At 38.5% G+C, this 60,948-nt stretch overlaps 1 protein-coding gene across 2 annotated transcripts; it reads left to right on the top strand.

Annotated features, from left to right (window-relative positions):
- Positions 1–241: 241 nt before the first annotated feature.
- LOC139717773 (kelch-like protein 8) lies at positions 242–36,171 on the top strand. Of its 2 annotated transcripts, XM_071629275.1 has the most exons (10): positions 8,735–8,780; positions 10,313–10,385; positions 17,933–18,701; positions 21,264–21,465; positions 27,103–27,246; positions 29,889–30,003; positions 30,784–30,968; positions 33,416–33,559; positions 34,698–34,899; positions 35,967–36,171. In XM_071629275.1, exons 2-10 carry the CDS (start codon positions 10,348–10,350, stop codon positions 36,082–36,084), a joined length of 1,917 nt encoding a protein of 638 aa, XP_071485376.1. In that variant the 5' UTR covers positions 8,735–8,780; positions 10,313–10,347; the 3' UTR covers positions 36,085–36,171. The 2 variants fall into 2 exon arrangements, with proteins under 2 accessions (XP_071485375.1, XP_071485376.1); XM_071629274.1 differs by lacking the exons at positions 8,735–8,780; positions 10,313–10,385 and adding an exon at positions 242–430.
- The last annotated feature ends 24,777 nt before the right edge of the window (positions 36,172–60,948 follow it).

The raw sequence follows: 60,948 nt of genomic DNA, 5'->3' as shown, positions 1-60,948 counted from the left end.
TACAACGACTGTGACCCCTGACGGTAGAGTTCATTCAGTCGCTCCGCCTAGTCCCCGTGTGTTCCGTGTGTGGAGTGCGGAAGGATCAAGTGAAAAAGACCGCGCAGGATAATGAAATATTATTAACAGACATTTGTTGCCTATTTGCACATAGCATGTTATCACTTTATATTTCATGTAAAAACCTGCAGAGTATATAAATATTGGCAGAATAAAACACTACATCACATTTTTGCTGCAACATAAGAATTGATTCTCCCAGAGTTGCGATTCTGGAAATGACAATGGTGAAATTATTTAAGAAAGTTAAGGAGCATTATGAGGATTTCTATCGCCGTGCGTATATGCCTCGTCCGCAAGTCTACGGGCCACCCGCCGATGACGACAACGATGATGATGAAGACAGAAATTCCTACTCAGACGATGACGGGTACGTACCTGAGTCAAACTCTTTGTTTTTCTAATTACAGTGCATAAGACGTTGTACCTGTATCTTAATTACTAGTATGAGAGGCTGATATAAAAGATGTTCTTGCAACATTCGTGTTTGCATGATCAACCCATTCGCTTTACACGCGCGTGCGTTTACACAGTGCCGGTTAGCGCTGGCTGCGGAAAAGTGTACCGGCAGGTTCTGGTATGGAAATGCACGGCGTTATCCATTCATTCAAAGAAGGCCTTTGCCTCAGTCTGTTAGAATGTAGTGTGCTCCCATGGGCAGGCGCACCGTGTTATTGTTTTGGTTCGTAGTTCACATGGGTGTGCATGTGAACTCCCTGAATCGAACGGGTTGTTTGTCAATTGTCAGCGCTGCGCTGTATATCACGATATAAAAGCTAGAACGGATTAGTTCTCGCTTTTATATCGTGATGATTTTCATACTGGTTACCCTTCCCAAAATCATCGCCCATCAAAGGACAAAAGCCCACTATTCTTGGCAGGTGTAGTGAACTGGAATCAGGTTTATTTTACCAACAACATGAACTATGAACATAATAACGTGGATAGATCTCGTAAACATGATGAAGGGAACATTGTTGTCAATTCCAAATGGATGTTCACATGCCAGCTGCCCATGATGATTGGGCTTGCATCTCAAAATCAACTCTTCCCACACCTACGTACATGTACTGTCCTAGCCGAATAGCCATTCTCACACTCTATTTCTCTTCTTCTTGTTCTCGTCTCCATTTCCTTCATTCTTTGTTCACTTATCGTATGAATATATTTCCGTATGTCTTTGCATTTTTTTTTAATTTTCTGTTTCTTTTTTTAATGTTTTTTCTGAACTTTATGTCACTCGTATTTCTTTCATTGTTAATTTGTATAAGTACTTTGTGAGTTTGTCACCAGTTTTGTGTCCTTCTCACTCTTCCCTCTTCACCTCCATTTTTCTTCTCTCTCCTATCTCTCTCTCTCTCGTCTTTTTTCCCTTTCTTTGTTTTTTTTTTCACCGTATATTGTGTATATATTGTATATTTCTGTACATTTTTTTTCTTTTCATCAATCATATTTCATTCTTATTTACTTTGTTATAGTTGTTTTGTACACTTTTTAAAGTTATTTGCAATTCTTTGTTATTGAACTAATAATGTGATATATGTTTTTACATTGGACTCCGATACCCAGAGTATGGGTTGTTGAGTAAAATAAACTTTCAACTGTCAACATAGTCACAGTGTCACAAAATAATTGATTAAATGTATTACAATGTACATTTGGATGAATGTGCTGGTATTTGACATTCCCCTGATCAAGTTTGTAGGTTAGACACGACATTTTGAAAAAACAAACAAACAAACAAACAAAGTTTGATATTTCTCCCACTCGGCTGAATCAAATGGCGTCTTTTTTTTTCTTTTTTTCTTTTTTTGCAATAGCAACATACTTTGGTATCAAACACAAAGCAATTAAATTTCCCATTCATTTTATTTGCCAGACAGCAAGACATACACCAGTAGCTAGTTTCCGCAGCCCGACGAGCGGGCAAATGTGTTTAAATTGTAGCAAGTATCCTTTTGCAGGTAGAAGATTAGAGCAGTTATGCACAGTGGTTGCTTTATGTATGATTTATTAACCCTAACTAGGGGGGGCCTCCGAGGCCCCCCTCGACGTTTCGCGCGATGTATCGCTATCGCGAGAAGCTATCACCGCGACGTTTCATGACTTTTTTCTTTCGAGTCTCCCGCATCTTTTGACACCAAATTTGCGATGCCCGGGTGCGCGGTTCCGAAGTTGCGCATAAATATGCACGTGCATGTCAGACCAAAAATTGCTCAAAAACATGAATTTGTGTACAAATTCAACGCAAACTGTGTTTACAGGCAAATTTCATAAAAGCATGATTATTTTGGGGTTTTATTGATTGAAATCAATTAATAATGCATTTTCTTGTTCGGAACAATGTCATGGACAAATTTCATCGAAAAAACAATGAAAAACATAAAGTCGAAAAAACAACGAAATACATAAGAAATTCAAAAAACAATAATATACTTAGGAAATTTTTTCTGATTGTGCAATTTTTTCTCTTACATTTGCTAAGGACACTAAAAAGAATGTGCCTGTTTTGAGCTTTATTTAGTGATTTATACCAAATTGTCTGATTTCATGCATCATTATGCATAAATTAGCATAATTTAGTGTAAATGATACTTTTTGGAAAAATTAACTTCATGGTGCTTTAGATTACATCATACACGTAGGCAATGCGTGTGCCAATTTTTGTCGCGATCACGCGGTCGACGGCCGATCCGGAGGGGGGCCTGGGAGGCCCCCCCCCCCTCCCCCCGGCTCTATCATCTACCTAAATAGCCCAGTACTATTTTTTTTTTCTTTTTTAAATGCAGCACTGCTTCTTTTCTATTGAATAGCTGGCAACCAACACTTGTACTGTGTGTTGTACACAAATGCTGTGTAAATACAGCGTAGTGATTGATATGCTGTATTTTTCTAAAGTTCGTTTTTTTTATGGATTTCTATTGAAAATGTCAAATAAATAAATCAAAGCTTTACAGGGCAAAAGAAAGTTTTGAAAAAAAAAAGGACAATGTGCAACCTGTACATGTATGAAAGGAACTATAGATATCTCTCTCCCACAGGTCATCGAAAGGTCTTGCCTGCATACCTACCAAGAGCTTGTGTTTTATACTGTATTCATACCACCATCTTGAAATCATCTGATCAGAGAATTCTGAGCAGTCACTCTTTTCATACCCGGCATTCACACTATGTCCCGCATCGCAAAGAAAGTCCAGCATCCCAGGACTTTTCCCTCCAAGACCACAGTGTGTAGGCTTACTGGAACTTCTGGTGTTCCTGTGAAGCTTGTCAGTTTGGAGGACAAAATTTATAGGGGAGAGTGACCGTGGGCTCATAATTGATAGTGGCCAGTACACATATTCATCAAATGTGTGCATGCGCGAATTCTGGTGTCAAATGGCAGGCTTGGCTCGCCACAACCACTGATTGCCCCCGCAGCTCTGGTAGAGATGAACTACAATGTGTATATATTACCAGGTATGTAGTAGTGTGGATGGTTAGTCCATGGTTAGTCGTGAAAAGAAAAGAAAAGAGAGAAAAAAAAATCTCTCCCGACTGATGGGGGACCAAGTGAGAACACTGAATGTCAGAAGTTGATGGTGATATACGGTACCCAGCATATATATACCCTCAGTATCCTGAGGAAGTAAATTTCACAAATGTACATTGTACATGTAGGACAACCTTACAATACAAATTTGCTTATTTTCTTGTGCTTAAATTAAGCTGTTCTTCTGTGCAGATCATATTAAAGGCCCTTAAAACAAAACTTTCAGTACAATTGCAGATTAGCCACATTTGCCAGTGGCTGAATAGGAATGAGAAAGATCACTTACATGTTTGTATGAAAAAAATAAGCTATTGCCTACTTTTGATACAATTAAGGGCTTTTTACACTTGTGTTTCTTAACCCCGGACTTTCTCTGACCCAGGACTATCGTTAGTCCCGTACCAATTTTTTCAGCTTTTTACACTCGCCAATTAGTCCCGTACTATCTCTTGTCCGGGGCTAAGGAGAAAACTGACCTTTTTACACTCGTATTTCTTAGCCCCGGACTTTCCAAACCACATGAATATTCATAATTACGCTGTGTACTGTACACGTACACGCACGCACCGGCAGCACTTGATTGCCTCGTTTCTGATTGGTCAGTGAGGGTCGGACTTCGTCTCCGTCGCTTAGCCCAGGATTATTTTTTCGTTCTGTTTACACTCACTTGCTTGGCACCGCAATTGCGGTGCTAGCACCGCAATTGCGGTGCTAACCCCTGCTATTTTGCAGGGCCAGATAGTACCGTACTATCGGTGGGGCTAGCCCACTTTGGCAAAAACGAGTGTAAACAGAAAGTGGGCTAAGGATAGTCCCGTACCAACGGTGGGGCTAAGGCCCCCCCTTAGCCCCACCGATAGTCCGGGGCTAAGCAAAAATTTACAAGTGTAAAAAGCCCTTTAAATGGAAATATGTTACATATATTTTGTGGTGAGTTGGATTTCCATTCTTTGAGTTGTACCAGTATGTCCCAAAGTTTATTGTGTAGAACTTGTCATGGGGGATGGGGCATTGCATAATTTGAACACTGTGAGTGTATTCTGCAATTGTTAAACACTATCAGCTCAGCTTTTGTTCGTATTTTGTATGCTTATGTGCATTTTATGCATTTCCTATAAGCTTTAGTATTAAGAAAAAGATGATGCAGGTGATGTCAACGTCACCTGAACAAAATGACAAAATTTAGGGTGCGCAGCAGATGTCTCATTTGATGTAATTAAGATATACTGCCAGCCTGACGGTTTCACAGTTTTTATTTCTGACAGTTTTATTTTTTGACAGTTCTTATTTCTTTCAGTTCAGCATTTGTTTTTAACATTCACCACACCTGTTTACTGTAGTACATTGTACATGTACATGTATAGGCCCTATATGCCATGCAAAACATATACTACAAGGCATCTTTGACAAAAATTAGAATAGAAATACCATGATTTGCCACATTTTTGTAAATTTGCAAAACAATTGTATGTATGTAGTACAGTGTGTCCATGTTTTCAGCGGCAAGAATTTGTGCCGACTGTGATGCAATAGAACCAATATACTGAACTTTTGAAGCCTAGTCAAAGTTTTGATGTGTGAAAAACTTTGTGCTGCAAAGTCTGTAAAGCATTATCATAGAAAAAAGTGTGAAATAGCTACTCAAAACCAATTCAATTAGTATTTTCGAATGAGTTTGTATTATTCTTCATATATAGTAGAAAGTAAATTTAGGAGCATCACAATATCTTGGCTCTGATGTTTTGTTTGTGTCAGCCAGTGCAACCCATGGCATAGAATAAAGAAGAATTGATGAGTAGAAGGTTCCAGTCTGGAAATTTACAATCAAATTTTGTGAGAAGCAGGGGCATTAGATTTGTCCTCTGTAGAGCTTCCAATATGATGCCTTCTTTGCAGGAGCAATGATTACTAATTGCCAGCACATGTGCCGTTGATGTACACGTATTAAACGAATATCCGGCCAGATGCTCGGAAGGGGTCTTAAAGGTGCATTTTCCTGGTTTTGGAAGCCTTCCAATATTATACACAGTGGTTGTGAGTGAGGACTAACAGGTGGTTTATGAGGTGGCACGTGAATAATGTGACAAGTGCCAAACATCCGGCTGCATATATACAAAAAGAGAGACTGAAACATGAAATATAAAATACAGAATATTTTTCCTCATATGCTGAATGGGCATTTTCGGGCAAGGTCCTCACACTGTATACCAGACAAGTGTCATTTTATATACAATTCGTGTTATTAGCCCAACAGTGAGATTACCGTGGTACGTACAAAAGTAGCTGCAAGCAATGTGTCTACAGGCATACAGTGTATTGATGTTTTGTGCTCAGATGTTTTCTTGAGTAATGATTGGATCTTAACTAGGCACCTCTTTGTAAGACTCTGACTCAAGTGTTAGTTGTCTTTTTTTTAGGATGCTTTCTTTTTGTAGATTTTACTTTGTGCAGCTTGGTACTTTTACAATTGTATTGTATTTCAACAAACGTATACCTTTTAACTATTGAAATGGAGACGTGTGCCTTTCTAAGAAATCTTGAGAGCTAAATATAATATACCACATATTCTTTTTAGTGCTGAGGTCAATTGTCTGAGCATGCGACCTGCTGATTGCTCAGAAATGTGCTCTCTGTTGATAATGATCAGCACATTTTGTATTGTTCTGCTGTGTGTGTGGATACCAGTATATGATCTTGTTTTGTAATGCTGTGTATATATTTTTTTTTCCAGTACCACCACATGGGGTGAGATGTCATGGGGATTAAAATATGTACGATAATTCCATTCCTACCACTTGCCACACCCCCTCCCATGTAGAGACAGAGGGTCAGCATTGCACTACAGGTCATTTCCCTCCACTTGACCCAAATCCTCTTGCATTCTCTCCCCCAAGGAGAGTCCCCCCCCCCCCCCCCATCTGTTTGAAGGCCATTTGTGATTGTACCTGTTGATACATGTGTCAGTAGTAATTTGATAAGAATATTTGTAGATTGTGATGTTGGACATACAAATTTGTAATGCTTTATATTGCTATGAGAGTTTTTTTTTTCTTTTTGCAGGGGGAGTGGGGAGGGCAGTAGTTAGCACATTTAAGAAGAGATAAAGTTGGTTGACATGCAAGTTTGAGAGCTGTGATTTATTTAGGTATATTTATTTTTCATGATGATATTGATTAGGCCTTTACACAATCAGGGATGTGTAGAGACAACTCCCTGAAGCAGTGTAGAACCTCTTCCGTAGAACTAGACTTTTCAGAATGGATGAATATTTTAATCATGCTACCTGTTTTTAGCAGGTGAAAGTCTCGTCATACTGAAAGTAACTTGAAAAACTGTTTCTCAAGCACTCCAGAAATTATTCAGTTCCCAGCATTTAAAGGCTATTACATTTATGTTTGCTTTTCATCTTTTGTGATTGGTAGTAAGTTCATGTTAGTAGCGTCAGTGCTGGAGTGCTGATGTTTCAAAGTAAACACCAAGTATTATTGCCTGAACAAAATTAATCACATGAAATGTCTTTGACCATGCCTGCGTTTCTTGGTCATGGTGAGAAGAGGAGATTTCTGTTGAGTTTTTTTTCTTCGACCCTTGTACAAAGGTACATTTCCCTACTCAAACATACTAATGTACTTCCTCTGCCAGAGTGGTCTGAATGTTCAAACAAGAGTCTGAAGGCTCAAATGAGTTGATGTATTTGTCTTTCCCAAGTTGGTTTGTACAGAGCAAGTCCTTGAAACTGAATACTGTGCCGCGCCCTTGCAGCCATCTTGCTAGCATGACCTACTTATCGTACATGCTCACATTGTTCCCACAATGCCTGCCAATTACAGTATGGATTGGATAGAAAAAAAAATGAAGTAAAAAAGAAGGGGGAAAAGGGGAAAAGCAGATTTTTTTTCTTTCGATCTTGGCCTTGCACGCTTTGACTTTGGATTTCTCCTGAGAGTCCAGGGTGGTATAAAATCTAATCTGCCCCATTGTTTGTTCTGATTAAACTGTCTGCTGCTGTCTGGATGTCAATACTATGGTTTATCAGAGACAGATGCCCATTTCCCCCTTCTTTCTCCTTCTTTCTCCTTTATTTTTCTCCTATAATGATGTAATTGGGTGCTGTTGGAAAGGGACAACTAGATTCGAAACAACTGTTCAAAAATAATACATGAAGGTTAAAAACTTAAGTCTCTCTGGAACACCAAGGCAAGTTTTGTTGTTCATGTTTTCATTTCCATTCTTGAAAGTTATTGTTATATATATTCATTGCTCTGATTGTAACAGTATGGTGTGTGATCTGCGTGCTTGTAGTGTGTCTCAGTCGTGAAAGAGCTAAAGGAGGTGTTCAAAAGGTCCTAATTAAATTGTGATGTAGACAAGTACATTTTGTATTATATATTCAGTATTCCACACACAATTGAAATGGACAGAATAAAGCAATTTCTGTTTAGCCCGAATTGTGACATGTACATGTAACTGTGATTAGGGCCTATACATGTAACAACTGTAGGCCTACCTGTTTCACCATTGCTTTGATATGATGCATAGATTCTCTGGCACGACTCAACAGTGACAACATCAAGAATCCACAATTTAAATAGAATTTACAGTGTATACAGGTTTTAGTGGGCACTCTAATACCAAATTTTCAGCAGTGTTTGAAGCACTGATTTATAAATACCATTGAATCAGTGAATCAGTGAATCAGTGCTGAAATATTGACTGATTTTTCTCTAACTTCTATACTAAACTGAAGACAAAAATCACCCATAAGACACAGTATTGACTTTAAGTGGAGTCACATTGTATATCAAAGTTCATGTTTGAGGGAACAGTTCTTCAAACAAAACAATAAAAGTTTCAGCAATGCAAAGCAAGTGATGATAATTTGTGATTCTGAGAATACTGGGACATTGTGCACATTTGTTGAGGTTGATGTGTTTGCCTCAATGGTCTACCATACCTCTCACTTGTATTGATTTTTTTACAGGTGGTGCCATGCTTACATAGTCATCGTGTGTGTTTGTATTTCTTCTCTGTGTTATTTGAATTTGAGCTGCAGTGATTGATTCATCCCTGACGTTTCTCTTTCCAGTGGCTTATTTGTGTTGTGCATGGTGAGTGTAGTCGCATGTGTGAATTACATTTCGTTGTACAGTGTAGTCGGCGAAACTCACCTTCAAGAACACGGATTCAGGTACTGTATGGGCTTTACATATTCGATCGGTGACACGGCATTTGCTCCTGCGACAATCGCTCTGATCTTATTTCTCCCGGGAGGTATGGGAAGAGATCTTCCCACCTCCCTGAGTTAGGGTTGTGATAGGGTTTTGGGGTTTAGTTTGACGTGAAGATCAGAATCGGGGTCAGGGTTATGTTTGTAGGTAGAATTTATGTTTGACTCGGCGTGCAGAAATTTCATGGTAGCAATCGTTGCAGGAGCAAATGTCATGGAACTATTCGATCAGGGAGGGGGCTCTACCTCCTTATATTCAGTTTAGATACATGTAAAACTTATTTGGCTCTGTCTTACTGTAGCTTGATTGACGTGTAATAAAAAGGATCTTACCTGTAGACGTAGTAGATGATATGAAGGAACATGTGTGTGTGTGTGGGGGGCGGGGGGGGGGGGGGGGGGCGGAGGAGGGAGTGGCTTAGCCAGGTTTCTGCTTTAAATGTAGACACTGGCATAGAATGTTTATTGCAGAGAGAATAATGGTACCGTACATGAAAATATGCCTCTATAAAAGTCTAAAACATCCAGTTAGACTTATTGAACTTGTCACATTTCATCCATCCCAATTCTCAGCACTGTAGACTGATGGTACATGTACATGTATCATGGCTTCACTGCAGTTGTATAAAAGGGTCTAGTTTATCTCAAGACTATATAGGGCCTACGTTGTAAAAATGTAATTGCCAGCACTGACATAATCCATGAGCTTTCTTTGGAAGTGGTAAAGGTGATGTAATGATAGTAATGAATCATGTGCTGCCAATTACTGCATGTAGATCAGCATCAAACTCTGTTATTCAAGTCTTTCCCTCTCATCAGTGATAATGTTCAATGTATATGTACAGTGTACACCTGTAAGTTTCAAATTAAGATAATAGTTGTGTTCACACGCAGTTGCCAAACTTGAAGTTTAGGTCCAAAAGTGAACTGTGGATGATTAGCTCCACTCGTGAATTCATGACACAGGTTCACACGCGCACCCAAACTTTAAGTTACAACTTACGAGCGAATCCCATTCGATGATTACACTGGAAGTGCAGAGTCTTTGCTAGATGACCTTATGCCCATACAAAATAGCGCAGCTGGAGGTTGACCCGGATGCAAACAAGAAGCGAGGTTCACGCTAACTCACAGGCTTGTTGATTATTGTGCCCACTTGCAGCGAAACTACACTGTATATGTAGGAGTTGGGACCCCCGTGGCTCGTGGAGAGAGCGTAAACCCTAAGAATTGTAAGATGTCTCGTGGTTCTAATCATCGACTAAACTTCAAGATTACTAACTTTTGAGTGCGTCCACACGGTGCTAAACTACTTGTAAGCTAATCATGGAGAGTTAAGTTTTTGCCCTAAATTTAAAGTTTAGGAACAGCGTGTGAACCTAATTAATGGTTCTACATTGTATGAGGGTTGGAATATCACATGATAGGCCTATTTGTTTCATTTTTTTTTGTCCCAAGATGTCTAATTGCCTTACATACATACATGTATACAGGTATACGCTTGACAGAGACAAAAAACATCTGAGTAATGAGTAGACAGAGATTTATGGAGCTTCACGAACTGAGGTAAGATGAAAATTTGTTTTTAGATAAATTAAAATGATAGGACACAGACATATCACTGTAGTGCCCACAAAAATGTAGTGTGGCACCAACCATGGATGTACCTGCTTGATCTGCGAATACAGATTGATTTCTTGGTAATCTGCTTTATAGGATAAACTCTGTAGGACAGAAAGTGATCATTTCCTAATTTCAGTTAAATGCGCGACTGTACAGTAGGTTTAATTGTAGTTTACAATATTTTTTTAAGGGTTTATCAGTGATAATCAATACCAATGATTGCTCTTTCATATTATAGACAATAATATAATGTGTGCTCTTGATCTGAGCAGCTGGTAGGGTGGGGAATCCACACAGGCATTGAACTACGGGCAAATTAATTCTCCAATTTTTGAATTGGAAGGAAAAAAGTGTTACAGCTTTAGTCACCTGATGAATTTGTTCAAGGTATCAGTTCTTGTTGGAGGCAGCAAAAATATCCCTCCATTCTCATGAACTTGAGGTAAGTTGTACATGTGTAATTTGATCCATTTTGATTTCCAGAGGGATCATTTTCGTTCCATGAGCATGTTCAACATGTTCCAAAATGGGATCCCTTTATCAGTTTGCTGCCATAATTATATGCTGCTTTAAAATGCAGGATTTTAATTTTTTTTTGGGGGGTGGGGTGGGGTGGGGGTGGGGGTATACATCTGTTTATAACAATTATTAGGTGATCCGAGTATCCTCTCTGATCACCTTCTGTATCTGTACTGATTCTATGTTTTTCTTCTTCTTCTTTATTTCTCCTCAAAAGTTGTGCAGAGGTTAGCTCAGAAAGTGCATTGCCTATCAATTTCAAACTTATACCATCATGTCCCAAAGACAACAGATTTAGTTAATTTCTAAACCTCTTTACTTGAACTTCTGTCAATATGAGAAAATCGTCTACTTCCTGTCTGTAATGAACTCTACCTACTTATGATACAGATACAGCCAGCCTTCTCTCATATTGGAGGAGGAAGTGTTCTTATCAAAATTCATCAGGTTTCATGCCTTCCTGTCTTGGCCTTCCAAAATGATTTGATATTCCTTTCAGTTGTGTATCTCTATCAACAATCAGTGAGAAAAGGATACTGCCATTTGATATTTCAGTTTCTGGCCGTAGTACCCTGGTGAACTTGCATCATGAGTGGAAAGTCTTTTTTGTTGTGAGTGGCAAGGCCTCGATGCAAGGGTTTGTCTAGTTATTCTCTTGCAAAGGCTTTCAATCGGAGCGCTCATGGTACATGTCCGCGCCCTCTCAATGTTTGGCTGGACAGCTTCACCCTGAGGGTGTTGATACTCCAAATAAGGGGTGGGAGAAACCTCCTGCCCTTTTCTATGCTCCGTCTTATAGGAGGAGGGTGTGTTAGATTACATAATGCTGTCACCTCTTGATGTACCCGTGAGCTGATGGAAGACCGGTTGTGGTATCTTACCTAGAAAAGCCGTACCCAAAATCATTAACTTCTTTTCTCAAGCTGTTAGTCGTGTACCCGACCGAGATCTGTCATTTGTGTGACACTGGGCAATGAACTCTGTAGTTTGAATCGGCGAGGTTCCCAAAGTCAGATCCAGATGATCGTGACATAGGGGTAGTTTGAGCCATTTGTCTCTGCTTTGTGCTGGTAGACCTGCTGTACTTCAGTCTTCAGCCGTGACTTTTGGATGCACCGCACATGTATACTTCTTGTCTTGTATTAATGCCAGCTGAGAATCTGAAATCCAATGCCTACTTGTGGTGCGAAGATGACTTGTTTCGGAGAATAGAAAGTGCCGCCACATTCATGTGTACCCGTACCCACCCAGCAGAATCTTTTATTTGTTTAAAGCGATGTGTGCCATGTCATTGGACTTACCATTGACCTCGGAAGAGTTCTCTTTCCGGTCATGTTGTGAGGAAAAAACAAAGAAAATCCAATATATCCTGTGGATCTGTTTGTGAGATAACCTAACCTTGCTCTGTGAGTAATTGCAGTTACCAGGAAGACATTAACAGATTTCTTCTGTTCGAAGGGCAAGTTACATGTACCTCCATTTTGTGCATGGGGGAATGCAAAAAATACTGCTTTGGGGTTATCTGGAGTGTAACAGTACCAGCGTTGTCTATCACCGCCAACTTCCCTTTCTGCTTTCCCTTGCATTCTGAACAATCTGTTGTGATGCGAAACTCCTGTGGTGTCGATGTGGCTCAAACCAGCAGTTGAATCACGAGAAAATTGTCAACAGTTTTATAAGATAGAAAGAGAGGGAGAGAAAAAAAATATAACAGAATGGAAAGAAAACATGAACAGCTACAGGTTAATGAATTGCATCTCTCCAAAGAATAGTTGAGTGGACTGCTCGAAGAGAGAACATCTGGATCTGTGAGTAAGATACTGCTCTACAAATGTATGTGGCAAGGGATGAGAAAATTGCATGTACTGGCATCTCTCAAAAAAGGTCTGAGAGTTGAATGTGACTTCTAAAGCAGTCTGATGTTACATTGATAAAGTGCTGGTGCTGAAGGAGTGACATACAACATTTTTAGGCTGAGAAACTACTATTCTTTGAGTCCTGGGGAGTTTTTCTGGCTGGAAAGTTGTCACAGCCGTCATCTCGTGTAGATCAGAGACCGCTCCATCTGGGACAACTTGTGAAGAGGACTGGTTATTATATGTGGAGTCAATTTGTATACTCAAGTTGGGAGCTGATGAAACACTGTTTGTCCTGGTTTTTTTCTTCGTGTTAGGTGCAATTTGCTGTTTAAAGTTGGTGAAACACTGGATGTACATGTACATGGTAGTTGCATTTCTTCAGTTCTTTGAAATCACTGCAAAATGAAGCGGTAAGATGATAGTTACAACATGCTCCAGATGCTTTGATTGAAACTTTTTTCTTCAAGTCATTTATTCTAATTCTAAGAATGAGTATTCGTATTGACTGACACATAGTTTTGCAAGTGCTCTTCATGGTGATTGATGTGTTAAACTTTCATAATCAAAGAATGCCATTTTCATGCTCCACTTTGGTACCTCAAGTGATGTTTTCTCTTTACTGTATGGTAACAGTCTTCTGGGCCCATTTCATAAAGAGTTTATTTGATGACAACTCTTTGCTGGAATGACTATTGTCATGGTAATGACAAGAATACAGCTTCCTGATTGGCTGTTTGCTGTGGAAAGTTGTCATTCCAGCAAGAGTTGTCATCCTAACATCTTTTATGAAATGGGGCCCTGATCTGATAGTTTTGGGTGGCTGATGTCTTATTGTGTAAAAAGGCAAGATTGGAAAATATTCTTGTATTGGGAGCCTCAATATGAATGGCTTTTCAAAAAAATTACATCTGCGCCCTCTGTTGTTGTACAGTGTAGTTGGTTTTTTTTTTTATATATGTAGTAGTCCGGGGACTCGAAGCAGCATGTGCATTATATAGGCTATGTCTGCTGATTGTAGTTTTACAAAATAAGCATGTAAACAGAAAAATTTTTGAAGCATAATTCTTGTGGAAATTATGCCAGATATTTTTCACAAATTGCACCTTTGCAAACAAGTTTGTTTTTGTTTTGTTTTGTTTTGTTTTTAAGGAGGGGAGGGATAAAACAAAACCTTTGTTTGAAGATAAGATAAAGGTTAATGATACTAGTGTGACTAATTCATGGTAGGACTCTGTCCTCAACTTCAAGAGTAGGGCATGCGATACTGATTGAATGAAAACAAGGATAACAACAATGACAATTTTGAACACCAAGACATGTGGAAAAAGCATCATAAGTATCCAGTCTGTATTCAAGGTTTTTCAATGCTTAATGCCGTAGCCTTGGTGGTAAGGTTCGCCATCTCGCCATCTGTGGTATCAACTACGTGTATCGTTGTCTGATTCTACAGTTTAATGGCCAGATCAGATATCAAATTTGCTATTCCATCAAGTAGTGACTGATTCAACCGCTGCCAGCAAGAGTTGCAAATTCTGTGCAAGTCTTTGTTCGGCGTGGCGTCGACCTGAAGAGACGTGATGACCGTTTGGCACGAAAGGCAACTAACAGTTCAGTTTGCCGGGAGCCCTTAAACTCTTCGCACCCAATTACTACAGCAGCAAGCTGATCAAGAGGTTGCTTCTTTCGATTAAAAATGCCTTCCTCTAGAAATGGAGCAGAAAGGATGAATGTTCCTCACAGGAAGCGGTACGTAGTGGCAGTGTATTAATTTATTGCGGCTGTTGTGCACTGCAGCAGCCGCTATGCTATGACCCTGTTATTTTGATAGTCTGTTTTAGAATTGATACAAATGTATTAAATGTTTAGCCTGTATTACCATTTAAAGCGTATGTTAAGAAGTTGACATGCAGTATTATGATTTTTCATAAATACGGTTGTAGCACTTTAGTAGGAGCACGAATGTCTATATAAATCGGTTTTCTTCCATTGCTGAATCTTTCTACAACTCTACAATGTAGCTTAGGTAAAGCATACTGATATTTAAAACAATTGCAAATTGAGTCTTGTAGGTTGTATGTCTTCACAAAATATGGTATGTGCAGCATATTATGATGTGAACAGGCTGATGTATTTAAATGTCTTTCCCACAGAACCACTAGACAGTTTTTAAAGTCTCATAACTACTTAGTGAAAGCTCTGTGATAGAAAAAGTACAGGTACACAGGTGTTTGTACTTTCTGCACAGAAATTGTATGCTGTGGATGTTGGTGAGAGTCTACTATGGCTTCCAAATCATCATCAAGGTCAAAGACATATCAATGTGCCAATTTAGAATAGTATAGGTTGAATCAGAAATAGTGCAAGATATTGAAAAAGGTAAAGGCTATGGTGGCTGTTAGCCAATCGGGTATTGCCAAATACAGTACAAGAAAAAAAAAATGAATAAAAGCAAAAATGGAAGGTAGGTACATAGTACAATACACTCATGTCAGTGACTGCTTCAGCAAAAAGTATGTTTACGAGGCATACAGATATGGATGGCTCTGGCAGCAGTTACTGTACAAATAATGCCATATTCTTAGTGAGTCTAATTTTTTGCGAATCGGTACTTCCCGACAATTTCACCAGTGGTTGATTTCGCGATTGTAGAGTTGTACAGTACCAAACAGAGAAATGTATGTATGTGTGCACGTCGCATTTTTAAATTCACGAACAGCACCTGACTCGCAAAATTTGGGAAAATAAAAACCTCACGAAATATTCAGCGTATACATACAATGTACAGTCATCATTCATCGTGTGCACTTCTTCAATCGTGCACTTTTCATTGCTTTGTAATAGTTTACATGTGCATCTCACAGTACAAGGTTGTATGTTTCAATAGAATTTTGGAAGAAGTCACTTGATTAATGAATTCGTGATTGATGATCATTCAGTGATGACAGTGAGTCGCTAAACCCTGAGAATGATGGCTCATGATACTGTGTTGAGTTCATAATACCACTGTAACCTTTGCCCAGCTGATATTTATGGTTACACAAGTAGTTGCCTTCTTGTGTACACAAGCTTTCATAACTGCTCTTCATATTTCTTTTATTCATTCATTTTATTGTTGGAGTACATTTATATTATGTTTTGGAAAAAAAAATGAGTCAAAAACTTGGAGAAAAACAAGTTCAATAGTTTTCTTCACATTGCGTTTTACAATAATTGTACACCCACAGGGTGCTCCACAAGGGGTTTCAGCATATCACTGCAACATGCTGAAATTTTTGTGCAACATCCTCAAAAGCCAGCAATATGCTATGCAACGTCCTCAGGGATCTGCAACAAGCTCAAAATCAATGGTACAAAGCATTTGCACATTTAAACATGTGCAAAACATGAGAAACATCAAACTACCTGACCTAGTAATTAGATATTTGTGTGCAAAACATGAGAGAGAACATTAAATGTAAGCAACACAAACGACTATCGTTAGTCCCGTACCAATTTTTTCAGCTTTTTACACTGGCCAATTAGTCCCGTACTATCTCTTGTCCGGGGCTAAGGAGAAAACTGACCTTTTTACACTCTTATTTCTTAGTCCGGTACTTTCCAAACCACGTGAATATTCATGATTACGCTGTGTACTGTACACGTACACGCACGCACCGGCAGCGCTTGATTACCTCGTTTCTGATTGGTCAGTGAAGGTCGGACTTCGTCTCCGTTGCTTAGCCCAGGATTATTTTTTTGTTCTGTTTACACTCACTTGCTTGGCACCGCAATTGCGGTGCTAACCCTGCTATTTTGCAGGGCCAGATAGTACCGGACTATCGGTGGGGCTAGCCCACTTTGGCAAAAACGAGTGTAAACAGAAAGTGGGCTAAGGATAGTCTCGTACCAATCCTTAGCCCCACCGTTGGTACGGGACTAAGCAAAAATTTACAAGTGTAAAAAGCCCTCTATAGGAATATGTACATACATACATACAACTTTTACATGCATACGTACCTGCATGCATGTAAACTGGATTCCTAGGTATTGAGATGCAAGTTGTTGGAACAGATGAATTCTGAAGTTGATAAGACTCTTCTTGTGGGTAATTTTGTAGAGTTGATCATCGAGTGTACCATCTGCCAGCTTACTGGAATTGACTGTTTGACTGCAGTCTTTCACAATTTGCAAAGGAACACTGCATTTAATGGCAACCTCTGAGAGCGCAAACTAAGCCTCTTGTGAAACTGTGGAAAGACAATGGTCATTGTTGCAAAGATTAATGTTGCAGTGCGAAATGTTGATTTCCTCATTCACTTTTAAAACCATTTCATGCATATTTGACAGCAAAACCTTGTTGGGTTATGAAACCTATATGAACACAGGACCTTTGCTTTGAATTGAACCTACATGTGTACAAATGTACCTAACAAAGATGAAATGTTTCATCAGCTAAATCATTTGAGGTCTGCCTAAAGACACATTTGCTCAGTCTTACTTACATTATACATAAGGCATAAAATTCATGATTTGTGGGATCTCTTGTTCCCTGAGCTGTGCATTATTCATATCCGACACCTTGAGTGGTATTCTTGCTGTTACATGCAATTTTATTTCCTCTAGTTCTGTTTTTGCAGGGTAGTGTGTTGTACTCTTTTGCAATTCCAGGAAGACAAATGATACCAAAATCATTAAATGTGTAAAAGTATTTAAGTACAAATGAAAATTTTAATGAAAACAAGCAAACAAATGGACATTGGGTGGGAAGTGAAACTGAAAATGTGCTTGCTTTGCCTTCAGATCATGACTTACAGTTTCTAAAGATATATTTGTTTTTGTATTATATATGTTTGTATATTGCATAGCATTGACTGTTCACACAATGATATGGTCAGACTTTATCCATGTCATTGTGATATACATGTATATGCCCCTAATTGCTAGAATCATAGTCGAGAAAGCTTTTGTGTATATTTCACATCTTATTTTCAATCCTAAACACAATTGGTCCTAAATTTTGGACCTACTAGGGTAATCCAAGTTGCCGTCCATATTTGCACGTCATGTAAATTTATAGGGTAAAAATTGGAAATCTGATGCAGAAGTTCTTTTTCATTGTTTTATATCCTTCAGGACAAATTCAGTAATCATCATTGAAATTTCTGGCAAGACCAGCACCCCGACCAAGAGACTGGTAGCAGAGGAGTATGACATCAAGATGGAGACCACACCCCAGATGTACGACTCTCCGGTCTCATCCATCATCTTCCAGTGTCAGACACAATGGAAGGATTCCCTGGGGGTCATCCAGCAGCTCTTCAAGTCACGGATGCTCTGTGATTTCACCCTCAAGTGTGGAAGATCCTCATTCACGTGTCACAGGCTGGTGCTGGCGGCATGCAGCCCATACTTCCGAGCCATGTTCACATCGGAGATGGTGGAGAGCCGCCAAAGCAGCCTGGAGGTAAAGGACATTGATGAGAGGTCTCTGGAGGCCCTTGTAGAGTTCATGTACACCTCAAAGATTGTGCTCAACGTTGACAACGTCCAGAAGGTGCTCTTTGCTGCATCCTTGTTGCAGATGGATGTGGTGGCGGCGGCATGCAGTGACTTCATGAAGTCGCACCTGCACCCTTCCAACTGCCTTGGGGTCAGGACCTTTGCTGACCAGCATGGCTGCACCACCCTGTCAGGGGCTGCGGACTCCTACACCTACGAACACTTCCTGGAGGTGGTCAGCCAGGATGAGTTCTTCGTGATTGACGTGCAGCACCTCCTGACTCTGATCGGCTCGTCAGACATTGTGATTGAGCAGGAGAGCCAGGTGTACGATGCTGTGATGCGATGGGTCAAACATGACCTGCCGAACAGGCAGAAACACCTCCCAGAACTCATGGCAAAGGTGAGCCTGATGTGTCTGTATATCAGCCATTAACCCATTGAGGATTTATGACAAATGTATCCAGAAGAGTTGCCATGTGTAGGCCTTATGGCAAAGTCAATGTGGGTGAGACTGCTAAACACCAATAGGGGTTCTGACATTGCACTTGCAGTGAACACAGTAATTCAAAAGTGTACAGCATTTGTCAAGTTAACACCGTTATGGAAACTGTGATTTGGTATGCGTGGTATATCTAATATTTTGCTATCTATCACAAAAAATATCTATCATGAAATCTCTCTCAGAAAGAAAAGATGGCCTGATGTCTTCTTTTTGAGTTTATGTACAGTTTTCCCTATAAATACAGCAGGAAATTACAGTCTGGGATGATTGCTGTGGCTCAAGAGAAAAGTATTGCTTTATCATTTCAGCTGAAAATTTCTCACTATCAGATGTATAGAGAGAGAGAGAGAGAGAAGGGAAAGAGGAGGAGGAGGGAGATAATGAAGGAGACAAAGAAGGAAAGAGAGTTGAAGATGGAGAAATGGAGAAAGAGACAAGAGAAATTGAGAGGGGGAGGGTTGATGAAAGGGAAGAGAGACAGGTGGTTGACTGCAACCCTGAACTATGTGACTCCTCATTCATGTACAATTGAGGAATGGGAGCAGCTATAAGGTTTGGCATTCAGCATTTTTTTTTTCTGTGACATTCCAGCCAGAAATTGACAGTACACTGACTGAACTTCCTTTGACCCCCGCCTTTCTTGCTGTGTTTGTGGGTGTTTTCCATCACCGTCATACAACATAATGATGATGTTTGGCAAGTGCAGTGATCAAAAACGAATTCTTTTAATATAGTTCTTGACATCTTGATAGCCCCCGTAGATGAAATAGGGATCTCTGCCAAGTATTGTTGCATGTTTTAAAGTTTGTTGCACTTCGGGAGTTGGATTTAAGTCATTTTGACACAAGCCATTATCATTATTATTTTTTTTTTATATTCTAGTTCAGTCAGGAAATATGACAACAGGTATATCACGTGGCATACTACGTGGTACTATCTGGAGTTGTTTACATCCAAGTCCTGGATAACTTAAGACTGATATCTCAATAACGGGGACATTTTTGCCATATTCCTTCTCTGCCAAGTTGGATACTGACACCAAGGGGGAGGGGAATGGAGGAAAAGAGAAGAAAATATGCATTCATGGAAAGTACTGATCAAATTCTTTACCCCTGACATGTCATACTTCATTGTGGGGTAGTGAGTTTATGCCACAACTTGTGTGCTCCCCCCCCCCCCCAAGAAAAACCCAAATAACATAAAATGGTTTAAAAAATAACATGGGAATGAATTTCGCTCTACTTTCCTGCCATGATACACCAACAATATAGGACAATCACAAAACCCCAACACATAAAAAAGACCCATAGCAAAAACAAAAATAAAACAAAACCCACCAACAACCCAAAACAAAAACTTCTTTGAATTTCTGCGTACATGTACAGTGTAGATAATCACTGTGGTACACCGTGTATTTGTCCTTGAAGATTGGACAAATTTCAGGATTGGTCGAGAGCAAGTCTCCCATTTATTTTTTAAGTCAAATTGAGATTTTCTGACATTTCTTTTTAGTACATACATATACCTAGTATTCTAGATGTGTTAACACTTATTATAATCCCTTCTACTTTGAACACAAAAATGCCATTGCGTCACATGACTGTGCCAGTTCAAAGACTGTAAGTTCAGTTCAACCTCGAGAGTAGTCAAATGTTGAATAATCACAAGTGCAATGGCCCAAGATTTCTCATGAGGTGGAAGATGAGATCCTCTATTCAATTTGGCAAGGTCAAGTTGAATAGTGTCTCATCTTTCACTGAATGCGACATTGCATGAGTGAAGACTACTCGCTATTTGTTCTTATGAAACACCTTGGATGTTAATGACCTGCCAAGATCTGAACCAAGTACCATCTTGAATGACAACCATTTCTCAGGAAATTTGATTGAATGCAACAGTGAAAGCAAGCAAGGGTTTACACGATGAGCTGGAGGTGTTGAATCAGAATGATATGGTTGCTCAATATCTGTCAACTTGCATGCTGTGCTTATAGCATCTCTGAATTGCCTATTTTGATGAAATGTTTAGATTAAGATATGACCACAAATTTGTATTAAATGGTGTCAGTATTTGGGACAGTTTTTAAAGCTGAAATTAATTCTGAAATCCTGCCCTATGTATGCTCCCATGACCGGGTTGACCCAGTAGCTCCTCAGTTATGATTTTATGTTCTCTCCTATTTCTTCTTCGTTCAATACAGTTGTAAGTAATTTGTACCAATTAACTTCATAGTCCCTTTTATTGCACATTCTGGCAAATACTACTGTAATAATGATTGCTGGTGGAGAGTGAGTCATAGCAGGTGGTTGGATTTAAAGAATCTTACTTTTAATCTTAAGAATCTTACAATATCAATAAAGCTGATACACATTGGCATATTGAAGTCTGAGAAAAAAAAAAGTCCTTTAAAAAAATGTTACAACATGTCTCGTGGTCTGTGATAAACATTCCCTGACACAGGTGCGCCTCCCCATGGTTCCAGCCAAGTTCCTCATGGAGGTGGTGGAGCGGGAGGAGCTGATCAAAAAGAGCCACGCCTGCAGGGACCTGGTAGACGAGGCCAAGAACTACCACCTGTCCATCAACAAGCTGGTCCAGGACCTGCCCGCTGCAAACCTGGTCAAGGATAGCCGCAGGCTGGTGTCCAGAAAGAGCACTGCAGGTACAGTAGACATGGTCGATTTTTTGTTGTTGCTGTTGTTGTTGTCTTTTTTTTTGGGTGGTTGACATGGCAATTGGTTGTTAACAGCTTTGGCTGTTGTTTTGGCCTTAGCTTCCCTCCTTAGTTGGTCTCTGCTCTTGTCCACCACTTAGCTGCAGACCTGTAGGGTTACTTATTCGGAGGAATGCCCTGTTCACCCGTTGGATAAAATGTTGTTGCATGCATGCACTAGATTGTTTTGATTTCATTCCTGTTCTATCTCCACGCTTAATAACATGAATATATTTTTGTGTCTTGGATATAATTGTGTGTTGCAAACAGCTATTACATGGATTTCCTTCAATTTATTTCTTTTATTTTATTATATTTTATTTATTTATTTTTTTTTTTTTGGGGGGGGAGTCATACTCCCTTTTCCTCGTGATTTTTTTTTTTCAGTTTCAATTTCAGTTTGGTTGTGCTTGTGCATTTTTTTCAACATTCCACAGTACAAAATAACAAAATAGATTTATATTTCAACATTTCTGACAGCAGAACACAATGTAAACAGAACTTGCAAATTTATCATCAACAAACACTCATCAATATCAGATGAAAGGAATGTCTATGAAGTAAAGATTCTTTCAATTTCCCTCCTCCCATGCTATCCAATTTGCGCACCCCTCTGTTGTTCAAATTTCCTCTTCCTTCTCTCTGTCATTTCAAGTTGATCCAATCATTTTTTCTCTCTGACACTTTTCTCTACTCTTTTTTCCCTCTCACATATTTGCTTTTCTTTCTGCCTCACTTCTTGACATTGAAATGCATGCATCACTTTCTATGATTTTTCTCTTCATTTATTATGGGTTATTCTGTCAACGATATGTCACCTACTTTCATTTCCTGTCATTTGTGTGCGTCAAGTCATCCGTCCTTGTTTGTCCTAGGTGTCTGCAATCAGGGCATTCATTCCCTCCTTTCCTGTTTCTCTTGTGTTCTACCTTGTTGGCAAGTGTCTGTAAGGAATCTCTCACTCTCTGGGGGCCTCTTGTTTAAAAGTTATGCCCTGAGTGGGGAAAATATTTATAAGCAGTCGTCAATCATTCAACTGACAGACTGTAACCCAGGGGTTAGAGGCGAATGGTCTCCAACCATCAAGTTCTTGTGAACAAATGATAAATGCAACAGTTAACTTTCTATTCGAAGAAAAAGTTGGATATTAAAAAGGTGTTACGACCTTCGACTACCAGGAAGTTATACTTGACACAGTGTCCTGTGTTTGTCGGAAAACAACATTGTGGTCATATTATCATTGTGAGTTTGCTGTGCATTGCAAGTTATTTCGTTCATCACTGTCAAATGTCATACATTACATGTATTTCACCTTGAATGTACCTATGTATTTTCTTTTAAATTCTGTTGAGGAATGATCAAACATTAGTGAACTTTGAATAGCCATTAATTCACTTGGTAAGTCCATTATTATGATAGTCTTTTGTTGTGAATGGCCAGAAATAAATAGGAAAATCTTTGAGAGGGGTAAATGTCAATCCATGGTCATTGGTCAAGATCAATTAACATCATTTTAAAGTGTAAACAAGATTAGATAATAGTGATTGTGAGAGAAGCATTAAGCATCCTAGTCAACTGCTCTCTGCAGTTAAATCTTTTTTATTCTGCCATTTATCCACTTCAACTTGGCTTTCAGGTTCCTTACTGTTAAACAGATGTGCTGCATATAAAATGGCAGTTCTTCTAAAATAGAAAGTGTTGTGCATGGCTACTCAGTTTTGACTAAAAGGCCTCTCCTACAGGACCACTTAAAGCATCAAGAACAAAAACATGTATCAAAACTAGTCCTTTCATTAATCAAGTCTTTGTGTCGGCCCTTATAAGGTCTGGGAAACCACTCAAAGTATACATAATGGATAGTTTCATGTATCGGTTATCTCAGGCCAAGGCCACTTTGAATTTATAATGAAAATTATGTTTACAAGTATAGTACAGCCATTTAATGGCTGTATGATATTTTAAAGGTACAGTACTTGCTCTTCTTTGAATATTTTAGCCTTGTAAAATGTATGTAGCTCTTTTTATGGAGGGGGATGGATAGGGTTTGGGTAAGTAGATTTTAACAATTTCTTCAGGAAGAACAGTTTATAACAAAACCTCTGCAAGGAGACTTGTGCAATCTTCTATGGTGGCATTGAAATTAATGGCTGAACTTAAGTTATGGGACAGTAAAAAACAAAACTGAACAGGTAGACAAGGCCTAGTGTAGGCAGTGGAAGTTCCACATAAATTGTTTCTTTGCATGGTCATGGACTATTAGTTGAGATTGATGGTCATAACAAGGACCTTCGTAAACTCCTTGGTCATACTTTATGACCAGCCATACACCCAGCATTTTGCTGCATATCATCACTTCATAAAAATTCATATACAACCGTATACAGATACAATATACCCAAGGTTCTAGCAGGAGTACACAAGGTGTAGTATCAATTTTCTGTTCTGTGGTTGTCGGCCACACAGGAGTAAGCACTACACTAAACAATAACAAACAATGCAAGCAAAAGAAGTTATTGGACTGCCCACTGTTAATACCAAAACTTTTTTTTTCTCCGTTGGTTGATGATTTGAGCTTTCTCCTATAACTTGTCATATAAAATTCTCAGTGACTTAGATTTGAGTGCATTAATGAAAACCCTTTCTTATGTGTGGAAGTGTACATTTGTGCACACAGTCAGAATTTTGCCCAATCGATGTCTGTGGTGGCACAGGGCAGATAGGTCACTCATCAAGCCAAGTCATTCCCTGGGAAAACTTTCTACATCTGGTTCCTTGCAGACATGTTAATGAGGTTTTTTTTTGGTGTGTGTGTGTGTGTGTGTGTGTGTGTGTGTGTGTGTGTATGCGCATTTCCGTGTAAATGCCATGGAGTAGGCAAAAATTTATGTTGTCTTTTGTCTGGCTTTTTAACATATTTTCTCTCTTGCCTAGATCACTGCTTCCTTCAGTGCATGATCTCCAAATTACGTCTTTACAATGTATGTTTACCATTTGGTTAAAGGACAAGTTCACCTTCATAGACATGTGGGTTGAGTGAATGCAGCAATATTACTAGTAGTAGAACACATCAGTGAGAGTTCGAGGAAAATTGGACAATCCGTTCAAAAATTATGAGTTTTTGAAGTTTCTGCTCAGTCACGGCTGGATGAGAAGACTACTATAGCTTGTGATGTCATATGAGTACAACTATATAAAGAAAGTATAAAGAAAATTCAAGATATTCTCACTTTTCTCACATAATAGAAGAACACTCGACTTCTCTCTTTCAGAAGTCAGGGGGAATAATATTACCCCTAACATAAGTCAGTAACAAGTCGAGGAAATGTGCACTTTATTCAAAAAGTCAAGTGTTGTGAAATTCTCTTTTTATTTTCCTTATATTGTTGTACACATGTGACATCATACACTGTAGTAGTCTTCTCCTCCAGCAGTGATTGCACAAATATTTTAAAAATTCATAACTTTTGAACGGGTTGTCAGATTTTCCCCAAACTTTCACCGATGTGTTCTACTAACATTGTTACCTTCACTCAATCCACATGTATATGAAGATGAACTTGTCCTTTAAAAACACATCTTCCCAAGTTAAGAAAAAAAAAAGAAAAACCACAACTGACAACAACAGTGGCAGGAACAGCATAGTTCTGTCAACAAAATCCCCACTGTTGATTCTTAAGCTCTCTTCCAGTAACCTATTAAAGATTTAGAAAAAAAAAATCAACCAATTTGGTATCACTTTTAAGTAATAATAACAACCAATATTTATATAGTGCTGTTCCTGTACAGACTCAAAGTGCTAGATCAATTTCAACAAAATACAAGAGATCAACAATATTTACTAAATAAAACAAAAGATAGAAAACAAACAAAACAAAACAAACAAGCAATGACTTTAAACTTGTCAGATCACTAGCAGTGGAATAAGTCGGAGCTACAATAAGTATAGGAAAGTTTTATTTTTGGAACAAATAAGTTTTCAACAGCTTTTTATAATTTTTCTTTGTTAACTGCTGATTTGATATTTGGGGGGAGACTGTTCCAGGATTGTGGGGCTGCGACACTTCAGGCTCTCTAGTGCAGTGCACACTCAAGTGACATGTCATTTCGTGTTGTTGCGAGCCAGCTTGTACTGTATGCCGTTTATCATATTGGGCTATAGCTGCAAAGTGATGCAGAGGATAATATGAGAATAGGGATGTCTTCAGGAAATGTTTTATGTTCTAGATGGTCCCTTGGGTCACTTTCTCCTGAACATGTGTTGATTGGGGGTCACTTGGGAATCACCTGCTTGTGTGGAGGGAGCAGCGTTTGTTGTGATTTATCGCACAGCAGTGTTTATGCCTCGTGCAAAGCATCCATCCAATTTTTTCAGGAAATGACGTCAGTATGTACGGAGCACAGGAAGTGAAGTGATTTTCTTCAAAGTCATATTTTTTGCTGTCATCATTTTCTCATCCCCCTCAAAGAAAAAAAAAAAGATGGATAAAAACCAGAGGGAAGTTGAAGCACATCAAAATACATAAATCCATTGTTCCCACATGTGGTTTTAACCTCAGGTCTGTTATTGCCAATTTCAGGTGAATTATCATCTGTCAGTGATTTCTTGGTGTTTGCAAACTGTAAAATGGCAGATCCGCATTGATGCAGCTTCTCCTCTTCAGTTTGCGACCACAGATTTCCAGACGTCTGAAATGTGACTCTTGGCAGACATGGAATATGCAGACGAATGACGAACATGACCTCATGTGTTTCAATTTGATTTTGACCAGAAAATCCTCATAAGTCCTCATAAATTGAAAGGAAGTGAAAATCATATTGCATTTGGTTGAAAGCAGGAAGTGCATACGTTGTAAGATTCTGAGAAGAAGGAAGGCACAAGTTGTCTGCTTGTTTTTTCCCCAGACTATTGAAAGACTTTTACATGAGTCTCAGCTTCTTTTCTATCATCTCCTCCCCTGCCCCTCAATCATTCCTCCTACCAACCCCCCCCCCCCCCCCCCTGTTGGAAATGCTACACTGTTAATTCAATGCATCAAACTTCATCTAAAAATTCCCTTGGATGAGTTTGAATTTTTAAGCAAAATCTTTAGACAAGCAATACAAAGTGGAATGCTTCTGTGATGTCCAGTGAATAGGTGTGACTAGCCGGGAGAAGACACGATGCACTGATTATGTATGTACATATTGTACGGTAGTGTTCTTGTGACCATTTGGAAGTTGAAATTGTTTGGGAAAAGCTTGCACCCTTAGCCTTCATCATGGTCAGACACAAGTATTCCAAGGCTACTCAAAAATTAAACATTGAAAGTACAAAGTAAATCACCACATTTTCAGACAACATTTTTTTGCACATGCTGAAATTTCAGCTGACACTACAGGAATTTTATGCGGTTTGGTTCATTTTTCAAAATATTGACAATGTCATTTGTGTGAGTAATTAGTTTGTGGGTTTCTGCTGCTTCAGACTCCATGCCATTACCAGGAGTATTTTACTCCAGTTTGCTTCATGATCAAATAAAGCAAGTGGCATGACTACTATATTTGTTTTGGATTTATGTAATGGTAGATATTCGGTCTCTTCCCTAGGTGTTCTGTTTGTCGTTGGAGGTCGCGGTGCGTCAGGAGATCCCTTCAAGTCCAGCGAGTGCTATGATCTCCGTAACAACCGCTGGATACCCGTAACGGAGATGAGCACGAAGCGTCGGCATGTTGGTGTCACGGCAACCAGCGGTAAGTCAGCGTCTCCGTGTTCCAATTCATGGACGCTCTCCTTGCACACAGGGTTTCCATACTGCTTCACTAATTAGGAGCTTTTAAGTCGTCATCATTCCACTTGTATCTGAATGTTTATATTGGTAGCGTGCATGATGTCAGTCAGAGCCCATGGCGAATGCACTAGTCATTGCCAGATTTATCTGGGCTGTCATATCCTTGAGGAAATCCAGTATATATGTCGGAATTATGATCGGATAAGGAAGGAGGTACATATGATTCTACTTCTCCAAGTGTCATGTCACACCTGCATACAGGGCGCAATGATTGAAATAGAAAAAACAAACACACCACACATCTACTTTTAGCTCCTCACGGAAGTCACTGTTGTGTTCACGGTGGGTTTATACAGAGTTCAGTGTGTAGGAAGGAATAAAGGGGAAAAACTGGTATTGAATTGTCAATATTTTGTTCATACAGAGTCAAGGTTAGGTGACAAGTCATTCACAGGTTAGTTGTCGTTGGAAGTAAATACAGATGATATTGTGTCTTTATAGCACAGTTTCTTTTTATATCTCCCATTCTGTCTTCTACGGGGAATGACTCTGTTGAATACCATCTGTGCCACTGCTGAAAAGCGTTGGAACAGTTTCAAGTTGTATACACTTACTTCGTGGGCAGCTCTCTTTGTTTAAAACGGGTACTCCGGGTTCATAACATTTCCATGACCTCCCATGTCCCTGTTTACACAGGTTGTCAGCAACTCTGACTGTGCACATCTTTATGAATATCATAAATGGAAGCTGATAGGCCAAAAAATGACAAGCCTGCAGTATGATGGGATGTAGATGGCTTGATGGATAACGTGAGAGTGAAATGAGATATGGAAAGGAACCCTTCTTACTGTAGCTGGTATGTGAGTGCTGAAGTTTACCCCTGCTAAATAACCAAAGCTAACTTCCTCTCAGTCTAGTTCATCAGACATGACTATTTCTTCAGTCATTAATTTTTCTTGTTCAAACTGGCATAAGTTTTGTAAGTCATTTTTTTCCCAGCATGAGACATACAAATTGTATGTGTGCTGGTGTTCAATAAGGTGACAAATAGACATTCATCATACAGTGTATGTTTGATGTTCCACTTGTGTGACTTTGAACAAACCCAGATCTATACCATTATATGCCATGAATGCTTCCCAGAAAAGTATCTGAATTCCAGTTTTGAGATGTAATTAACATGTATACCACAAATAGTGATTACCATTCGATTTAATAGCCTACTTTTGAACCCTCCCATGAATTCATTATTGTTTGCTTTTGCACAGTACAATTCCATATTTTTAAGAAAAGGCAAGTATTATGGGAACAGTGTGTGCATACTAGTGGACATGTATTTGTAGTTTTGTCTTTCCTCACCTATGAAATTTGAAAAGAAAATTGTAAATACATTGTAGCTTAAAAAATCTTGGTGATGAACTTAGTATTCTCTCAGTTGATATGAAAATAACTGAAACTTAAATCATTAGCTAGTGTGAAAATCATGTACCGTACCATGAAACAACTCTGTGGGAAATCATCATCTTTTTCAGGCGGTGGAGTAATTTTCTGTCTCTTGTGTATGCATAATATGCGTTTGTGCTGGATACATCTTTCATACTGTACAATAGCAAAAGCTGTCATTTGCGAACCCATTCAAGAGGTGCCAACAAGAAAATGGCTCATTCTTGCAAGTAACAACATGGAATAGATGTATCACAACATTTGATTTATGCTCACAGTATATAACATCAGTCTAAACTACACTCCTTTCTTATCGAGTGATTGTATGCATTCAAAGCTGTTCATAGTGGAATGACGAGGCTCTCTGGTATTTACGTGTATATATAAAATGCCATCTTCAAACAACTTTGGTAGAGTTTTTGAACTGCTAATTAAGAGGACAATGACCTTTATTAATGATGGATGACATGATTTAAAGGGTGTGTACAGTTCTGGTTGAGGTGAGGATCTACAGCCGTAGCATTTAATGTTTTGCGAGATATTCAGAAACCACTCTATGAGATGTCAAAGAGCATGCAATTTTAAGGGGTACGGTATCAAGAGTTTATTTGATGAAAATCGGTTTTGGAATGGCTGAGATATCCAAAAACGAGGTGAAACAAAAAGATCCTAATAAAAGGCGTGGCCTGTCACCTTTTATTGTTATCGCTTTTTTTGGATATCTCAGCCATTTGAAAACCAATTTTCATCAAATAAACGTTGAATCCTTCTGAGAATTGCATGCTCTTTCATATTTCATAAGAGGTTTCTCATTATCTCACTTAGGAATGTTGAAAACATGAATACCCACCTCAACCAGTACTGTGCAGTCCCTTTAACATTGGTATCTCTGTGAACCTGTATATTGTCTAACTCTGCATATAATATTCCAATAAAAAGGCTTGGATTGCAATATTTGCCAAAGCAGTAATTGATACATATTAAAAGTATACCATCAGTACTTGACAATGATATGGATATGCCCCTCCCCCACCAGGATGCTTGTATTGGAGGGTAATGCCTGCAAGAAATCATCTGTATTGTTCGTATATTTGCTCTTTATCACTTCATATAGTAGTTGATTGTTTTCATTGTGTTTGGGTTTTTGCTTCCCTTATGCAGAAGGCCATATATTTGCTGTCGGTGGATTTGATGGCAGGGAACACCTCAACAGTGTAGAAAAGTTTGAGCCTCATGCAAACAAGTGGGTTCATCTTCCATCCATGAAAAGGCCAAGGTGAGTTCAATGATCTGCAAAACAATAGATACGTGTGTGTGACATTGCGTGGGAATGTGAAGACATAGCCCGGCAGTCATTGATTTAATGATGATCTGACGCGGCTAATATTTCATTGAATCAAGAAACGATTGTGTCTTGCTACCTCTATCTTGGCTGACTGCCAGTTTTGAAGAAACAATGAAAAGAGAGAGAAAGACAGAAAACTTTTGCCATATGCCTCATCCGTCTACCTCTTGTTCTGGGGAGTGACGACATATTGCAATAATATGATGCAGTTTTGTGTTTTGATCCACGATGATGGAGATTAGATTGTCATTGATTCATAGACAATGAAAATATGCTTTCATCATTTGGTAGCAACATTCTAGTCAATATTCTAGCCATCTACACTTCCAGCTCTTGTTCTATAAAACTTTTAGACATGGAGCAGTGAAGGAAGTTATGTATTTTGTTAAAATTGCATTTAGAGACATGTAACAATGTACAGGACATATTTTTCTAGCCCACATATTCCTGTGATTATCAGCGATAACTTGAAAAGTTGAAATAGAAGTCTGTGGTTTTCCATACTTTCACTGCAAATATCATCTTTACAGTGTCATGATACAACATCAGTGCACAGTGTAGATTGCTTGTGTGTACTTTGTTAACCATGCAAATCAATGGGCCGAATAACAAACGTAGTATTACTGTTTTGTTGTTAATCTCAGTACTCATGCTCTCTCCATATCTATTTGTTGAAATATTGCAATTCTTATTATGGCTTTCAATTATCAGGAGAGGACTTGGTGTCACGCAACTTGGCTCGCCAATCTACGCCATCGGGGGACTTGACGATAATGTCTGCTTCAACGATGTCGAGCGCTACGACCACAGCACAACCACGTGGAGTTCTGCCGCGCCCATGAACTGTGCGAGAGGAGGCGTTGCAGTGGCAGTTCTCAATGGACTCATTTATGCAGGTACCGTAGGCTCATGTGGAATCATGTCTTGCTCTTTCCTTCCAAGTTTGATGAGATTTTGTGCATACTACATGATTCACAAATCTACAATGTATTACATTGAAGACTGAATCCTGACTCATTGCAGGCTTTGTTGAAGGAGGCAACTCCCTGTATTCTACATTCTACAAGAATTGTGTGAAGGAGGGGTTATAGGGTCTTTGTAGGTGGTTTTGGCAAATATGAAAGACGAAAATGGGAAAGAAAACTTGAAGAGAAGATGATGTGAGAAAGCCATTTGTTTACTCAAAGCTGAACTATATAAAGTATTAGATGCTGAGATTTGGAGCTGATGACTTCGGGTGTGTTCGAGTGCTCTCCTAAGTGAGCCAAACCATTCCAATCCCGCGCCAGAGGAGCGCTCGAACACTCCTGAGGTGTACTGTACCGAACTGAACCGAGCCAAAGGTGGACCACTTCCCGATGTGCTCCTAAAGGATACCAGAAGTGTACCAAAACCTTGCATGTGAGAATGCGCGTATCATGCACATATGTCATAATGCAGAGTTCATTCTCTTTGTTCGGGACATCTGTAAGTAGTTTAAGCATGCCAGGTGAATGACCCTCTTGCTACAGAATGTGTGACCCCCTCTACAAATAACTCATGAGGTACACTTCTCCACAGAGGGCGTGAACGCTCCAAATCTGGCTCAATACAGTTTGGTATGCCTTGGTTGAGTTCACTTTGGTTCGCTTTAGAGCGCTCAAATGCACCCTTTGTTCAACAAGTTTCCAGATAGAGACTTTGTGGCTGTGTTTAATAACAGACAGAGTGGAGAAGCAGAAAGGCACTGAAGGGTACCACTGGACAAGGACTCTGTTTTTGTAATATGACAGATATGCTACTCATGAACAATGTACATGGTGTATCACAACTATTTTCATCTAAAAAAGTCTTACAAACTGCACAAAAGAGACAACACATGTGCAAGCTTTTGCTGGGTTGTATTCTGTGATGATACATCACTTGATGCAATTGATGTATAACGTAGAGCTAAATTTTGCTGGTCCCTGCATGCTCCTAGTCACAAGCATGCATGATACTCTTGATATTTATGCCTATTTAAAACTGTGCCTACAGTACTGCATGTATGCCTAGCTATTATTGATACAGTGAACCCGATGATCTAGCAATTAAACTAAAGTGATAAACAATTAACATATGCTTGTTATTGAAAAGCACAAGCAAACAAAATTTGCACATGGATTTATAAATACACTCATTAAATCCCTTTAACACCATTAATTGTTTCTTGTTTTTATTATGTAAGAAAGAGATCATAGCCATGTTACTGATATTTCTGTGGCAAGTATTATTAACCCGTTGAGGAGGAGGCCTGAGTATGCGTGTTGTAGCAAAAATTCCTTCATCCTCAATGGGTTAAAGAAACAATAGATGAACAAAAGACTTTCATACCTTGGCAGTCCCCCTAAACATATTTTTTGTTTTTCCTGGTAATTATTAAACCATCTTTGCTTAGAAGCAGTAATGCTCAGTCTCTCCAAAACAGCATCCCAGGGTTTAACTTCTTTTAATTTTCTGCAAACTAAAAAAAAAAAGTCGGTCATATCATTTTCTCATCATTTGGTCTCAGTCTATGATAGCCATGCATATCATGCCTGGTAAGCTATTTCACCCCCAGGGAATGTAACTGATCTTTTACATGTAAGTGTCATAAAGTATTTAAGCACAAAAAGGCACCTACAAGACAAAGGTAATCATATAGCATTCATTATTTAGATGAAATTCTATATAGCTGTTGTATTTATCACTTGTTCTGTAAATGGGTAGGATAGCTCAGACAATAAAGAAGTGAAGAGGATGAGTAATGGATATTATGTAGTTTCGGTACCCTGGGTAACTTCTTGTCTGTAGGGTTTCTTTGAAAACTGAAATTGATAGCAACTGCCATGCCTTGTAGAGAGGACAATTGCTGGCCATGTAATCAATTTCGCTGGTAGTACTGATACGTCGGTCTATCATCTTCTGTGTGTGCCGATATTGAAATTTATGGTCAACACTCACACATTTCCCTCTCTCTACCCTCCTTTCCTTCTTTCTTTCTCTCTCTCTCTCTCCTGATGTGGCACCCCTTGTACTGCTATAAAGCATGGAATACAAATTGCAAAACTAAGGATTAGATAATGTAATTGCCAGTTCGAAACTGTAGAATCTCCCCGATTCTATTGAAGATTCTGTTGAACCGATATATTTCTTTATGCCTTGATAAGAAAACATAAAAGTCCTCCTGATTTGGGCATTAATTTTGCCTACTAATATGCACAATGCACATAATATATCCCTGCTTGCTCCACGGAACCTCCCGCAGTGTGATATGTTAATGTTGGCAGCCATGTGATTGACATGTTTCTGTTTTTCTTCCACTGATCCCATTTGCGTTTGCTAGTCGGAGGTAACGATGGCTCTTGCACCCTCAACTCCTGTGAGCGCTATGACCCCCACCTGGACAAGTGGACCATCATTGCACCCATGCAGACAAGGAGGGCAGGGGGTGGGGCGGCGGTCCATAATGGATACCTGTACGCCATAGGTAAGCACCTCCCTGTTCTGTCAAAAGATGTTGCATATTTGAGCGATGAATCATTTAAAGGTAAAAGGCAGTATCCATTGATTTCTCTTGTGAATACATTGTTGGATATACACAAAGATCTCTTTCTAGTGATGATCCAAAGTTGACCCAAAGAGAACTTTTCGCAATTTCAAAGTAAGATATTCTAGTGCATGCTGCTTGCAGAATGCAGCAAATTTATGGTACCCCTTTATTTAGGATTGTGGGGAACAGAGGTTGTAACATTTATGATAGGCTTGTGCCAAATTATATTTCTTCGCATCATTGTACATAATGTTTGAAGTTCTTTGTCCATTGAAAAGTTTATTTTGTTTTCCTTGTTATACTCATTGAAGGCAATTTTACATTCTAAGCCATTGAGGATGGACTGATTTTGCTACAACACGCATTTCCCATAGACACTTGCCCGAGTATACTCCGGACTCGTTCTCAACGGGTTAATATATCCTGTGAATTATTTATATTTGATTGCTAATTACAATTTAGAAATCAGTTAATCACAAATTGCAATCAATCAGTTCTTGAATGACTCTTACAATGAAAACAAAACAAAACAAAACAACAACAACAACAACATCATCAACAACAACAACAATAACAACAACAACAATCAACAACAACAAATCAACAGTAGAACTCCTATTTAAAGGTCCAGTTTACCTTTGGGAGCAGTGATTTGATAAATGTTCAAGATATCACATTTGATGCATATGAGTAGGTTTGTTGTACCATAAAACATCCTACCATATAAAATGTTCTCAATAAAGCCTAAAATGTAAGGAGATATAAGTATTTTTCTTAATAAACCGTAACTGTAGACGGTTTAATCTATTAACATTTTTATTATAACTATTGTTCACATTTTGTACATTTAAGAATACTTAACATCAATTTTACTCATTCAAATTTTTACAGTGGTTGTTTCTATCCCTATCTCACATTTTAGAACTATTTTAAAGCACTAATGCTGGGTTTTTGTTTCATCTGCAAATGGTAAATTATGCCTTTAAGGTGTCAGAGTTCTGCAGATGATGACAACCCATGCACAAAGTAGGAAAGTAACGTTAGACACGGTTTTGTCCTCTCTTGCATTCCCAAGGCGGTTTCGACCACAGCTCTCCCCTGAGTACTGTGGAGCGGTACAACCCTGAGAAGGACAAGTGGACCTGCATGAAGCCCATGTCTTCCAGCCGGGGCGGTGTAGGCGTGGCTGTTCTAGGGGGGAAGATCTACGCCGTTGGAGGTCACAACGGCTCCAACTATCTCACTTCGGTGGAGTGCTACGACCCTGAAACCGACAGGTAAAGTCTTCAGCTTTCATTCTTATCATGCTTTCTCAGTTCAGACATATCACAGGATGTTTTGTCTCGTATGAAACAATCACTGTTTATGAGTTCAGGTAGATCAGCTGAGACAATATTGTGTGTTACCATGTTCTGTCTGCTCAAAAACAGAACACTCTGTTTTGAAAAGATAAAATATGAATGAATAGAAAAATATCCTGTGTATGAAACGTCCACGGCTGCGTGTATCATCTTTCCCATGTTTAAAGCAGGTTGCCATACCTACTGGGAAACAAAACATGTTTGCAAAGGCCTTTCGGATCACGTTTCTTGAGTTGTTGCATTTATCGTCTCTATTGTGAGTTGTGATGAAGGCCTCGTCACTGCGCAGCTCCAATGCACTGTTTGACCCGGGGAGCAGAGGTCATGTAGTTGGCATGGGTAGGCCCAAGCTATAAACATGTTTCAAAACGGCTTAGCATTTATCATCTCTGCGGAAACACATTTCTCACCCAAACTCTTTTCAGTGTTTCAGAAAGGCGTTTCCAGCCCCATGATCAAAATAGCTGTGCATTTAGTGTCTGTTAAAAATCTCCCTGAAGGTCGTTGGGCAACCTGAATTCTTTGCCAGAAGTGAGATAATACAACACACCCCATGTCTCATGCACATGAAATATTCTGCTTCACTTCTCACAAAGAGCATGGTGCAATCCTAATAATTTGTTCTGTGTCACACACAATAATCTTGGGGATGGGCAAACGATATTGATAGTCATGTGGTTCATCGTTAGTGACTGATATAACAGCCTGCAAACTGTTGGCAGACACAGCTCTACACCTAGGAGTATCTTTGAACCAGAATAAGCATTTGTGGATGAAAAGAGAAGTAACAGATGAAGAAGTGCATAAACAGCGATGCTTTTGTAAAGTGTATGAGTGCTCTATTTCAGTCAGAACTCCACAACAACTGCTTTAGCTATATTGAATAAATTTTTAGAACAGCATGTCAATTGAATGCTCATCCTTTTTGCAAAAAATTAAAAGGATAATTCTTTCATTATGTGTTTACTGTGGTTTGCTTGCAGCTGGTCGAGTGTGTGCGACATTGCGATGTGCCGGGCCGGGGCTGGGGTCGCCGTGTGTCCCTGCCAGGTCTCTTCCCTGAAAGAGGTCGTCCGAACGAACATGGTCAGCTGCGTCTGACAGCCCTGCAGAGAGAAAGACTCATTCGATGTTCGCTATGCAATGTCTTCACAGATTTTGTGTTGAAAAGGGACCAAATTTGGATGATGTGCCTTATTCTTCCTGATGCAGCAGAGAGACTGTGCAGATGGTATCCAAGAGGAGCTGAGAAGGTTTATTCCAGGCCCAGTATCCTAGGGACAAGGTCGACCATACTCGAGTCTCAGATGTATTAAAATATTAATCAAGAACACAACTCTTTCATGTTTTAATACGCTGGTGAATAACCTAGACTTAACACCAGGCTTCAGCTTGGTTTTAAGGTTAAAAAAAAAATGATTTAGACATAGCTTCAAAGTGAGGGAAATATAATTTAATAATCAATAACATGCAATGTAATTTACCAGCTGAAGGAAAAATTTCCACAATTTTCAGGGGTGATTCACTGCAAATACTGAATTATTTGAGAAGTGTATGATAAAAGTATAAAGGCTTCAAACCTCAATGGAATCTCTCTTCTTTTGCAAGTGTTGCTTACAGTTGTATGTCAACAGAAATCTTAGCATTGGTCACAAGAAACTTTAAAATGGCAAAGAGACTGCCAGGAAGACTAGTACCAGGAGAATACTTTCCATATTTCTCTATGAATACTTCTTGAAAATAGATCTGAAATATGTTTGACCTGTCTTTTGGTGGAAAAGGAATCAACTCGTCATTTCTTGGGTGGTAAGGTCATTAATAGTGTGCCTACTGAGGATGATAAAGGTGTTGACACCATATAATTTATGAGCAGCACACAGTCAATGCCCATGTCAGTCTCACTGGGTATGTGGATCTTGGAGTGCTCATCTCCTTCTAAATTGACATCGCTAATTAGAAAATTAATGCCAGTGGAGGAAAGCTATCCCTTTGACATTTTCACAATGTTCACTGAACCTGCTTTACAACAGTATGCATGAAGTTGAGGATAACGCTAAATTGGTTGAATCATGGCATAACTGTAGTGTGTTGTAACACATGCTCATGGAGAGTGTCAGTACAAGTACACCTTTGATCAAATTATTCTGTCATTGACCAATGAAAAAGACAACTTGCTGCATTGTGATATGCATGAAATATGTCCAAGTGCCTTGTTTCAATCTAACCAAATCTCATCACATATCATATTAATATAGACATGTACATTTGTAACCTATACTTGTGTCTGTACACTAAAGTGATAGGTAATCGATTGATTGGTTAGTGCAGGAAATAGTAACACATACCTCTTTGCGCAGTTTTAACATGCTGAAGATATAACAAATTGTGTGACAATGTTTGCTCTAAAAGAACAAATCTTTTTTTGTCCAGAAACTGGACTGTATATTCCATAATCAATTCATGCTTGGAACCTCCCCACATATACGGTACTGGGAGAAAGTTACGTTCATCAGCATTTCTAGCAGAAGAGATTACGTGATATTTGCCTGACGGTTCACACACACACAAACGCTCACACAAATGACATGGACTCCATGCTTTACTACAAAGCTTTCTGCTGGTATTCACTCACCAACATCAAGTCTTTGCAATGATCAGTTCAATTATTTGTGAATCGGTCATAGCCCTCAAGTTTTCACCCAATTTTGTTTGAACGTTGCAACAAGCACTACCAAAGCTTACACACTGTAGCACTCATGTGCACCACCTCTCTCTGAGAAGGTAAGAAATACAAAGCATTCCATGAACTTTGACCTACCTGTGTGTCATATTCCAGCCAATCTCAATATGACATGTGTACTATTTGAAGAAAGTTTTGACATTTCAACAGGAATCTTAATGTGACAATTTTTGTGATGCAAAGATAAGAGTATGGAGAAGCTGAAGTGTGTATCTGAAACTGAAATCATGTGACTTGGAACCTGTGTGACACAAAAGAATGGATGCAAAAACAGAGATAGCTTGGATGTATGTGATACACATAAATCTGTCTTAATTATAAATGTACTGAATGCGTAAATGTATTTAATGCAGTGAGAGCTCTGATTTAGCCATATACGATCCCAGTGTGTTTTACTTGTGTTGTAGATTTTGTGTCCACCCCAATGCCTTGCATGTGAGAACGGCAACCTAGTTCAGATGCTAAGACAGTGCATTCACTATTACTGTCCTCAGTCTTCCTTTCTGATTGCAGTTACTTTCTATTCTTTCTTTTTTATTTCTATGCCATATCAGTTTTTGTGTTGCATCTATACTCTCTTGTAGTGGGTAACTATGATAGAGTCAGGGCCTAAAGTCTTATGTTCTGTATGAGCTGAAATTTTTGTGGTAGTTTCATTTTTGCAAATTTCAAAAATTAGCTTTTCAACCATAAAAATACTGCATGAATATTGAAACGTGAAATTAACAACAACAACAACAACCAAAGAAATTAGTACAGTACTTGGATTTTCAAATGTAGAACACCCTACTTGTTAAAGTACAGTGCGGAGAATGGACGAATAAAAGATTCAGTAGATGAATTTTTGTTTGTCACTCATTCTTATCTATTTTGCAAAAATTGAAGGTACAATCACTAGACCCTTACAACTGCAAGATTAACAACATGCTAAAATGTCTGGCAAGTCGTAATTTGCAAAAATATCTATTCCCTAAAATTTTAGCTTGTAGAGTATACCTTGTACCTTTTAGATCAGGGAAAAGGCTGTCACCTTGAGCATGGCCTGTAGAGACAGTAGTGGTCATTTTCAGTGGCCACTTTTGGAAGGAGACAGTCAGACTGACCGGTCTAGACAAGTGGTCATTGGATACAGATTGATATAATATATAAAAGCTTTTTGCAAGCAGATAGATGGTGGTTACAGGCCAATACTTGTCGAGATACATCGAGCTATTGTTTTTATGTGATGAAGGATGTGTTGAACCTCCTGGTGCTTACAGTGACCATCATGCCAAATAACTCATCTTGTATGGTCCTCTTTCTTTTTGTGTCTCCTTGATCATTTCAGGCTCTTACTGTAGGAGGACAGTGACAAAAATGACATCAAGACCTTTAATACCAAACTACATTATCATAAAGTCACAGATACCACGTTTTTGTGGCTAAATGCTTTGCATTTCTACTAGAATTCTTATAATTCATTGCTATAATTCATCTGAGCACAATCTTGGTCATATTCCATTGTCATCTCTATTGCAAAATATCAAAAGCCTTGAAGTTAAGCTGAATTCATAACCAATCCTAAAATTGTGAACACATTTTATAAAATAAAATTTGATGTATCTGCGCCCAATTCCCATTTTTTCCCCTGATTTTGTTCAGATTTAATTAATTAAACCAGGTATAGCTAATCTTTCCTCCAGGTATTGGCTACCCAGTGAAGTTTGGAGTTGCCAATTGAATTATGATATGACAATTTCCACAGTATAATTACCTGAGGACTTGATCGTCCCTGTGCATGCTGTATGTGTAAAGCAGGTTATCATTTATCGTCTATGCAATTTGTTTTGTAAAAAGTGAGGTCGTCTGTACATATTGTACATATATATAATATGATTATGTATATATTAAGCCGGACGATATGTCCAATGCAAAAGACCTGAAATGCATTATGTAATCAATAGCATATACGCAGAAGCAAATTGCAATATTCAAGAGTTGACAAATTCTGCTCTGTATCTATTGTTTAGGTAGCACTAACTACGTTTTTGAGTGTGTGAATGAATAATTTTTAACCTGTAAGCCAATGTGAACAATGGACTACAGTGTACATGTTTAAAAAGATTTAGTTGCTTCTGTTGATGGCAGCTCCAGTGTAGTTTACCAAATTTGTTTCATCCAAATGTAGGTAATTAATTGACCTCGGAGGTAGAACAGAATTTACTTACACTTTGGAAAATTGATTCCTAATCTGAACGCATATAACTTGATATGTCAATATTAATGAACACACTGTGATTTTGCAGAAATGTTTTACCAAATTTGTCACCTGTGTGTCCAGGCCTGTGAGATATGTTAAAAACAGCATTTCTGTCCTTGACGTAAGGTTAAAATTTGTTCATGTATTTCACCTGTAACAATCATGCACATGAAGGCTGAAGTTAGTGTCGGTATCCAGGAAAGAATTCCTGTTTCTTGAAATGGTTTTAGATGGGAGAACTACCCAACATACCCGCAAGAAAACTTTGTAACTTGTAAATCAACTTGCAGTGTATAGATGTGAAGTGTATGTACTCAACTTCATCATCTGTGTAGTCCCACATTATTGTAGTCAATGTTGAGTTTCATTTTCTATGCACTCAAATGTGTTACCAGGGCCCTGGTGCATAACAAGTTGAGATCAAACATAAGTCTTAAAATCAAAGATAAATCTGTTAGTACTCAGTTCTGATTGGCTGATACTTGATTTCTGTTTGATTTTCTGATGTATCTGTGATTGCATCTTTTTATGCAACAGAACCCTTGGTTTGAGATTAGACAATTCCATTTTACTGTAGAGAAAGGTTTGTTGTTTTCATACCCTTTCCTCTACTTCATTTCATTTCATTTTATTTTTGAAATCAATAAGTTGATTCTCAGAAACTCGAGTGCACAAGGCATGGAAAAGTGAATGCCTGTGAAAAGTATACATAGAGGAAAAATATTTGATGTGAGAGATATTTATAAACCTGTGGTATGTGTCTATTCTGATTGTATCAACTCTGTCAACTTTCAAGTGCATGTGAAGATTTGTAAACATTTTGCTACTCATTTATTCAGAGAACAGTCATTATGCCTGGTGTAAATACATAGAAATTCCAACTCAAATACATGTAGAAAACAAGGACCCCTTTCGCATTTGCATAAAGGCGAAAGTTTCCAAGTTTACGATTGATTTTGAGCTCCCCAGGGAAGGAGTTAATGCCATTTGTGGACGGTGAAATCATGAAAGAGTAAAGTGATTTCACTCCACATTCTGGATCACTAAACTAGATTGAAGTGCTCGGCTTATGCGCATACAGTAAAATCACAGGTGCTTTGCATTCACAGATGGCCTAGTGTGCCAATGTAGGTAGACATTCATATTATAAGTATTTTTTCTTTTTACACTTTAGCTGTGGACAAAATCCGGGCTATTGTTCTGTGAAGAACTTCCAATCGTGTGCACAAAAATCTTGTGCAGATGATTAATTGTAGAAGTCCCATTTGTCATGTCTTGTTCATTCATTTTTTTTTTTCGCATTCTGTTTTAGTTTGATTTATAGCTCCTTTGTGATGCACGTCAAGGCAGTAAAGCATAGATGGCATGTGTTCAATGTGTACTTATGTAAACCTGGATCCTTGGTCTTTAATTTTCAGTGGGTTGATTTTCTGAATAGTTAGTCAAGAAAGGTCACAGGCTAGTGTGCCATTATAACTGGACCAATAGTATAGTGCACTATGCATTCACAATGAAATTTGCTGTATCGTAGAATAGCAAGTGATGGATGTATGAATGAAATATGAATGAATTAATTGAAAGTCTCCCTGTGGAGATTATTTAGCTTGAGCTTGTTTGGCAGCATTATGATGAAATAATTGTGATTTACCAAAAGTAATTTTATTCTCTGTTTGGAATGTAACAAAAACATTGCATTACTATCCCAAAGTTCACAGCATGGTTCCAAAGAGAAAACATTAAACAAAACGTGTTTCACAGCACTGGTCAAACCATTTGCTTGATCAGAATGTTCAAACAGCATTGAGCATATGTTTATAAGGATAAATGTCTGTAGTGGGCTACACTTCCAGGCATGTTAGTGTTTGTAAATGAATATAGCTGTATATATGAATGTGATATGCGTACATACATGTATATAATTATATGTAAATATATATGCTCCAATGGTAAAAAAGTCTTCCAAGTTTACTGATTGCCAATGAAAAGTTTGTTTTTATACAACTTCATCGCCATGTGTCATAGAATTCATATACTGATTGACTTTATACCAAAATAAAGAAATAAAAGAGAACAGAATAACATTGGTGTCTTTGTTTTACTCGTTTTCTGATGCTTACTACAGAGAATCAGGTTAAAATTTTTACATTGTGTAAGAGTACAGATAATTTATTCAGCAGAAGAACATTTCAATCGTTGCATTGTGTAAAAGTACAGAAACTTTATTCAGTAGACAAACAAAACACTAAATACAGAAAGTAAATACAACTTTACTCGCTTTGTAATCTTAAATCTCTGCAATCAGACCTTCCAATGACATAGACTTTTAGTAATGGCCAAATCAGACAGTTTGTCACACAGTTGTTACTTCATTGTCTTACGACATCGAACTTTGAAGGAGGAGGCAGAAGATGTACGTTGTCAAGGTTGTGAGATTCAGAAGCGTGCGTATAAAAAGAGATACGTAAATACTTTCTACAGTTCTCTGCCATACAATGGAAGTCAAGCAAACGGCATTCACGGAGCACGGACTGAATAAAGCTTCTTTCAAATCGTTAGAAGTCAATATTTAACCCTATATCTGTCACATACGCCGTAGCCAGACTGCTCAGGCATTTTGCAGTGCACAGACACAAGATTGTTGATGGCCATTTCTGATTATTATTATTGACATTAATGTGTCATGTTATACATCATTTGAAAGCTTATGGTCTAAACTTTAATTTTCCATAATAATCTGAGTGAGGGCGCACTTCAATTTTAAGTAGGACGCCCTCTTATGTCACATAATTATCAATGTAGACTTATTTCTACATGTTACCACCTCATTTTTCCACACAACATGAGCTTGCATCACAAAAAGGTCTCATAGATGTTGTAGAGAATTTATTCAGCTTTCAGATGGTATGATTTTTTCATCAATAGCATCAGTACTTTTCATTTTATGAACAAAAGTCTGTGGCAATTACAACCCAGATTTCACACATTTTGTGTAATTTCTGATTTTGTGAGTGATGTTGGCCTGAAAGTAGACAAAGCGTGTTTGTATCTTGTCAAGCTGAAAATATAAATTGAATTGTGCTTTTTCCTTTCAAATTTATGTTAATCTTGTCCTATGATAATGCCATAATGATAAGATAATCTAAGGATAAAAAATGTTATTGAAAATATTCAGACGTTGGGAGTGTCCATGCATTCCAGTTGATCATCACATGCTAGTCTACGACTTTCTGCACTTTCCTTATTGAAACAGAATTAACTATCACAGCAGTCATTTTCTTTATGATAAACCTGCATTGAACTAAAGTTTCGCATAGTGACGGTTTCATCATATAATAATAATAAACAGTCAAACATACCCCAACATCAAGACTGTACAACTTCAGGCCGCCAGCAGGAAGCTACTGTAACCCTATTGCTCCTTACACCTGCCCCGCCGGCCCCGGCTAACTAGAGACCCATTGCACTGCTGTTAGTGCTGAGTAAAACAGTTGCAACTCCTGCACCGAATGTGCAGTGTTCATCTATTCTTCAGATCATTTATGAGGCCGATATTACTGAAACTATACCCCTTCACAGAATTCAGAGATGTTGAAATCCCTAATCTGAATGTTTTCACTTCATGTTTTACTATTTTGACTTAGATAAAATAGATGAAAATTGACCCACGTGTACGATCTTTTCATCGCTCGCGGCGATCTCTATTACAGTCCCACATATACAGATTCGTGTAAGTTCTCCACACATGGCAAAACTGTACACAATACATTGCAGTCTGAATGCAAATGAACATGGGCGGGGCCACCACAATTTCTTGGACTTTGAGAAAGCTTTCCTGATTGGTTAAAGGTGGGGAAGCTTTTTTCACGCTGGAAATCATTTCGTTACACTGTCAGCCAATCACAAATGAGTTTATAGAGTGGTAGTGTCATAGCCTTTGAAGTAATCTGTCAATCAAAATAGGGCCGATAATATCGGCCGAAGCATTTCTATTGCAGTTTTTGGGCCGATTTAATCGGCCCGTGACAGAGATAGGGTTAAAAAGAAGCAAAACGAATTGCACGCACCACATCTAAAGAACACTGTTAAGATAACGAGGTGTTAGGCTTCCTTTGTCAACCTAAATAGTGACGTCTTCTGATTTTCCAGAAGGTTGCATGCTTTCAAAGGCGAAGGAAGTCATCCCTCAACGCGAGAGAAATAACGACAGCTCTCCGTCTCGCTGACGTCCAGACAGGTGCACCAGTTGCATTCACATTCACTCCGAACCTTTGGTGAGAAGATGTAACCTTTGGTAGTCATGGCAACCGGATGCCGTCGTGCGCCTAGACCTGGAATAGCAGGTGCATGGGAACAAACGTCCGCTCGACGCTTCTTTATTCCAAGTTCTATGCGTGTAAATAATCTATACAGCCCTTTCACATGCATTTCCTGTTGTGAGAATTCCATTTGTTTTGAAAAATCCTCCAATGTGTTTGGACTAAAGATTTCCATAGTGCGTAATTCTAGATTGAGATGCAGGCAGCTGATGTGGACTACCATGGGTATCTCATTGTGCCAAAGCCGTGCTGTATTCTACCGAAATGTGTCACGCCGCCACCCATCAAACTGCGTAAATGCGGATGTCTGAAATGCTCCGCACTGCGTCTTGTGTATTTTAACTTGTATAAATTCATGAACTTGTGTTTTAGTCAAAAGAGATCCAAAAGGAGGAACTGACACAGGCTCATGTTCATGCTTTTTTACGGAATGCAATGCAGACCACTGAATGCAGACCATGAAAAGCGACACTTATTGTGTGTCTGAATGGCAGCCTGTGTAATTTGCTTATTTCCGTTGCCCTTTCCTCAAGGATGATACTGTTCGAGGTAACTGATATGGACTATATAAGTGGAAACAACAACGACATCAACAGCAACAACAAATACATACGTACATAGAACGAGACACGATGTAAACTTTTTCCTTGGGCTGCCAGTTCGGGCCACCAAAATCATAATTGCATTCTTTGGTGCCCCGATTTCAACAATTTTGTGTGACCCTGGAAAATATAAAAAACATCTAATAAGAAATAATTTGATGAAACATTAAACTGATACACTAAATCATGATAATATGCGAATATTGGCAGGCATGTCAGATGCGTCATATATACCATTATACGAGTACAGTAACCGAGAAGTAAGAAATTGAAAAATAGAAAATGAATTAATTTGATAAAATACTAAAATGAGTATACACCTTTATAATTATGCGAAAATTGGCAGGTATGTTTAATAAAGGGCTTCAAATGCCACCTACTCTAGCAACAGTTAAGTATTAGCAAATTCATAGCTGAGTTGAGTTATACATAATATTACCACGACACCACATTACAGTTTGATACCTGCTTCTATTATTTGACACATAGAAAAACAAAAATGTTTAGCCGAATTTGGCCGCAAAAATAGACTGACTTCGGCCGTGAAAACTATCTTGCAACCCTGGTTTCAGTTGAAAGCACTGAGACGCAAGTTATTCTCCCCTTTTCTGGATGACAAGAATAAATATAACAATGAAGACACTCGTAAATTTGATGGCCCGCCAATCTTATTTTTTTCTGCAAAAAAAAAAGAAAAAAGTGATGTCCGACGTCTATTTCGGCGCACCGCTTGTAGCGAGCCTTGCATGAAAAAACCAAAACAAAGCATAACAAAATGTAACACTATTATCATATTGAGTGTGAACAGAGATATAATACCCTGCAAGAACACACACGAAGAATATGATTTAGATTTCAAGATGAAAATACATCAAAATAAGCCAGTTCACAATTAGCTCATGTGTACATTATTGGACGGATTACCTTTCTTTTTTGTCAGTTGTTAAGACACTTCACTCAAGGTCAAACCTTGTCCGAAGTAACAATATGGATTCATGTTCAATTAAAGAATGAAACCTGCGTAAAAAGACACAAATGACTAACTCAGTTAATTTTCATTGTTTAACAATGAATGCATTAACAAACCTTTTCTACTAATATTGCCAATCAATAGGTGCCTATTAGGCTTTAATGAATACTTTGCTGCACCATTTATTAGGATAAAATAGATAACCATTACATCAAAGATGTTTATCTCAGTAAATTCAAAACCAACATGCCTCTTATCACAAAATACATTTTCTGCTCATCCGCAAAGTTAAACTACGAACTGGCTTATAGCGACGATTCCTTTGTGCCACATGTCTTTAGGGATACAAAGAAACCTAACTCTTCGACAAGTCGTGAGTTTTCATCTGCTGATTACTTCATGTCTCTACTTATTTACGTCTATACATATTATACCAGGCAAATTGTATGGCTTTTCTGTAGTGATGATTTCTTTTCTTCAGATGACGAAATTTATGTTGAAATCACAAATCACCTATGTCCAGGGGAGAAAGTTTTTAACTTCAATTAGCGGAGACAATGCCGAAAGGGGAAATTGTCCTCCTGGATATTGTTGATTATAATGTCATGAAATGGAAAAAAAAGAAAGGAAGAAAAAGAAAAAAAAAGCCCAGTGAAAAAAGGACGATTGAAATTAGAGATTCATTTTCATTTCATGTAAAATCCTTTTTACTGGCAGTTCAAGAACAACATTTTTTACTACATGACTGGGAAAGAATTTCTTTTATAATATCTTAAATTGATATGTGGTCCCTCTAGATAAAACGGCTAATAGATGTATTTGTGTATTTGCAGTTGTGTATTCGTGTGTGTATGCTTTCATTACATGTCAAAGAAATATCGTCTTCCTATTATCTTGGCACACTGTCGTAAGATAATTAACAAGCTCAAGCTCTCAACTGACGAACGAGCACGTCATAATCACGTGACCGCATGATCGCGGCAGCTCATTTGAATGCTGATAGAATATCTTATAGGTAAAATGACTTCTGACGATAAAAAGTGAGCACAAGTATATTGATGTTTGGTAGACTTCGCTGGAATTTTAGAAAGCATATTGCTTTTGTCTAGATTTGATTGTTTTAAACATGTTTCTTCCAAGTCGGGTTTTTTTATGCATGAATTATATCAAATAATATCAAATTGACAAAGAAGTTTTTAATTAGCCTCGGAAACATATTTCTTCAATTCACTTCATGTTCTCGGAAAACAGATACTACGATGTCAGACGTCACTATTGAGATAAGTGATGCAAGCTTGGATGTTTTTTCATTACTAGCAAACAGTACTGGAAGTAAAAGTAAATGTACACTATAATATTACCATCTTAACGATGATACAACGATGAAAAAGCCTTTGATTAACAAATGACTATTTCTTGTTATTTTTTTTAGGGGAACCTTGGTGCGCATGCGCTTGACTTACATGGAAGCGTTGGTCAAAGTAATAACAAAACAATATCAGCTATCATCCAGTCTGCCAATAAACGCGTCAGTCTTATTACCCAATTGCATCCGTCTCTTCATCATCATTCATCAATTGCGAGCCAAATGCACCTGTGCTCACTGTATAATCATGGTATACGCTTTCCCTGTTTCAGTTTTCGACATTTTGAATTTCTAACTCTCCTGAAACAGTGTTTGCGAAAAAGGTAATCAATTAAAACCATTGGAGATCAGTGTATAGTTCGGCGTTGTATTGCAACCATTTTTCACCCCGCTCCTGCCTTCGCCAGAAGATGAATGACCATGTCACCGATGGCGACGGAGACGCGGTGTCAAAGAGGAGATTTGCGCCCGGTAAGTCAATTGGTGGGGAGCTTTAGGACCCCACATGACTATTTAATGCGTATTCTGCTGATCGATCGTAGCAGCGTCATGTTGTCGTCAGAGTTAAAAAAGAAAAAGGAGGGGGAAAACACACATCACGACACACACCATATTTATCACACATTCTCGCAAACACATTACATCCTACATCGGCATAATCGCTTAAATCGATAGTTGTGATATTATCGACGAACTGCTTCATACAACGACCGCAGTCGTCATATCACTAATCACAAGTTTCATACACCATTTTTGCCTGATATAAAAATCCTCGAATTGCGTGTTCTCATTCGTGATACTTAAGGCTATCGGAAATACTCGTGGAATTTATTCTGACGACAACTGGCTGCGAAGTAAGTTTGTCTATCTATGTTGGTTCTGTAATTATTGTTGGAATGCGATGGTTGGTTATGAAACTGTTAGCATTATGAGATATCTCGATAAATTTCGGAAATGAGAATATCGCGACTTATTCTTTTATGAACAAAACTATTTGTACACTGTAATCAAAGACGTCATGATTATTATGCTTATAGTGACAGAAAGGAAAGCGTGAGATTTGATTAAAACGGAGAAAGTAATGCAATAAGTAATTAGGAATTTTAGGACTGGAATTCGGTAGAAATTTTCTGAACTACTCTAACAACAGGCTGGAATTTTCAACCTGCGCGTCACTTAGACTGAAGTTTTGCTCGGAGTCCATTGTAACACTAAAGGAGGAAGAATATGGCATAGAATGATAACAACTAAGTGAAAAAAAAAATCTTCTTAAAAATCCTCAAGATTGTTGCTACAACATCTGCTTACAGTCAACCTTGAACATGAGTTTTCTTAAATAGCATGATTAACTCTAAACTCTTAAAGTCGTCGAAATGTTTTGCTTTATGTAGCACATTTATATTCAGTTTGAAAAAGCTGAAAACAAACGTAGCGAAAGAAACATTATTCTGGTATCCACTATTTTTTGTTGTTGTCGTCGAAATTATTACACTAAATCTGCTTCTAGAGTGGATCATGGGCCTCCGCCGGTACGCCGTCTTGGTGATCATTGCGCTGATTTCGTTCGGCTGTAATTTTGCAGGTATGTATGTTGTTACTCTGTTCGCCGCGTTCTGTCGTTGCCTTTCTAATGACTCTCTCTGGCACGTTTTCGTATCATAATTATACACGTATAGGAGGTTGTAGGCTTTAAATAAGAATAGGTTTAAATATATCAAATGAAGCCTGTACCTTCGAAATATTGTTATTTTCAATTGTTACATGTCACACCAGCATAACATGGTATATCATAATGGGTTGAGCTGCTAAAGGCGACTGCATGGGATTTGCCTTGTTAGGAGAACGGTAGAACAAAGGCATTTCGTGATGATAGTGACCTACATTAATCTGCCATTCTTAGTTGGATCCCATAGTCTTGTTAAACCAGGATTTTGTATCTCTTCGTTCACAAAGAGAGGGAGAGAGAGAAAAACAGCAACAACAACAACTAAACTTGCATACAACCCTATTCTCATACCATCCTTACAACTCAGTCGGGGGTCGTGAAAGTGCCCTCCGCAAATAAAAGTCGATATTTTGTAAAAGAAATCGACAGGGCAACAGCTAACAATATTTTGGTGTTGATAGTGGATAGATTGACATTATCCGTGTATGATATATGGCATGAACCTATAAAAACATACTTCCTCATATACATCGCACTTCATTGTAAATACTATATAAATAATCAACATATTATGCAGTATTCAACCAGCAGATGTAAACTAACACGCATTTGTTGTTCAAACGTTCCTCGATGGATATGTTTCAGCACACACATATTGAAAAAAAAAGAACTAATGTAGATTTGTGCTATGAATTATCGACACAATCGTGTATTTTGTGCCAGAACAGCACCCCTTTATCACTAACATTATTTGCCATATTCCAGCACACGAGTCCTCATTATCAGTTTTATTACGATCTATATAATTATCCACTGGCAATTAAATTTTACCATCACGCCATGGAGGAAGCGAAAGGAAGTGGATTACTGCGGGAAAAGATCATTAAAAAGTTATGATCCGGAGGTAATTTGGTAATTATGATGGGCAAGAGACAGAGATTTGATAGTTCGGCTGAAGCCAACCAAAATTACGGTCTCTGCAAATTACTCTTGGTCAGTAAATACAAAAGGGGTTCATCACCCAGACGTTCACCCCTGAGAAAATCAAACTGTCTGAAATTGATAAATATATCAATGTATATAATGAGTGGAACATGACGCAGAAGATGACTTAGACCTGGGCTAACTTCTTCGCTGACATTTCAAATGATCTTTATTCTCATGTGCACAGCTTTTTAGAACATGATTTTGATATGTTTTGTAGCAATTCCAGGTAAAAATTATATTACTGTATTTTCTCCCTATATTTTCGGCATTATTGTAGAGTCTGTCGTATTTCTCGTGTATTTCTATAGTTTCAAGTGCATGTTTCAAGTGCATGTTTCAAGTGCATGTTTCAACTGCTGCATGGGTCGAATCTATTGAGACTGGAGAATAAGCTTTATAGTCAGATGCGACTTTCGTGGTGTAATCAATAGGCTACATGAAATTAATATTTCAGTGTTAAAAGTCTGCTTCAGCTCAAGCTGGACAATGCAAAATGTATTCAATTGTCAGCTCATAGACTTTTTTTTAAAAGACACCTCTCAACAGTACACTGAAGCGGAGTGAATTAAAAGTAATCTACGCATGTTTGTCTGGATTGTAGCTTTGGACATTCTGTTTTATTTTGCAGCAAGCCAACAACAGTGCCACGCGTCCATTCCGAACCCCGCAGAACTTGTCGAGTGGACGGGAGTGGTTCGCTCGGCAAACTTTGGGCTCGTGGCATACCCGAACAATGAAAACTGCGAATGGACCATCAAACTATCCGAGGGATCTCGGGTCTCCATCCATTTCACCGTCTTTACACTGGAAGGAGGTGGAGCGGGTGGATGCTATGATTTTGTTGAGGTGAGTAGTAATTTCCTCTTAAATGCAGCTTTTTCATGAAGGCAAAATAAATAAGCAACGAAAGATACAAAAACAAAGCAACGTAAATACGGGTATTTAGGCAAGACAAAAGCGCTACCCTTTACGTTGTATATTTTGAAAGCTTATAAAACTTTCATGGCATATTTGAAAAAAATAGAAATGATTGTAACAGAAAACAAAAAGAGAAAATCAATAAACCAATCAGAGTAACGTTACTTTTTGTTGTTGGTGATTTTGACTGAAATTACTTTTTGTAATGTCATCAGTTCTCTTTCAGTTTTCATTGATGTATCTGCGACACAAGATTATATTATTTTTATATACATTGACCAATGTCCGTTTTGTATTGTGACTTAAGTAAACTTATATACACACGACAGAATATCACAAACACTGTGAACGTTACCTTACCCTTATCCCTACATGACATATTCACAATGATGATTATGCGACTAATTACATTTCGCGATATTCATAGCGATAAGGTATTATGGCTTCCGCCGTATTTCATTGACTTCTGTCTCGTTCTCTTGTAAATAATGTTGTCTGTCCGATTGTGTCTTCTTAAATATGATTTTCCCCTCTCTTCATCTCTGCTCACACCCAGGTATTTGATGGAGGAAGCGCGAATGCCCCGTTGATCGGTCAATTTTGCGGCTCAACAGTCCCCGACGACATTGTTTCCTCAGGTCCAGAGATGCACGTCCGTTTTGTGTCTGACAACACGAACGGATTTCATGGATTCTCTTTGGATTATACAGGTGTGCTCCTCTATATCATGCTCTTTATTTGTGAAATCCTGCGCTATTGATAAAAATCATCCAATTTGTCTCACGTTTTCCAGACTAGAACCATGTATAGTTTCCGAAATAATTGCACTGTTGATGCTGTAGTGATATTACCTCAAAACGTTTGAATAGAAACTTCTCTGCAACGTAACCAGCCTTCAGAACTTAATTACCGGTGTACTAGATTTAAAAAAAAAAGATTTATAACCTGATAACTTGAATAAAACTGCAATCCGTCTTCCATGCAATGACGCTTCTCCACTATTTTTCCAAGCTCACGATGGTCATTTGGAGTGACGTTCCTAATATCTATTCCGAGTTAAGGGCAATAAAGTTATCAGCTAATTTGCTACCTCTGTATTTTGTTGTATCTTGCTGCAATTTAATTTAAGCGCATGGTAATGTTAATTCAGAAACATACAAAACTTATCTTTTACTCGATAGCGAACATGGAAATTTTCATACAGTTTTTAGTTCGTGATTGTTAGTGGCGATGTATGACATCCTTTATTGCTTTTTCCTGTTTCTACACTGATGAAATTATATAACAAAGTCTTCAAAAGTCTTCTGGTTGGTTTCGAATCTCATTTAAATCTCTTGTTTCAGGTACATGCGCTGATGTATCAATACTCATCCAAGATGGTGAAAAGGTCACGTTGGAGTCCCCTCTCTACCCGGTCGCTCCCCCGCCGGACGCAGCCTGTGATTGGCAAATTGTCGCTCCTAATGATTTCTATATACAGCTAAATTTCATAGACTTTCAAGACAGTGATGACTCATGTGCCAACACAAACATCAAGGTAAAAACTAATATTATCTGCAATTCAAGAATATTCATAAAGGTCCTTTATATACTTCTCAAATTGTCCATATTATTCTTCTGTGCCTGTTCTTTCCACTCTCCATCCTCTTTTTCTAAATGCTGAATGGGATTTGAGGTATGTATCTTTTAATTTATGGTTCGATATAATTATGTCCAACTATGCGAATAGAAACAAGCAAACCATTTACATTCTTCCTTAGAAGATTATTCAGAATTAGCGTGTTATAAAACACTGTTTCATGAGAATGAAAGCATGTTGTCTAGTGATCCAGAGTAGGGATATTTACTGCACCAGGCACAGTCGACAATTTCAATTTCATCGACAGATGAACGTATCAGTGTTATTGAGATGAAGCCCTATACATGTTGTATGGGAAATATCGCACAGAATACAACTCAGTGAAGTGATTATAACATTAAAACGAACAAAAAAAGTTAAACAAGACTTAAATCGAATGTAACCGTCACAGGAAAGGCTGTTTTTATTCGATCATGTGATACTGTTTGATGAAGCCGTTTGTTCTTTTTTGTTTGTTGGTTGTTGGTTTTTACGATTGATTACGCGTGTTCCACAGATCTACTACAGAGAATCGCCTTCCGTAGCGGAGGAAATTATCTGCCCAAACTCGACTGCTCCTCCTATTTTGACGTCACCGACCAACACTCTCACCATTGGTTTCTCAGCGTACGTGGATTCTTCCTTTGCCTTTGCGATCGAGTGTACAGCAAGTGAGTTGTTCGAGACTACATGTAGCTTGAATTTCTCAATTTTGTATCTCAATTCCCTTCGGGGAAACAGATAAGTTCATGAGGATACTCTGTGTGTGTGTGTTGTTTTTTTTTAAACTAGTTTGCCATTCATTAATTCAGTCGGGGATATCTTGTTTGCAACAAGATGCGTATCTACTGGGAACCTACTAAGAGCTGAATAAATAAGTTAACATACTTAATTCAAACAGACAAACACTGCTGGATCTAACTGGGAAATTCACATCAAATGTAAATGAACTTTCTCTGGTGATATACTATAATGTAGCTTAGAGGTAATACTTTATTTCCTTCCACCTCAACACAATTTGTGGGTGGCACCAAAATTTTCTCATATTCATTCATTCTTTTTAACGGAAAGTATATTAAATAATACGTAAACCACTGGTTGCATTGAAATCAGTCTCTACTATTCTCCTTATACCACTTTTGACATTAATACCTGACATTATGATGGTCTAGCACAGTCTTACTTCAATATCATTTTACAAAGCTATTTCTTTGAAACAGACACAATAAGTCAATACTATCATTATCAATTGTTGCGCATTTTGACTGTTAAACTTAAAAACCATGAGAGTTATTATTGGCCAGGAGGGTTTTCTGCCAACTTCATAGGGGGAAGACATGTTGACGTTACTTATCAAATATGATAATTTCTCTCCGGGCAGTTACGAGAGCCTGCTTATTTGTAAGTGAATATATTACTCACGTATTTCATCGTGTTAATTCCTTTGAAATTATGATTTTAAGAAATGTGAAAAGCATCTCACAAAAATCAATAACGATAAAAATAATGACAAATTAAATAAGATGCTTACTGGACGCAAACATTGTTCTTAGGGATTCCCAATCATTTTGTTTAAAGGGAGAGACGAAATAAAGTTCTTTCCACGGTTTGCTTTTGTTTCGTAACTAACTTGGAGCTATAGATACTTATATCAGTTGAATTTACCTTTCCACAGAATTCAAATATGAAGCTCTGATGAGAGAAATAAAAGCAAGCTTCAGAATGCAGAATGTAAAATGACACTGGAATCAAATCGCTGAGTGTTTCTAAATACAGTACTTTGAATAAATTGAAAGCCAATTATCAACATCACAATCAATATTTTCTACATCCACAACATGCAGACGCACTACCTTGCTCCTCCTCGCCCTGTCTTCATGGAGCAACTTGCTCGGATATCTTCGAATCCGTTTCTCCGACATTTCAGTGCGCGTGCCCTGCCGGGTATGCAGGTGCGCGCTGCGAGGCGGTGAGGGACGAATGCGAGTCCAATCCATGCGGCGAGTATGCGCTAGAGTGCATCGACAAATTCGACGAGTTTATTTGTGTCTGTGAGACGGGCTACACGGGACTGCAATGCGACATAGGTGTGTAGGGACAACCCTGGACGTCGCATTTGATAAGTAAAAAACGCGCAATCAAGCTTTCGAATTTGTTACTTTGATTGGTGTGATTGAAAACATACGTTATCAGACAAGTACGCTAACGATGCTGTTTTTCATTCTCGTACTGCCTGTGGGTTTTTTTTTTTCTCTCTCTCAGTTCGTGTGTTTTGTGCGTCATAGATCAGTGGTACGGTAATTAATGCTCTGTAAAGCAACTTATCAGAAAACATTTCCTCATCTTCTGATGCTTCTTTATGATAATTTGTAACTTTCCTTCTGGTCTGCTAACAGATGTAAATGAATGCGATGACGAACCATGTTACAACAATGGACTGTGCGTCAATCTCTTTGGAGGGTTTTCTTGCGATTGTCCATCGGGACTAACTGGCAGCCTTTGCGAACTCGGTGAGAGGAATTTCAACATGATAATTGTGTAATGACTTTGAGAAGGTATCGAAGCTGAAAAGGCCCCAAGCCATTAGCACTCTTCAAATGATCCGATATAGTCTGGACGGAAGAGGACGACATTGAAATAAACTCCTTTAACAAAGTCGTTATACCTTTTAATCTTTCCCTTCCAGATATTGACGAATGCACAGGAGAAGGACCCGTGTGTTTCAACGGAGGAACGTGCACCAACACTTTCGGTCACTATGAATGCTCATGTCCCGAATCTTTTAGCGGTGAACTTTGTGAAGAAGATGTTGACGAATGCCTAGGCAACCCCTGTCAGAATGGTGGAACGTGTGCAAACGTCATTGGCTCGTATGAGTGCCGTTGCTCTTCGGCATTCACCGGAACGCACTGCGAAATGGACGTTGATGAGTGTGCAGATGACCCCTGCGCTAATGGAGGCACCTGTTCAAACACTTATGGATCTTTCGAATGCCGTTGTTCCCCGGCGTTCACTGGGCAAAATTGTGACATAGATATAGACGAGTGTTTGAACAACCCGTGCATGAACGAAGGTGTGTGTTCAAACTCCGTTGGTTCGTATGAATGCGAGTGCTCCCCATCGTTTAGCGGAGTCCGCTGTGAAGTAGACGTGGACGAATGTGAAACAGACCCATGTTTGAATGGAGGAACCTGTATCAATACAGTTGGCTCATACAATTGTCAGTGTACTCCGGCATTCACTGGGATCTACTGCGAGCAAAATGTCAATGAATGCGACCTTAACCCCTGTGCTCAAGGGGGCACTTGTTTAGATGTCTTTGGGTCCTATGAATGCCAATGTCTTTCATCATTTACCGGGCAACATTGCGAAGTTGATGTGAACGAGTGCGAAAATCACCCCTGTCTTAATGGAGGTACATGCTACAATGTCGAAGGGTCTTACAGGTGTGAATGTCCGTCGTCTTTCACTGGTGTCCGATGCGAGAATGATGTGGACGAGTGCGTTGACGACCCTTGCCGTAATCAGGGATCATGCGTAAACACAGAGGGCGGCTACAGTTGTGACTGCTCGCCATCGTTCAGTGGTCAGCTATGTGAAGCGGATGTTGACGAATGCGTGCAAAATCCTTGCTCTCATGGGGGCACGTGCTTCAATACATTTGGCTCCTTCACTTGTCAGTGTACGCCATCGTACACCGGATCACAATGCGAAGATGACGTCGATGAGTGCGTATACAGCCCTTGCCTGAATGGAGGAGACTGCTCTAACACACTCGGGTCCTACGAGTGCCGGTGCTCGTCGGCATTTACGGGTCAGCGATGTGAACAGGACGTCGATGAGTGTGAAACGACCCCCTGTCAGAATGGAGGATTTTGCTTGAACACTGCCGGCTCGTATGAATGCAACTGTTCCCCCGTCATACACTGGTCTTCATTGCGAGGAGGATGTAGATGAGTGTGCGTCTAACCCGTGTTCTAATGGTGGAACCTGCTCGAATTCTGTGGGTGAATTCCAGTGTACTTGTACGGCTTCTTATACGGGTGACCTGTGTGAAGAAGGTAAAGTAGATTATTGTCATCATGATAACAGACGGATGTGGTAATCAATGCTTCGTCACAGCAATCGAGTGGTGAAACTAAATTCCGACTCATACTTTTTTACAGAGATTTCAATAGAGATTGATTTAAAATGTGCACTTTCTCACTCTCAAAAATTTACCACACAAAGCGCTTTATGAATCACATGAATTATAATTGTAATCTCATATGATTATCAGAATATCACATCATTATCGATGCGTGTATTCTTGTTCATAAGTGAAAAAAAATAAACAAACAAAATGTGAGTGATCAACTTAAAAACCCTTTTAAATAAAATACCGTTCTGCTGGATATCAAAGAGCACAGTATGCTCTTTGACTTCACCTAAAGATTTGTATCTTAATATGCAGACGTGGACGAATGTGTGCACGAGTCAAGTCTGTGCCACAACGGTGGTTCATGCAACAACCTGCCGGGCTCCTACGAGTGCGAATGCCCGCCATCGTTCTCTGGATCTCATTGTGAAAATGGTATGCGTTCCCCCTTTTTTTGTGGAAAATTGTAATGAAAAGCTTACGTCTTCATACGTATCACATTAAGGCATATTCATGACACCATTTCATAATGTATGTCATAATGTAGTAGCAAACACAGTGAAAATTAATGGCGAATTAAATTAATTTTTGCAAAAATCCACTCGGAAAAAATAAATGTAACCTTCCATCGAAAATGTACTCGCAGTCATTGTATTTACGCTGGTCCGTTAGGTCAACACAAGCTCGTTGTGATGTAACTGAGTTTAGCTTGAAATGTTGGTGGCTTTCAAATTTTTGTGTCTCTCGACTTGCATTCACTTTTCTGGTAATGTTTGGAGCTTGGTGTATTTTGAAACGACGATTAACTTCAAACTAAGTAAAGTGATTTGTTCTTTTTTTTTTAATCGAATGGTTAAAGTGTGAGTACATTGTAATGGGCGAAGTTAATGAGCAAAGTAAGAACTGCAGCTATATCTGTTGTCAGCAAGTAAGTTCTAATCGTTTACTAAAAATGAAGAAACTCATCCATAAAAAACACTAAAGGTGCTATATCCTGTATTAACTTTCCAGTTTGAAGATAGGATGCTCTAGATTGATCATTTTCCCACTTTAATGACTAAACGATTTAACCTTCATTGCTTCCTATTACTACACTTTCTTTAATAAGAATTTAATATGTAGCTATTTTGGTCCTACGTATTGCATAATGCCTCTTGTGATTGTTCCAAATCTTATAAAGATGTCAATGAATGTGAAGAGATTGCCCCCTGCCAGAACAACGCAAGGTGTTTCAATCTTCACGGTGGTTTCACATGCGTCTGTGAAGCAGGGTTTACTGGCCGAACCTGCGAAAATGGTGATTATTATTGTAATTTGCTCGAAGTGAATCAATTTGCCAACTTTTAAGTGCCATTGCTGTGAAATGTTGCTCTTTTGCGTATTTCTCAATGCTCCGATCAACTGCAAAATTAAATCTCTATTTACCTGGTCGATCATGATTGGACACAAAGTATTACGGGTAATTACCGAGTTGAGTCGAATAAGGCCTAGCTTGATAATGATACAATACTCATTGGACAGTTTCGAGAAGCTACGATTTTGACTTAATGACTTAGTTTAATGCTGTAAACATTTCAATTCATTGGCTCTTTGTCTATGTGTCAGTTTGTATATGTTTCTCTTGCTGTATCAAAAGAACAAATCCGGACACACAAACCACCACGATATTGTTAACATTTTAGAGATACCTCTTCGTGATGATAATGTCAGAAATAGGTTATCCATATTGAAATGATTTATAGTTCACTCTTTATGCTATGAACGACCTTTTTGTATTACTCTTATTAATTTGAACCAAAGTTGAGAAAAGACATTTTTTTAATGCTTTACTTTGTGTACATCAGCAGGTATTCTTAAAAGCGTATTTGTTATAGCCCCAATTTCCAAATCTGGACCTCACATTGGGACCTTGGCAGTTTAAACTACGGGTCCGTTCGATATCTTGTTAATCGAGTTAATTTAAGCTATCTTTATTCTCCTTCAGACATTAACGAATGCGAAGGGAATCCTTGTCACAACTACGGCAGATGTTTCAACACATTCGGCGGTTTTGCGTGTGTTTTGCCCAGAGAACTTTGAAGGACCGCTATGTAGACAAGGTAATTTGCCTACGAGTTTTTTAATGGTTTATCTTCATAAGTATGACATTTCCTGTATGTTATTGCTCTCAAGATTTTTTTTTAATGCCATTGAATCGCTATGCCTATTATACAGCCAATAGACTGTGGATTAAGAAAGGATAGATTCATAGTATTACTGTAATCTAATTGTTCATGTGCAATACATTATTTGATAGCTTCTAATCATTGCTGTACACTACGGGTTTTTTTTTTTCAATGAATCTTACAGATTAGATTAAGTGGCTCTGTTCATATGCACCCTAAATCTGACAATGTGCAGAACAATCCACTATAAACTCTATCTTACTGTCATCGACAACAAGTCAGTTTCTAAAATATTCGTGTCACGATTAAGACACATGTGACTTACTAGAAAAGTGCAGATGGCATGATGTACTGCTTTTGTCATCGTGATTCTCTCTGTCTTCGTTCGCCTGATGTCTACCTGCCACTCTCGTTCCTTCTTTAACAGACATCGATGAATGCAGCCGTGATGAAAATTTATGCCAGCACGGCGGCACATGTCACAACACAGAGGGTCACTTCTACTGCACATGCGCAGATGGATTCGAGGGATCTCGATGTGAAATCAGTAAGATTTCCCTAACGCTATTCACTCTCGTTGATTTTCACTGTGCGTTAAACTGACACATATCTTACTTTATTGCTGATGGTGAATGGTGGTGATAATTGTAACGAATATAGATATCGACAAACCAATAAATTTTGAAGTGGTATGAATTGAATCAAACTGAAAATTACCACATGTGTATTTTCCGTGGAAAATCTATGGGATTATGTTGCCAGCAGAATCATCTACGTACAAGATCCACACTTTATATTAAACATAGAGGCTCTTTTAACAAAGATAGTTTTTCAAGAATTTAGTGTACGTGTTCAGTATCTGACGCTAGTCATCACTCATATGGCATGTAGATGTTCCTCATCTTTTCAAAAATCTGTAAATGGCAAAACTTTCATGCTCATGCAGTCAGTATGATTATTGTGGTTTGTGTCTTAGCTGAATAATTTGCTTGATATTTTTCAGCATATTCATTTTACTACCCTTGAGATTCGTCTGATTCCACGCTCTCTTGATACACCTCATTGCCAGAATTTCCATACATATCTTATGATAGTATACGGCGCCATGAGACACAATTTAAACAGCGCCGTATTGAAGCTGCTACAGTGATGCTCGATGTTTAATGAATATTTTCTTTAAAACATTAAACTTGCAGATATAAATGAATGCGTCGATGCTCCATGCTTGAACTCAGGACTGTGCATCGACCAGATTGCAGGATTTTCTTGCCAGTGTGCCCACGGCTTCTACGGAGATAGATGTGAAATTGGTATAACTGACAGTGAAGAAACTTCTGTCTTCATTACACAAATAACACGTATCGTACACTGCAAAAAGTCAGGTGTTAAATATGAAACACCGAGCTGGTGTTAAATTTCCGGTGCTCATTCATGGTGTTAGATTAACACCTCCGGGTGTCATTTCAAAATATAAAATTGTTTTTTTTTTAATACTAGTAGTTTCTTAGTTACTAAATTTCTTGTTAATTCTGAACAAGACGATGAAGAATTTTCCGATAAGGTACTTGATTTTTGAAAAAATGTGTAAACACATTTACACCACAGTAACACCAGTTGGTGTGGTCACCTATTGAAGCTTGACGGGTGTTAGCTCATTGAAATTAACACCACCAATATCAAATTAACACCATGCGGTTTCATTAGTGAATTAACTCTAGGCAGTGTCAAAAATATCACCAGCCACAGTGTCAAATTAACACCACGAAGTGCCAGGTGAACACTTTTTAACACCGTCACAACACATTTTCTACACCTGTGGGTGTGGTCCTGTATTGAAGTTTGATCGGTGTTAGATTTAACACCCATGGTGTTAAATCTAACACCGATGTTTTTACAGTGTATGTACTGGTTTGATGACTAACATCATTGCTTTTATATATATTTTGATCACCATGGCGGAAATGATGTCTTGCCAGGAAGGTGCAATACAAAGACTTATAACAGAAACAAATCAAACAGAAGCATGAGCTAACATTCGGCATGTTTTCTGAAACGGCGATAAACAAGATGTGGACTTGTTTGACATGAAATCAATACAGTTTTATAAAATTATATTATGTGAGATATTTACATTCATATAAATGTATTGGGCAGTTAAAAACACATTTAAAACTCGAAATACTATCCAAGAACACACACAGACTAGTTAATATTTATACAGTACTAATTTGGTTTACATA

The sequence above is a fragment of the Diadema antillarum genome, unplaced genomic scaffold (genome assembly GCF_040938485.1).
Source record: "Diadema antillarum isolate AM-2024a unplaced genomic scaffold, OU_Dant_1.0 scf00000082, whole genome shotgun sequence".
Taxonomy (NCBI): Eukaryota; Metazoa; Echinodermata; class Echinoidea; order Diadematoida; family Diadematidae; genus Diadema; species Diadema antillarum.
The sequence above is the reverse complement of the archived record's forward strand: the minus strand, read 5'-3'. Positions and strand labels throughout refer to the sequence as shown.

Bases quoted from the DNA above. Each gene is read 5' to 3' on its own strand.
- LOC139717773 (XM_071629274.1), top strand. From the start codon at position 279: ATGACAATGGTGAAATTATTTAAGAAAGTTAAGGAGCATTATGAGGAT. The intron at 30,969-33,415 runs GTACCGTAGGCT...TGCGTTTGCTAG, and splicing joins CAATGGACTCATTTATGCAG to TCGGAGGTAACGATGGCTCT. The intron at 34,900-35,966 runs GTAAAGTCTTCA...GTTTGCTTGCAG, and splicing joins TACGACCCTGAAACCGACAG to CTGGTCGAGTGTGTGCGACA.